At 40.2% G+C, this 72,089-nt stretch overlaps 1 protein-coding gene across 1 annotated transcript; it reads left to right on the forward strand.

Annotated features, from left to right (window-relative positions):
- Positions 1 to 18,916: 18,916 nt before the first annotated feature.
- Positions 18,917 to 47,929, forward strand: LOC149024303 (protein DOUBLE-STRAND BREAK FORMATION-like). The gene is made up of 5 exons (XM_089142924.1): positions 18,917 to 19,120; positions 19,242 to 19,449; positions 28,148 to 28,291; positions 44,908 to 45,046; positions 47,450 to 47,929. Exons 1-5 carry the CDS (start codon positions 19,011 to 19,013, stop codon positions 47,611 to 47,613), a joined length of 765 nt encoding a protein of 254 aa, XP_088999050.1. The 5' UTR covers positions 18,917 to 19,010; the 3' UTR covers positions 47,614 to 47,929.
- The last annotated feature ends 24,160 nt before the right edge of the window (positions 47,930 to 72,089 follow it).

Here is a 72,089-nt window from a genome sequence, read left to right on the forward strand (position 1 = left end):
TGATTACCCCTTTATTTCATTGAGTCTAAGTAGGACTCTAATATAGATTTTCCTCACTTAGTTGAGTCTAAGTAAACTCTAATTAAGGAATCATGATTGAGGAAAAAACATTATAAATAGAGGGATGGAATACCAAATAGATGAGTGAAAAATATATACTTTCATTTGCTCTACGAATTCTCTAATGAGAAAAACTAATCTTAAACCTCCATCATTGTGGTTCATCAATTTGGAAGCATGGAAATAATTTAAAGAGTACACAAGACAAATCAAGGAAAATGGAATGCAAAGAGACACCTCTTGTGTCTAAATCCATTGTAGTCAAGATCACTAAGGTAAATGATCTAATGCTCATACTTTTATGATTTTAATTTACATAACCAAACATGCCCTTAAATACTTTCTTAAACCCGCACGCAAATTGATGCAACCATGGTTGATCCAGCTTAGTTGGGGTCAACATTTGGTCCGATCATATCAGATAGTATAATGTATGTTAAACACTTCACAAAATATAAAAAGGTTTTTCCATTATTATCTCAATCGAACAGACTAACAGACTTAGGTTAACCAAACTTTTTCCCCCTTTTTTCATAAAGAAAATACAGAATCAAATAGATTGGCGAGGTAACCAAATTGTTTATCTAAGACCAACCCAGGATGGAGTCATCTTACCAGCAGTTTAAACAAGCAATTTTTTAGGATAATACAGTTAATGAGATCAAGATAACTAAATAATTAATTTTTAATGAACTGCGATTCTCTAAATGTTCTATCTATAGACTGGAAATTAAAATCAATGTATATATCAATGGAATTGCGCATGAAACTTTACAATTTTTTACTTTTACATGGACCAATCTTAGAGACAATTGCGAACGAGAGATTGGAGACTAAAGGCTAACCTTATTAATTTCAACCTCATAAGACTAACATAGATTGTTGTTGTGCATACATGAGACATAAAATGAAGATGGGAGAGAGGGAAGATATCTTTATTTGGGCACTTGTTGCCAACAAATTACTTACTATTAAAGTCTCCTTATTTAAATCTTTATCAAAGTAATTTAAGTCCTTATCAAAGTAATTTTTTGATAAACTTTTTATTTCATACTAACCAAATCCTTTTTTTTTAGGATAATCCCAATCACCTTAATTAGAAAACTTGTATCTTGAAATGATATTAATATTAGAAGGTAATTTTAATTTGGGATAATTACTATTGTCCCATGTACTTTGATTTTATTTCTATTGTATCCCCTGTGCTTTTCAAAATTACTAATTCAACCTTTAACTTTGTCTACAATTACTATTGCCCCCTTACCGCTAAGTTCCGTTAGTTTACTGATAATATTGCATCTTTATATTTTCTCAAAAACCCCAAAATACCCTTATACTTATCTCTTTACTTATTTATCCTTTTGTCAAGTTACAGTAGTACCTTTAATTAACTGTGGAGAAAAAAATAATTATAATCCATTTTATTCTAAAAAAAAAAAACCCCGCCAAATAAAGAAATACCACCAAAGAATGATTGAATAAAACTCAAATAGAAACCGAAGAAGAAGGAAAATTGAATTCAACTCAAATTGGAAACTAAATATCACCTAAAATATTTTCAAAATAAATGAAGTTTAGTGAAGGTGGGAAACCAAATCGGATTTGAATTTTGCCATTTCTTTAATTCAAAATAAATGAAGCTTAGTGAAGGCGGGAAACCAAATCGGATTTGGATATTGCCTTGTCTTTAATTCAAAATAAATGAAGTTTAGTGAAGGTGGGAAACCAAATCTGAAAGACCATGACGGATCTGTTATGGTTTGAATTCAATTTTTGAATTCAATTTTTGAATTCAATTTTTGAATTCAATTTTTTAATTCAATTTTTTAATTCAATTTTTTAATTCAATTTTTTAATTCAATTTTTTAATTCAATTTTTTAATTCAATTTTTTAATTCAATTTTTTAATTCAATTTTTTAATTCAAGTTTTGAATTTAAGTTTTTTAAATTTGAATTCAAGTTTTTAATTTTGAATTCAAATTTGAATATTGTAAACGAATCTTGTACAACAGCCATGTTTATTTATAAATACATAAGACTTACCCATCAAGGTAAGCAACCTACTTATCAAAAATAGAGTTTTCTTTGCATTCTTTCATGGTATTAGAGCTAAGGTTTTGAGATTTTTTTTTCCCCCAAAACACTACATTTTCAATGGCCACTACTAACACTTCATTCCCCATTACCAATCTCTCCAACCTTGTTTCTGTCAAGCTTGATGGAGAAAATTATCTCATGTGGAGAGAACAATTAGAATCCATTTTTATTACCTGTGATCTTATGTTTCAATATGTTTTGTGTGAACATGTAGCACTGGATTTGCAGCCATTTGTATTACAGATACATTACAGAGATGGGTTTATTCCTTCTATTCCAAGCTCACATGCCCAAAGAATATTGGTTAGAAGCCTTTACTGCCGCTGTCTATTTAATAAACTGGTTACCTACACCAGTATTGCAAGGAAAATCTCCTCATGAAGCACTGTTTGGCTTCAAACCAGATTATTGTTTATTGAGAGTTTTTGGCTGCCTTTGTTACCCCAACTTGACACCCTACAGAGAAGACAAATTATCGCCAAAGTCCAAGGCTTGTGTCTTTCTTTGTTACAGTCTCTATCACAAGGGTTATAGATGCTTAGATAAGGACACTGGCAATGTATATTTATCCAAACATGTTATTTTTGAAGAAAAGGAATTTCCCTTTTCAAATCCCCTATCACACCAATCATCAAACAAACCACCAGTTGAACTTATTTCTCTACCTGTTTTCATCCCACACACCCCACCAAATATGCCTCCACTCACTTCTCATTCTTTTTCACCTATTTCAAACAACCAACCATCACAAACAACCCCTACAACATCATCACCAGCCATATCAATGGCAAATCCAACCCAAGATGTTAATCAATCCCCACCAACAATAGACCAACCACAGCCCCAACCATCTCATCCTATGATTACTAGGAGTAAAACAAATTCCGCCAAACCAAAAACCCCTCTCTCTTTACTCACTATTAGACACCCAATACCTCAAACCTTTCTTACCACCATCTCCAACATTCCAACTGAACCTAAAACCTACAAATCAGCCTCAAAAGACCCAAAGTGGATTGATGCAATGCAAAAAGAATACAAAGCCTTGATAGACAATCAGACTTGGAACTTGGTGCCTTATTCCAAGGGTATGAATATTGTAGGCTGTAAGTGGGTGTACAGGATCAAGACAAAAAGTGATGGTTCCATTAAGAGATATAAGGCACGATTAGTTGCCAAGGGGTTCAACCAGCAGACAGGAGTGGACTTTCATGAAACATTTAGTCCAGTTGTAAAGCCAGCCACCATTCGGCAGTATTAACCATTGCACTCTCAAAGTCATGGCCAATACATCAACTTGATGTGAAAAATGCTTTCTTGAATGGCAACTTAGCAGAAAATGTTTACATGGAACAACCACAGGGGTTTGTTTCCACATCTAAATCAACACATATTTGTCATCTACGAAAAGCAATTTATGATCTCAAGCAAGCTCCACGAGCTTGGCTTCACAGATTCAAAACATACCTACAAGGAGAAGGTTTTAAGCAAAGCGTCGCAGATTCTTCCATGTTTACACGCAAAACCCTAGGTACAATGATAGTATTGTTGTTATATGTAGATGATATAATATTGACAGGAGCCAATGAAGCTGCAATTCAAGAGGTTATTCAAAGCCTGAGCAGGACACTTGCATTACTTCTTGGGAATTGAGGCTAATCGAAGTTCAGATGGTCTTTTACTCACTCAAAGTAAATACTCCATTGATTTATTAAAGTCTACAGGAATGGAGACTTCAAAGCCATGCACAACCCCAATTGCAGTTGGAACAAAGTTATCATCAACAACAGGTTATCCTCTACCTGATCCAACACCATACAGACAATTAGTAGGAGCCTTACAATAACTGACGATCACTAGACCAGATATCTCCTATGCAGTCAATCATGTGTGTCAGTTCATGCAATCTCCCACAGAAGATCATCTACAAGCAGCAAAACGTATTTTACGTTATGTCAAGCACACTATTGGTGCTGGTGTTCTCTTGAAACCAACCCAACTTTCTTTCATAGCTGCTTACACTGATGCAGATTGGGCAGGATGTCCAGACACACGCCGATCAACTAGTGGGTTTTGCACTTTTCTTGGGGATAATTTGTTATCATGGTCTTCCAAGAAACAACCTACAGTATCTAGATCAAGTACGGAAGCTGAGTACAAATCCCTTGCTGTCATAGCATCTGAGTTACTATGGCTTTCTTGTGTTCTACGTGATTTGCAAGTACAACTTCCAAGAGGAATGAACATTTATTGTGATAATGTGTCTGCAACACAAATGGCTGCAAATCCAGTGCTACATGCTCGCACAAAACATATAGAAGTGGACTATCATTTTGTCCGAGACTTGGTTCAAAACAACACCATAAAAGTGCACTTTGTTCGGTCAGATGATCAAATTGCAGATGTGTTTACTAAGGGCTTAACATCACAAGCTTTCTTCAAGCATAGAGACAAACTCTTGCACCTGCCAATGCAAAGTTTGAGGGGGGATGAAAGACCATAACGGATCTGTTATGGTTTGAATTTGATTTTTGAATTCAATTTTTTAATTCAAGTTTTGAATTTAAGTTTTTTAAATTTGAATTCAAGTTTTTAATTTTGAATTCAAATTTGAATATTGTAAACGAATCTTGTACAACAGCCATGTTTATTTATAAATACATAAGACTTACCCATCAAGGTAAGCAACCTACTTATCAAAAATAGAGTTTTCTTTGCATTCTTTCAAGGCCAAAAGAAAACCCAACCACGAACCCCCCAAAAAAAAAAAAAAAAAAATAAAAAACCCCCCTTCAAAAAAAAAAAAAAACCAACCCCCCACCCCAAGGGAACCCCCCAAAAAAAAAGGGGAAAAAAAAAAAGGGAAGGAGTCAAGATATTCTACCTCCATGGGTAGAAAATTGTACTTCCCTCACACTCAGGTAGAGAGGTTGTCTCAGAGCATTTTTTGTTCACTCTAGGGGTGTCAATTTATAGCCCGAACCGTTAAAACCAAACCACACCGGCCTGTTATAGCCCGAACCGAACCTTAGTGGGTCATAATTGGGCTGAGGGTTGTGGAGCCCGCACCAACCTGAAACCGAACCGTAACCCGTTTAACAACCCATTTTGTAATTTTACATTAAATAGTATTTGAATCATTATATTACCATTAGGTAGTTGGTATAGACAATTAAAATATTAAGCATGAATTCAAAGATCAAATAGTCATTTTACTACTTAATATCTAGGTTATTGATTTCTATAGAATGGGTGGGTTTTTTTTTAATGGAAATTGACCAATAGCAACTTTGCTTTTCATATAATTTTTGTTTTTGTTGTAGGATGCTCAATTGTTTATTCTTGTTTTTTTTCTTACATACCATAAACCGTTAGTCAACCCGAATTTAAACCGTTAGTTAGCCCGAACCCAAACCGCACCAAACAGAAACCGGCTCGAAACCGGTATTTTGCTAATGGGCCGTGTTTGGGCTAGGTATTTTTCAGCTTGAAACCGTTAGGCCCAACCCAAAACCGCCCCAAATTGCATCGTTGACACCCCTAGTTCACTCTATCAATGCTCAAATGTGAACTCCCTTTTAAATATATGGAAAATGATGTGAAGGGAGCACCATGAGATGGAGGATCCCAATTCAAGAGGAACGTAGTCTTCTACCTTCACAGGTAGAGGAACCCAATAGTGAGACTGGATTAGGTCCGTCAAGGGAGAACAATATGCTCACTTGATGCTTTTTGATGCGTCCAAAATCGGCTCAGCCCTTAGATCTCCTCGTGATGTCCTGCAAAACGAAAGCGTCAGATGTGGCCCGACCGCTGGGGTCGGGAGTCCACCTCCAAAGGCTAAGTCAATTGATGAACTTAATCACAAACGGCTCTGCTAGAAGCGCAGAGCTTAAAGAATGAAGAACTGGGAAAGGTGATCTAGATAGCAGATCGCTGATAGTTTAGGTCTATCAGTATGTATCTGAACCTGAGTCTCAGATAGTATTCTTTTCGATCCCCTCACCTTGTATGGTAGTGAGGTTTATATAGAGTGTACCTTCAAATCTCCTTCGTTGGATGCACTTGAGCCTTCTTCGGGTAGTCGTTGGATCTTAACAGTTAGATCCGTTGAGCAATGGACTTCTACTAGTTTGGACTAGTAGAGGACTCCTGAGATAACCTTTAGGTTATGTGATGATTATCCCTTCGATAATGATTATCCGCAGCCGTCAATTCGAGTCTTCCATTATTAGGGTGATTACCCTAATCCATAAGTAGGATTAGGCGCGCTTGCTTGACCGAATAAGCTTTCTTCTTCAGCAAGCCATCTTCCGGATCCGGTTCGCTCAGGAGCGAGTCGGATCTCTCCGTCTCAACCGGGGTCGAGGGTCGGACCAGGTATGAACCCGGTCTGATCATAATCTCACCATATCACGAGCCCCCCAAACCAAGCGTTCGGTGGATCCCGAGGGCTTGGTTTTTAACTGGGTTCGTCGTCAGGTGATAATCTCTGCGTGCTTCATTAAATGTCATATCACATTTAATGCGGTGGTCACTTTTCCTCGAGCGTTGTGAGTGTAAGGCCACATATCTCCTTGCAGTTGATCTGTCGTGGCTCACGTCATCCAAGCGACGGTTTCCGAACGCCTATTTCGGATTCGTGAGTTCAAACTTTCAAAACGTCTTTCAATCTCGATCGCTGATTTTGAATCAATCTCGATCGTTCAGATTCCCGAACACTCGTGCGGGAGTTTTAAAAGCGGTTCGTTGTCTTGGTAGGTTTCATTCTTCCTGTCTGGAATTTGAACCTTTGTTGTCCGCTTCGCGCCTTCCTCGCTCTCAAGCTTCCGCCTCACTCGAATCGGTAAGTTTACCGGTCTTTTTCTTTTTGTAGTTTATCGAAAGAAGTAATGGCGGACGATAGGGCTTCTCTCGGTACCTAGTGTTGGTAATAGCAAGTGAGGCTTTTGCTTCTCCCCGCTCCCGAACATCGGATAGTGATAACAAAACCCTAAACTGTCCTTCGGCGCGAGTTCGCTGAAGTTTCTCAAAAAGGTTTTGAAAGAAAAACCGAAACTTCTCCCGTCCTTCTCGAGTCCTGGATCTTCCAAGATTGTCGAGTCTTCTAGGCAGCCTCAAACTTCCGGGTCCGATGGTGGACCCGGCTCTGTTCCCTCCATTTATGATGAGGAAACCCTTCTTTCAGCTGTCCAAGATTTTGATTTTCCTTCCTCATATCAAGGTTAGGGCTCCCCACCCCGATGAGAGGGTTGATTCATCCCTTTCGGGTGAATTTTCTCCGTATATAGATGCACTGGAAAGCGGGGTTCGCTTTCCCTTTTTTAATCCTTTGTTCTCCGCAGTTCTGAATCATTGGAACATTTGTCCCGGAATGCTCCTCCCCAATAGCTGGTGTCTTTTCGTCGGCTTCTTGGGTTTGTGTTTTGAACTTGGCATTACGCCATCTCTTTCTCTCTTTGTACATTTCCATGTTCTTTCTATCTCCCATCCTCCTGGATGGGTTTTTCTGTCCAAACGCAATAAGGCTGAACTTGATTGGAGGGGCAGCATCCTTGTCAAAGGAACTTGCCCTTTTAACCACAAAAGATGGTGCGAATTTTTCTGTCGAGCGCCTCCATCAGATCTTAACTTCCCAACCACCTGGAGGAGGTGTACTTCTTCTTCCGAGAATAACCGAGGCCTTCCCTTATCCAGAGAAGACGAGGCGGCCATCAAATCCATTCCGTGGTATCAAGAGATACATGGACTTGAAGTGGAGTATAACTCCATCCTTCAGTACTAGGGCTTGGCTCATTGTGAGCTTCTAACCACCATCCTTTAATTTGACTGAAGTGATATGTTTTTAATTCTGACTCTTGTCCTTCTTCTTTGCAGTGCCTCCAAGAATGAACCCTGAAAGCCTGCGGGTGAAGGCCGCTAGGGCTGTTGTGACAGCCGAGCAACGATCGCCCAGAGCCTTGACCGTAGATCAAGAGGCTTCTATTCCCTCTCCCGACCCCTCTTATAGGGGTATCAGGAATATCAGGCCCGTGGCTGATGCTTCGGGTAAAGGGAAGAAACCGATGGTGGAGAGGTCTAATGTCTCCTCCTCCGCCCGATCCAAGAGGAGGCATGACACAATTGATGCTCCCTCCAATAAAAAATCCAAAGCTTCAACGGATGGTGAGGAGGTCTTCACCCCCCGGTGGACCCCGAAGCCGACCGACAGGTGACTCGGGATCCCGAGAAAGCCGCAGAATGGAGCTCCCTCGCCTTGCTCCTTTTGATCGCCAGAATTTGAAGCCCTGGATGACACCTCCCTTGTTAGTCAATCTACAAGGTACCGGTCTTCTTGCTTAGTTATTTTTTCATAATTCCTTATGACTTCTTCGATATTTTCCGCCTTCCCGAGAATGTTGTGTTGAGCTTTTATCAACACATGGAAGCATTGAGCCGGGTTGGTCGCACCAGCTCCTTGCCGCAAACTCGTGAAGAGAATTTGGCGAAAGCCATTCTGAAATAGACCAGCTGATCGCAGCCTACCGTGGAGCTGCAGAAAAAGCATGAGGAAGAAGTGATCTCCCTCAAGGAGGCCCTCGAAGCGTCGAAGATTCATGCCGCCGCTGCCGAGCGGGAGGCCGAGAAGCAAAAGCAGCTGCCACGTTGTTTGGTGATAGGCTTGAATTCAAAAGTAGGGAGCTCGAAGAACATCTGAGTTGGCGATCCCTAGCAAGCCCGAGCATATAAAGCCAGAGCTTCGGAAGGAGTGTGTTCGGAAATACCTGAACAGCGTACCTTTCTCCGAGCTGCTAGGTATCTACAACCTTCAAGCTTATCGCTTGGGGCAGAACGACGTTTGGGAGCGAATCCTCGGATCAATCCCTGCCTTCGACACTGCTCCTTTTCGTGAGGTGTGCCACAAAGAGGTCTTCGGGAAAGTTGGTATGGATCTCCCGGACCGGGCTCGGGAAGAAGATGATCCTTTTCCACCTGACCCTCAATATGAGGCATACCCGGCTGACAAGCCGGCACTTCCAGAGGAGAAATCACAAGCCGAGTCTCAAGTTGCTGCTGTAGAGGACTCAGCCGATGCCATTCTTGAGGAAGGCTCTTCTCATGATCCTGAGAAAAGTCCTCCCGACCAGGGTCCCTCGGGCAACAATGAAGAAAAGGCTTAGGGAGTTATCTTTTTGTACAGATTTACCCTCTATTTAATGAATAGACATTTCTTTCATGTTGGCCTTTATATTTCCATGTCTCCTGTCGAAATCTTGCCTTGAATATCAAAGTATTAATGATAAAACTCATCACTTAACTTTACATTCCTCGCCGAATAATAATCTTGTAGAAATATTGTGAAGATGCGTTTCGGGAAGATGCATTAATCTTCTCCACTACTTCATTTATTGCAAAGTCCGCACGTTTCCCTTCTGCGAAGTTCAAACGCTTTCTTGCCTTTGTATACCATTCACTGTTTCCAATGAATCGGAAATACATCCATTATTTTAATGGCGGTGCGATGATTGGAGGTATCTCTGCATCAGGTGCTCGCTTCCACATGTTTCCATGTGGCATCCCTCCGACCGTTGATCTTGCTTTCTGCTATTTTCAAAGCGTCATATCGATCTAGGTCGTCGGTTGTCCTTAGCCTTCAACAGTCGTCTTAATACCTGAGGCTATTTAAAGCCTTCGTGGGTACTCTCCATCTATCCCGTCTTCTCCGCAAGTTAGATTTGCTAAAGTGTTAAAGCGACCTTTCGTCCTTCGGCCCCGCTTCCGTATTCCTCGTACTCCAACAATAGCTCTATCAACTTCTGAACAAGTGAGTTTCTTGATTACTCATCTCTTTCCCCACTTCCCCCCTGAGTAAACTGCACAGTAGTTATACTTGGGGTTTAGTTATTTGGGTTTGTTGGAAGTAATAAAAAACTAGGGTTTTCCCTCTTGTTGTTGTCGTTTATTTCAGATCGATACGGCTTGTTTGTTTGCATAGTGGCTCCCAAGATCAACCCGAACTTTATCAGAGCAAAATCTTGCAAGAAAATTGTTTCGTCGGTGGTGGTTGGGGCCTGTGCGGTGGTTTCAGCTAGTGAATTCTCCAAGCGTAAGGCGACTGCTGCCGGTGAATCTTCAAGTCAGATTCCCACAGTTTCTATTGATGTCGTCCCTTTGCCTCCTTTGCCCGAAGTGATCGCTCGTCTTTCCCAGGAAGATCTTGATCACTCCGTTGCCGATGGTGCTGCCGACGCCCGCTCGGTGAGACCGTTGGTGCACCCTCGAAAGAGACTCTTCGGGCATCTGAGGCAACTATGTTGGTGTCTGATGAAGGTGTGGTCCCAGCAGGTGCTGCTCCTATTTCCAACTCCAGTGCTTGTTTGGCATCCTCCTCCTCTCCTTCCGAGTTGGAGGATTTTGCCACTAGGAAGTGCCGTCAGGTGACAAGTGATGCAGCTCATCCTTCTCTTGGTGTAGCTCATCCTTCTCATCCTTCGCCTGAATTAGTGTCAAACGAGTTTGACAGAGCATTGGAGTGGTGTACTGCTGCTCGAATGACTTTTGAGAGCGCAGTTCTTTCCAAACTTCCAGATGAAGTCTTTACGAAGTCACTGGTGATGTAAGTCTTTCTTCATTATCCTCTGATTCTGAAAATTTACTTTTCTGCTCCTCGTTAACTCGGAAGTTGTTTGCAAGAGTCTTGCTGGTAGCTTCCACAACCAAGTGGAAGCAATTACTAGGCTCAGTAGATTGAGCAATGAAGTTTCTAGGCTTCGGGAAATCTCCGAAGCTAAAGATGTTGAGATTGCTCGCCTTCGGAATCTAGCTTGGGAGGTGGCAAGAGAAAAAAATTCGATGATTGGTCGTCTTCGGTCAGACTTGGATGATGCCAGGGAGAAGATCCGGCGATCGGAGCGAACAGTTGGAAAGTCGGGAGTCAAAGGATCTCAAACGTTACCCGAAAGGCAAGCTGTCGTTCCTTTGCCCGAATCCCTTCCAACCGATGTTCGCAGAGCTCGCGTCTTCAATTATTTACACAAGAAGCCTTTTGTTGATATGCTGAATGCTTATAACTTGCAAGCGCATCGGGATGGTGAGAACGAAGTATGGGAATCAATATTAAGGAAGGATCCTCATTTTGATACGAATCCCTACAAAGGCTGTTTGCCATCCCGAAGTATTTACCGACCCGGGTATTCCTCCTCCCGACTGGACCAAGGATAAGATTGATCCTCCACCTTCCGATCCAGATATTATGCATTATCTGGAAGATTCTCCTGTTTATTCTCCCCTAGAAGAAGTCAATTATGACGAGCGTGTCCTGAATGCGAGTTTGGTCGAGGACCATGCTTCTCCTGGAGAAAGAGTATGAAATTGCGGAGGATTTTATGCATACCGAAATATTTTTGTAATCCTCATTTCTTCTCTTCTTTTCCTTGAATCCCCACCAATGGTTGACTCATATGTTTGTTCTAGCAAAGTCGCGTTGATCTTGTATAACTTCTCAACAGTCACCTATGATGACTTTCTTTTTTGACCGAAGATTGTATCCAGCTCTTGTAATTGTTTTGATACTGGCCTCTTTGGATCTTTGGATCTTTTGAAGAAATAAGAAATTAACTTTATCTTGAACTTTGCTAGCCACTTGAATCGCTGTTGCATTAGGTCTTAGTTGTTTGAAACAATGCCTTTACTTAAGGATTTCCGGAGAAATACAATAAGTCTGAGAAGGAACTCACTCGGGTTTTAAACCGATGCCTTTACTTAAGGATTTCCGGAGAAATACAATAAGTCTGAGAAGGAACTCACTCGGGTTTTAAACCGATGCCTTTACTTAAGGATAATTCAAAAATTCAATAAGTCTTGAAGGAACTTACTCGGGTTTTAAACCGACGCCTTGCAAAAGGAACTCACTCGGATTTTCATCCGATGCCTCGACTTAAGAAAGTCCAAAAATTTCCATAAGTGTTGAAGGACCCACACGAATTTTCATCCGATGCCTTATAGTTGGATCTTTCTCTTGAATGTGGTGTATGATGCCCCCCAATCAAAAGATAGTTTGTTGAAAGCCAAAAATTGCATTGATTGAGTTGAAAATGATTACATCGCGAACAAAATTGAAATCATCCTCAAGGATAAAACTTTTTGAGATGCCTAGCATTCCACGAACGATCCAACTCTTTCTCGGGTGTTGATGTTCTTCAGCCTCGTAAGCTCCCCGAACCGACCGGTTTCACAACCATATAAGGTCCTTCCCGAGGGAAGGGTCTATTTTCTTTGGTGACGCGGGTCGGAAGCTAGGGTGTTTCTCAACACCAAATCTCCAGCTAAGTACTGACGATTCTTCACTCGAGTATTATAATGAGACGCTATCCTTCTTTGATAATGTTGAGTTCGTGCTATTGCCTTTGCCCGAACTTCGTCCAACAAATCAAGACTATCAAGCAGCCCTTGTTCATTTGCTTTGGGGGTATGCCACTGAGGGCATACGATGCTCGATCATATATGTTCCACAGAATTGCTCAAATTGTGGACAATCGAACCGAGTACCATGGTCGGTGACAATAATCTTTGGAATCCCAAAGCGATATATGATTGATTCAAGCACAAATCTCTCCACTTTTTTCTCAGGAATTGCCACTAGTGCCATCGGCTTCTACCCATTTTGTGAAGTAATCAATTGCTACTATCAGATATTCCCGTCCTCCTGATGCCTTGGTGAATTTGCCCATGATATCAATTCCCCACATTGCAAAGGGAATGGGATTTAGAATTGAAGTCATAGTTTTCGCCGGGCGCTTCGATACTGTAGCATGAATTTGACAGTTACCACATCGACGAACGTATTCCATAACAGCCTCTTGGACCTTAGGCCAATATAACCCAAGTCTCAGAATTTTGTGAGCTAGGGCTCGTCCACCCATGTGAGCTCCACAAATTCCTTCATGAACCTCAGCCAAAGCTGATTTTGCTCCTTCGGGGCCTATACATCTCATAAGGGGTCCAAGCATAAGATCTTTTGTATAGTCTCCCATTCCGAATGACAAATCTAGCTCATCGAATCTTGATCAACCTTGCCTCTACCGGATCCTCGGGTAATTTGTCATCCCTTAGATACTCGATTATTGGATCCATCCAAGCAACGTTCGCTTCAATATAAGAAATTTCTTTCTCATGATAACTTGGAAAAGTTATCTCTTCAATGTAGACCGAAGGGTCTATATTCTTTTCCTTGGCATTGGCTAGTCGGGATAGCTCATCCGCCATCGAATTTTCATTCCTCGAAATCTCGAGATATCTTCAAATTCGAAATTGGTTTTGAAATGCCTACACTATCTCTTGATATTTCGCAAGCGTGGTTCTTTAATACCATACTCCCCCTGGACTTGGTTGACTATAAGTTGAGAGTCACTATAAATAGTAACATCTGTAATAGCTAATGCCTTTGACAACCGAAGTCCCGCTATCGTAGCCTCATATTCTCGCTTCGTTATTACTTGCGTCAAATGCGAATCTCAAAGCATATCGAATAATAAATCCCGCTGGACTTTTTAATAGAATTCCAGCTCCTGCTCCATCTTTATTACTCGAACCATCCACATGTACCTCACAAGTGGTTGGTATAATGGGATCCTCAATGGTGGGTTCCACCGGTGCAGTAGTTTCTACTACAAAGTCGGCTAATGCCCGAGCCTTGATTGCGGTTCTGGGGCTTAAAGCTCACTTGGAACTCGCCGAGTTCAACCGACCAGACACCATCCTTCCGCACAAATCAGGTTTGTTAAGAACTTTACTAAGAGGAAAAGTTGTAAATACCTCAATTGGATGAGCCTGAAAATATGGCCTTAGCTTCCCGGCGGCCATCATGAGAGCCAGAGCTCGCTTCTCAATCGTGAATATCTTGTCTCCGCATCTAGCAACACGTGGCTTACATAGTAAATCGGCCATTGTTTTTTATCTTTTTCACGAACAAGTACCGCACCGACCGCCGAAAGGGACGTCGCTAGATATAGCTGTAATATTTCCCCCTCTCTCCCGGTCCGGGACAGATCGGTGGTTGTCCAAGTGCTTCTTTTAATTCCTCGAAAGCTTCTCTCGGCACTCTTCGGTCCACTTTGCTTCCTTATCGCCCTTCGAGGTCTTTAAGTGCCTTGAAGAAAGGCAAACATTTTTCTCCGCACTTGGAGATGAATCGATTTAAAGCAAAGAACTCTCCCCGTTAAACACTATACATCCCGAACAGTTTTGGGAGCCTCCATATCAATCGAGCTTGTATTTTGGCAGGATTAGCCTCAATTCCCCTCTCGTGATACCATGAAGCCCAAAAATTTGCCCGAGGAGACTCCAAAGGCACATTTTTCTCGGGTTTAGCTTCATTTGATGTTTCCGCAAGATCGAGAATACCTCACCAAATCTGCAATATGATTTGCTTTTGTAAAGCTTTTCACTAGCATGTCGTCAACATAAGCTTCAACATTCTTTCCAATCAGCTCTTTGAAAATCTTGTTGACGGCCCTCTCGATATGTTGCTCCCGCATTCTTCGAGCCAAAAGGCATGACCTTGTAATAATAGCTCTCACGATCAGTCATGAAAGCCGTATACTTCTCATCCTCCTTATTCATAAGGATCTGATTATACCTCGAGTAGGCATCCATGAAACTTAAAGTTTCATATCCTGCAATCACATCTATCAAGAGGTCAATCCGAGGCAACGGGTAGCAATCTTTTGGGCAAGCTTTGTTAAGATCTCGTGTAGTCCGTACACATCCTCCACTTCCCATTCGCCTTTTTTACCATTACCACGTTGGCCAACCAAGTTGGGCACTCAATTGGTTCTATGAAACCAGAATTCTTAAGTTTTTCAACTTCGCTTCGAACGGCTTCATACTTTTCAATGGAGAAATTTCTTCTTTTTCTCGTATCACCGGTTTCGCCTTAGGGTCTATCCGAGTTTGTGCTCTCGCAATGGCCCGATCGATTCCGGGCATGTCCTCAAACAGACCTTGCAAATACATCTTTATTCTGCCTGAAGAAAAACTTCAACTCATCTTTAAATTCTTCCATTGCTCGGACCCGATATAAGTAATCTTTTTCTCATCCTCGGTACACACCTGGATTTGTTCCAGCTTCTCCACCGGTTCGGGTCTTTGCATCTCTGTCTCTTCCGGATCATCTCAAACTTCTATGGGGAGGGGGCAGTTACCTTCCTCGGGCCCTCCTTGTCTTTTAAATAGGCAACATAACACCGCCGAGAGATCTTCTCGGGTCGAGGAGACTTAACCAATTCCCATATCAGTCGGGAATTTTATCTTCTGAGTGCTTTGTCGAAACAATAGCACCTATCTTCGATAAAGATGGTCGCCCGAAGATCATATTATAAGTCTGGCAGTTCCCGAACCACCAAAAAATTGATTCGGACAGCTTGTTTCCTTAGGAAAACTTCCAATGGATAAATCCAACCGGACCGATCCTTCCGCCACCGCAGATGACCCCGCAAAACCATATAGATGTGTGGATGAAGGTTTCATCAAGTCCCGATCCACCTTCAATTTTTGATACACCTCGTAGGAAATTAGGTCACTGCAGACTCGTATCAATCAAAACTCTATGCGCTTCCCGTCGTGCAATCTCTACCTTGATGACTATAGCATCATCATGAGGTAAACAAACATCTCTTTCGTCTTCCTCGCTAAAGGTGATAGAATCTTCACCATTCAGCTTCTTCCGCTTCGCGTCTCTCCGGTTCCAACAAATTTGGATTTTGTTTTCGACTCCGGAGTGATTCGGGCTCTGGTCCCCCGAAGATGGTAAGGATCGGTGACCGAGTAGCTTCAATCACCTCCTTGCCTTTATTAGACTTCGGGGCCTCCCTTGATCGTTCCGAACTAACCGAACGATCCCTTTTAGGAGCAGCCGCACGTGGCTCACGTGGCTCCTCCCTTCTTCTCGCTAACGAAACCGGACAGATGTCCCCGAGATATTAATCTCTCAATATCCGCCTTCGTATGACGACAGTCATTAGTATAATGACCATAGTCCTTGTGGAATCGGCAATACTTTTCTTGATCCCGTCGCTCTCCGGGTTTCAAAAGAATTTTAGGCGGCCACTTCAAAATATTTTTTCTTTTGAGGATATTTAAAATATCAGCCCGAGGAGCATTCAATGGAGTGTACTCACTTTTACCGGGGGACCTTTGGCGCCAAGGCTGAGATTTTCCAACCCGATCACGAACATTTTTCTTTGGCCTCTCGCTTCGCTTCGTCAGAGCCTTCTGTTCCTTATTGGAGACCTTATTATCTCCTTGGCGCGCATCTAGAATCTCCATGACTTCAGCCTCGCTTCGGCATCTTTGTACCAACTCAAGCATAAGTCGCAGGCATATCCCGTAGTAATAACTCCAGGAGTTTCCGATTAGTGAGTCCCGTGAATAGAGCAGTTTTGGCTACTTGTTCATCCAAATTTTCTATCTCCATCGTCACTTTGTTGAATCCTTTCGGAAACTCTCCGATTGATTCGCTCTTTCCTTGTTTGACAAGAAACAAGGTTTCTTCCGTTTTCTTGACCTCGTATTCCACTGCGAATTGCCCTATGAATTGGCCCGCCAATTCGTCAAAGTTTACGATCCTTCCGAGGGGAGGTTCGAAACCACTTTTGTGCTGCTCCATTAAGTGATGAACCAAAAACCCCGCATAAAATTTCATCGAATTACTCGAAATCGCCATGGTCCGTTGGTAATAGCCGATGTGAGCGTTGGATCTCCGGAGCCATCGAATGTTGAAAAGGTAGGCAAACGGAAGTTACGGGGAAATTGATATCCCGCAATTGGCTCGGCAAAGGGAGTCTTCCGAATGACTGAGTAAATATCCTCAGTTATTCTTCCCTTAGCCAACCGCCTTAATTTCTCATTGATGTTGGCCAATTCCCGACCAATCTGGGTCGGGTGATCTTCAAGCAATATGATCACGACCTCGATTAACACGATCATCCCGTGCTACTCGATCATCACGAACAGCCCGTCCTTCCCGAGCATTCCTCTCGTCGCGAATCGCTCGATCATCACGAACGGTTCTTTTCGACAGTGGGTGAGTGAGTTCTTACCCTTGTATCCAACCTTGTGTTTGAATCAGTTGTACTCTCTTGCGATCTGTCGAACCGATTGTCTCGCCTCGGTTGATCATCGATCCTCCTAAGTCCTCGGTCTCCTTCATGGAAATTCTGATCGATATTCCGGTCTTCAGCCAATCTCTCGGTCACGTGGCAATGCACGTCTCCCCGAATCGCGCCGATCGGGCTCTTGTGGTAAAACCACTCGTCCGGTGAGCATGCGGAGTGCTTGGCTCACCTCCAAGAGTTGAATCTTTACCCGATCCAATTGATCTTGGATTGTATCAGAGGAGGATTACGTCCTCCCCGACCACCATCTACCTCGATAGGATTTTGGCTTTCCTGGGAATATCCGGATTATTCACTCCAGTGGATCCGAACACCGGAAGTGCGTTGTGCAAGCGGCTGCTGCTGATCTAGTCACCATGGCTTTTCAAGTTGTTTCCCACAGACGGCGCCAATTGATGCGTCCAAAATCTGCTTAGCCCTTAGATCTCCTCGTGATGTCCTGCAAAACGAAAGCGTCAGATGTGGCCCGACCGCTGGGGTCGGGAGTCCACCTCCGAAGGCTAAGTCGCTTGATGAACTTAATCACAAACGGCTCGCTAGAAGCGCAGAGCTTAAGGAATGAAGAATCGGGAAAGGTGATCTAGATAGCGGATCGCTCGATAGTTTAGGTCTATCGTATGTATCCGAACCCGAGTCTCAGATAGTATTCTTTTCGATCCCCTCACCTTGTATGGTAGTGAGGTTTATATAGAGTGTACCTTCGAATCTCCTTCGTTGGATGCACTTGAGCCTTCTTCGGGTAGTCGTTGGATCTTAACAGTTAGATCCGTTGAGCAATGGACTTCTACTAGTTTGGACTACTAGAGGACTCCTGAGATAACCTTTAGGTTATGTGATGATTATCCCTTCGATAATGATTATCTGCAGCTGTCAATTCGAGTCTTCCATTATTAGGGTGATTACCCTAATCCATAAGTAGGATTAGGGCGCGCTTGCAGCCGAATAAGCTTTCTTCTTCAGCAAGCCATCTTCCGGATCTGGTTCGCTCGGGAGCGAGTCGGATCTCTCCGTCTCGACCGGGGTCGAGGGTCGGACCGTGATGAACCCGGTTCTGATCATAATCTCACCATATCACTTTTAAACACAGATGACCTGAAATTTTTACTTTTGATTTTTTTTTCTTTCAATATTTGCAAGTGTGCTCCACCACTTTTGTAGGGTGAGGAAGTATGCGTTTGATATTGTTTCCGTTTTGAGAGACCAGCTCTTATGCAAAACCATTTTTTAATGTTTCTGTGCTAAAATACCGTTATTTGCTTAAAAATAGGCGTTTGATAAATCTGTTCTAAAAATATTTTCAACACACTATAAGAATAAGTTTGTGTTTGATAAACTCTTTTTAAGGTTTCAATTTGAACCAATTTTATCATCTCCGTTTTTGTTCTTTGGTATAAACATCACCTCTGTTTTTTATGTTTTCGCAAAATGCGTTGTTTTTTTTCTTTGGTATAAACATCACCTCTGTTTTTTATGTTTTCGCAAAATGCATTCTTTATAATGCTTTTCTGATCAGTCTGCTCTTAAAGTACAGAAGAACGAACCGTTTTAATTAACGCCTTTATCCCACTTTTCCGTTCTCAAAGAACAGAAGAAGAACGCCAAAAACATCTTTTATGAACGTTACCGAACGCGCCCAAAGAACACATTGCCTTTCCCTACGTTGCGGTGATAGACTCCCCATGACCAGCCGACTGATTTAAATGAAAAGCGGCAAAGCGGCAAAGCTCATTTCCCTCTACGACACTTTTCAAATGTCAGGAACGGTCGCGGACAGAACATCCTTCTTTCGTTCCCAAATTGAAGACCGAAGGTCTCTTTCTTTTGCTTCGAATCTCCAATTCTTGTCTGTACCTTCACATCATTATTCGAGGTTCCCATTCAAATTCTTCGTTTACTTCGTCTTTTATAAATCTCTGCGGATTATTTCGCAGGTTAAACGACGGAGCTCTTCGAATTCTGGAGTCTGTTTTGACATCGAAAGATGTCAAGTCATTGCTTGAAATTCGATCCGGCTTGTTAAAATTTATAAACTGTGAACTTGCTTGTATTCTTCAAGAGATCGCTGAGAAATCCGTCGAACAGAAGCTTTCCGTCCTTGAATTCTTCGTTCGTACCTTCGCTCTTGCAGGCGATGTGGAGGCAAGTGTTCTTTCCGTCCGTGAATTATTCATGGTTTTGCGAACTTATTTCGTTCTCCTTTCCCCTCGTACTTTGCAGTTTAGTTTTCTATTTTAGGTGAATGGAGATTTTACTATTCTTTTGGAGTGGATTTAACTCCCTGCTTTTTTGGCTGGATACTTTGAGTTGACTAACGATACTTGGAGCAATTTAAAAATGAGTTAATCATAAATCATATTTTTCGTTGATTTCAGTTTGTTAACTCTATATTTGAGTATTTTTCGTTGATTTCAGTTTGCTAACTCTATATTTGAGTTAACCGTTTGTAAAAATTAATCACTGTCAAACTATTTCCATTTGAAAAATCATTTCTGGTGAAGAATCTAGAATTGCTACTGTCAGACTCTTCTAGCCTATTTCAATTTTAATCTGGTTTGGATATTCTATAATGCTTATAACCAGGAGAGGATCCAGGAATTACCCTTTCCCACATATAATTAGTTGTGTAAATTATACTCGAAAGGTGATATATTTATTGTGCCATATGAACTCTTTTGGGTTGAATCGTTAATGTGTCCACACATTTTAAGCAAAAGTAATTTACCTAGTGACAACATAGGTAATTCCAATTCAATATCCCTCTAGGTGTGCACTTTAAGAAAGCATACCTTATGTTAGCCAATGATTTAGATTTTGAGTCACCAAATAATGTTGTAGAAAGTCTTCTTATATCATGCAGTGAAGAAAGCTGTATTAGTATCTTCCCTAAAGTTCACGAGAATGTGGATTAGTGATCATTTGGATTCAGATGCAAGAAAGGCTTTAAAAGGGTATTTTGTTTTTCACCTGTGGGGCTGAATTTGTTAAATGACATGAACACCCTGAAGCAAGGTAAGTTGTTAGTGACTGAGTACATGGCCAAATGTAATTAACTATAACTTAGGAGCTATACTCTCGAGGATGTTGAGCAAACACTATTCAGACTCCTTACTGGGCTCAACTTCGACATCTTGTCATGACTAGCACTTCACTAGGAGCAAGATGCCCCTTAAACCTTTCAGGTAGCTCTTGAATTTGAGACATCTACAGGGAGTTCACCCCAAAAGAAGAGCTTCTAGCATAGGGAATCTAACTATTGAAGGTCAATCCCTAATACAATCAATTTGGGAATCTTATTAATCCAAATCTCAATTTGACACCAACAAGGGTAAACGCATCTTGGTTGCTGCCCCCACGAAAACTTGTCCAACATCAATCTGTTAAATGCTAGGGATTTGGACACATTGCTATAGAATGTCCCAATAGAAGTCTTTACCATGGAAATCTTGAGTAAGATGATACTTAGAAACCTTTGTACGGGGACCATGAACCAGATGAGAACATGTTAGATGAGCAACTTGCTGTGGTTAATGGTTCTAAGCTTTGAGTTATGCAGTGCACAACTTTAAAATCCAAGGAGAACAATGATTGGTAACAGATCAATATTCTCGTCACTTACGCCTGCCATTAGGGTAAGAACTATCATGTTGCCATTAAGGATAGCTTCATGGATGTAGTTACCTGAAGTGGCCCCTCCATCATCACCGCCATCGCCATCATCACCGCCATTGTCATCATCACCACCATCGTCGTCATCGCCGGAGGCCTGAGTCACCTCATCCTTAGTGTCGGATCAGAGAATCAAATCCTCACTTTGGGTGGATGCACTAGGGTGTGGCACGAAAGGACGGGCGGGCTCTGCATGTGCCCTCCCCTCCTGGGCCATGAAGTCATCCACATCAGCCCCCATCTCCTCTGTAATCTGCCTACTGGGACGACCTCCCTCCTCATCCAGCAATGCCTCTCCACTGTCCCTGATCCAGTCAACTAATGGGTTATCATCATCATCCATCTCAAATATATCGGCCAACTCGATATTGGTGCTCTCTCTGTCCATCCCCTATCTAATATGATCCTCTCTCAGTCTCATATTATAGTGTATGTAGACAAGGTCCTCTAGACGCTTCACACCCAATCGGTTGCGCCTCTTCGAGTGAATGAGGCTAAAGGTGCTCCAGTTTCGCTCACAATCAGTGGCAGAACATGTTTGGGAGAGCACTTTGCTTGCAATCCTACTCAAGTGGTGTGAATCACGTCCAAATTGCAACCACTACTCAGCTGCAACAAACATAGACTCCAAGTCATTTTAATACTTAAATAACTAAATTAAAGATATAATATAATAATTAAATGTATAATGAAATAAATGAATGAACTTACTCACAAGGGCGGTTTCCCGTCCCAATACGGCCACAGCACGACCGAAGCTCCCAGTGGCAAGCCTTTATCTCATATATAAAGAGAAAAAACAATAACTAGTTAGGTTAATGACTTAGTATAAAACTATGAATTGTGAATATCAAATGATTCAAATCACTATCTCACCTCCATAAGGATGACTGCTTGTTTAGCTGAATCCAGTTCGAACTTCTCCACTACAGTTTGGACAGCATCCATCAAATTTTGGCTCATCCCAAGATTGTCCTTGTAATGGTACTTGGCTCATCTCAACTTGTTGCTTCATCTTCTCTACTGCAGCAAATATGTGTGCTAGAGTAGGTTTTCTCTGCTGATCTACCATCCTCAACACATTCACCATAGGCTCAAGGATCTTCACCACTATCCTCACATTATGCCAGAAAGTCTCATTGAGTATGGTCAACTGTGCTCTCCTTCCTCCCACTGATGAAGAACCCTCCCAGTTAAACCACTCCTCTGATGCAAACATACTCCTAAGGCCAGTCTTCCTACTCTCAAAGCTCTGCAGTGCTATCCAATTAGTAGCAAATCTGGTTATGCCTGGCCTCACTAACTCACCTTGACACTTGTCCCTCATCATCCTTAATGCATAGCTGTGGTTATATATGAAGGTGCTAACATGTCGAGCTTGCTCCACGGTCTTCTTCACAAGCTTGACCTTTCCAATGTCCTTTAACATTAAGTCAATGCAGTGAGCAGCACAAGGAGTCCAAAAGAGCCTATATCTGTCCATCCATCAAGGCATCAAGCCATCAATACAAAGTTATAAAGTGTACATGTATATGTGTAATGTAAATATATGTATTTACAAATTAAAATTAATACTATATGTTTAAATACCTGGAGTTCTCCTGCATCTTCAACCCAGCTTTCTTGTAGTTGGAGCCATTATTGGTCACAATTTGAATCACATTTTCCACTCCAACCTCCTTCACCACTTGCTTCAATAATTTGTAAATGTATTTTGCATCCTTCTTCTCACCGGACGCATCTACTGACTTGGGAACACTGTCCTCCCATCACAATTCAACATGAAATTGATGATGGGCTATCTAGTGGGACCAGTCCAACCATCAGCCATCACAGTCACTCCATAATGATTCCACATGGGCTTTAATCCCTTAATGTACTCATTTAAGTCCTCTTTATGCTTAGGCAAATACACATTATATATCTCATATGGAGTGGGGCCCTGTACACCACTCCCAGCCTTGCTTATCTCCTCAATCATATCTCTATAATAGGGCCCCTGGGCTGTATGTTCTGGAATACTATGGTAATAGGCCCATTTAGAGAAAGCCATCCCCACTTTTTCCTTTACACTCCCCCACAAGTTCTTCACTTTCTCTTGTTTATGCATAGGGCCGGATCATTGCGAAGAATCTCAAGATCTGGATTTGTAGGATGTGCTGACAAAGCTCAACCCCTTGTAGGGGCCCATGGGATAGGAGCCTCCCGCCTCACACTCTAAGTCCTCCTCATAGGCACTTGGGAGCCACCTGTGCCTCCCATACCTACTGGCTCTTTAGAGGACCCACAACCCAGACCCCTCTGTTGCCTCCTCATGTCATCAATCCCCTGTTGCTCCCTACTCATCATCATCGCCCTCCTCAGCTGACCGGCCTTTGGATCAGGGTCACTCTGTCCTGGCTCATCCCTACCATAATCCTCAGGATCTGGAAGGTCATCTAAGCAGGCATCCTCGAACTCATCCCTCTGTGTTCTCTTCTCTTTCCTCTTTTGCTTTCCACCACTAATATATGAGGCCATTGCCCTCTTGACCTCTACGGGCACCTTTGGGCACCCTGGTTACATCCCGTAGCAACCAGCTAGATGTAGCTTCAATCTACTGGCCCCACCACCTCCTATTTGTTTCTTACAATAATTACACTCGCTCTTCCTCCTGTTAGCTGTCAGTGGCCTCCTATGTTCCTAAGCTATATCTGACATCTTTAAAAGAGAGTGCCTGATACAAGAAACACACACTAAGTATCTTGAAAAGCTCCACAATATGCTCCAAAAATGACATACATGCTTCTAATAATAACCTCCTATTTTTAAATATAAAAAAATATATGTATAACTATATAAGTATTTTTTAATATATAAATAATTTAAAAAAAAATAAAATACACACAACTATCTTAAAATTATCCACAACATGCTCCAAAAATTGCATACATGCTTCCACTAATACTCTGCTATTTTAAAATTTAAAACAGAAATTAATTAGTTTTTTTTTAATATTTAAATATTTTTTAATTATTTAAATATATATTGAATACAGTAAAATTACATAATTAACAGAAAAAAAATGAATTCAACACCATCACAGCAATATGGTGTCTCAACTCTCACATACATTCATTTGAAGCTTATAAATGTACTATACATATACATTTTTAGCAATATACATAATTTAGTAAGTAATTTTTAATAACAGAAAAATAAAAAAATAGTAAGAAGAATAAAAAAATAATTTTGACACTACAAATTCATAGATCAACACTCTAAAGTAAACATACATAAATTTGGAAGCAATCTAACATGATTTAAGGCACAAATGAAACAAAAATAAAATAAATGAGGAAGTTGGTTACTCACCTTGTAAGATTTGAGAAAATGCACAAATGGAGGAGCAAATCAAGTGTTTGAAGGAAATGGAGTTGTAGAAATTAGCTGTAAAAGGGGATGAAAACAAGAGAAATCACAAAAAAAAAGTAAAAAACAGGTCGAAATGCAAAGGGCGATATCGCTCGGTAGGTCGAAAAATAGCGATAGGTCGATAAATGGCTCGATTTATGGCTCGATTTTGGGTATTTTATAACTTACGCAGGTATCGTTTCGGCCCGATATGGTATCAGGCAAATATTTTGACTATTGGTAGATACGAAACGATATTTTACACTTTTAGTTCCTACAACTGTATTTCGTTTCGATTTCAAAATTTGCAGACATATCAATCGATATTTCGACTATATCAATCGAATTTTGTTCCATGAGTGAACGTACTCACCTTATATTTGACTTCGCAAACTTCGAGAAAGGGATCAAAGGGCAAGTCCTAAATCACCAAAATACCCTAAAAAAACATGTATAGAACATAAGGAACAAACCCTAACGATCGGAGACGAAACAGAGAAAACTTGCTGTCACTGACTCTGTTGGTGGCTTAAAGTGAACAAGGGTCAAGCGACCAACCTTCTGCTGTACGGACATAAAACCCTAAAATTGGTCGGAAATTTTTCGTTCGAGATTGGAACCCTCATAAATTAAAATGGAAGATCAATAATAGTAAAAGAATACTATCTAGCAAGATCTAAGCATCTAACAAGGCCTTTGGATAGAAATCTATCGGATCACATAATAGGCTTAATCCGCGGATCGATTCCTAGATTTCACGGAAAGACTATAATGAATGGGGATTCATTTTAGAGATAAGAAAACAGTAGATCATGCATAGAAAACAACCTAGGAATAGATTAGAACTAAATAACAACAGTAAGAATAGATCATGGTTTCAAGCTAGGTTAAACACCGAAATCACACCGTATTGACTACGGAAAGAATAGAGTGAATAGGGATTCACTTTAAGACTGAGGATTAGAGATTAGGTCATTACAGTAGCATTAGGCCTTCCTCACAATCACGAAATTGGGTAGAAACAGAAGAAAGAAGAAGATCTAACGAGAAACAGATTGATTACTAACCTTGTAGAAGAAGAATCGATGGATAAAAACTTCGACGGATGCTTGAGGATCTTCCTTGGCTTTGAAGAGGAGGCTCTAAGGTTTTTCTCACGTTCTCCAGAGGCTTTAGAACATTATGGGACAAATTAGAACGAAATTGGAATATATAGGGCTTCAAAAACCTAATTTTCCAAAAAGTGACCAGATTGTCCTTGGGAGGGTTGGTCACTTAAAGCAACCAAGGGTAAGTGAACAAGCTTGACAATAAGGCCAAAAATAAGATTATTGGTCTCCGAAAGCCACAAGCTCCACTTGGGTCCTTCACCAACTTAAGAAAGGGTCTTACCTGGCTTTATAGGACCTTCCAAAGGTGTCATCACTGTAGTCTTGGTCCGCCTTTCTAGTCAAACTTCATTCTAATCACATAATCTTCCAAACTCACTCGGGGTTTCCATGCTGGGATCATCATCATCTACCTCCAAGGGTTCTAGGTCAGACCTCAAGGGTTCAAATTGGGGTTAGGTGGGATTTCTCTCTCTCTCTCTCTCTCTCTCTCCACTCTAATTCATTGCTTTCTTCAATTTTTTTCTTCTAATTCATTCCTTTCTTCTATTGTGATATACTAATAACTAAAGCTCACTCTGGAAATTCAGAAAGTGCATGAGTAAAGACTATCCATGGGCTGATTAAAACCTATGGGTTGAACTAAAACCTAAATGACTGCTTAAATCCAGATTGAACTCAAATAAACCCAAACAAATCCATTTGGCTACACTATAAGAAGGCCTCGATCAACGTGCACTCCAATCCATGCAGGAATTATGGATCAACTCCAGTTGATCCATGTAGAATTACATTGACCTAGTAAGCAAAATAGGATGGAGAAAGGCTATACAATAGGGGCTATATTCATCAGGGGCTGTGCTTCTCATCAAACCAAAGGACTCTACCAGTATGATAACCTGCAAACTCATCTTCCATACATATTTGTTCTCCAGTAGGTTGTTCTCTACCCTGGCACTAATGATTTAGACTGAACTGTTGTGAATGTGGACTGATTCCAATGCTAGTCATGGTCTCTTACAGTCAGTGAGCAAGTTTGACAGACAAGCTATATCATCTTTTCTGAACTTGGAGAACTGTAGTGAAAATTCTATTGGCTGGAGTGATCTGATTTTGCCAGCTACAAGCATTTCATGTGCACTCCCACCTAAATTTAAGAATGGCCAGGCCTACGGCAGAAGCATTCCTCTTGTTCAAAGCCAAATGCATTTTGTGCAAAACTAGTGAGTTCGGGAACCAGATATGCATTTAGAGCTCCTTACCATGCCCACCATTTAGCAGCAGGTGTAGGGAGGCCTGAACTGCATCATGCGGTATAGTCAACCTTCTAATGTTGCATACAATGGCATCCAAGCATGACTCCGATGTACCTATGGCTACACTGGAGTAGATGACTGTTCTTTATACTGCCATGCAACACCCAGGAACAATGCTGCTGACTGTTTTCCATTATCTATATCTGCAGCACTCTAATCCTTGTCCTTGCCAGCTTATATGCACAGGGAGCTCTACCAGCATACTGCTTTGCCCAAACAGGTTGTCTATGCTTCTGCTGGGGTTGCAACCTAGCTGCAGCTATTGCAGCTGTGACCAGAAGACCAGCAACTGTTTGCATGCTGTCCAGCAGCACAATCGTGCTACAGCCTGCCTTAGTGCCATCTGGCCCACCTTTCCTTCCACCTCTCTCCTGGCCTGCCATCTCAACTTCCACTTGGCAGCACTAACTCACCACCAACGAACTATTGGGCCCAAGTTTCAGATCACCTCACTTACTGACCATTTCAACAGATTTTCAACTGCACCAAGATTCCCTTGAGCCACCAAATTACTGCAGATGATGTCAACTGCTGCCAGCTAAGCCTGTAAATTGTCCATACATAAACTGCCAAGTTCACTAAACTGTTATCAAACTCCTGCATTGATGTTGGAACCTCTTGGCCACCTCAGAACTGTGCAAAGACATCATCATTGGATAATGTTGCAAAATTGACCACATTAATGAACTGTACATTGCCTCAGTAGCTTGAGTTTTGAGACTTCCATAATTCTCTTTACATGATTCTCTTTCCTCTTGTTTGCTGTTATTATCTCATTCTCCTTCAGTTGTAAAATTTTTAACTTATTCCTTAGTATCTGAACTTCATATTGCAGAAGTATGAATGGATATGAAGTCCTAACCCAAGATTTTTGAGAAAACAAGCTACCACAAAATACTGGCACTTGATGTCTGATCCATTTGTATAATTATCAGTCTATGTGTGATGGTTGGGTGACTTTGTTTTGTTTACAGAGTGACACTCTTCTAAATTATATACTCACCTCCATTGGAAATCAATTCCATAAATTGGTTAGTTGCAAACTTTGTGACTATTGTTTATGACTGATTTGTTTGCATACTTAATGCATTAACTCTCTTAGTACTATGTATTCCATTTTTAGTTACCACGTTCCTATTGCTGGTATATTAAGCAGAAAAGAATGATCTGTGGTAATGGTGGTGGATGTAACCCTTAGATTCATCATATATTTTCCAGTTTATTTATGTAATTCTATCAGAATTTCAAAATTTTGGCATGTTATTTCCATGAAGTAAATTTTTTTAGGTATTTTTTGCTTTATCCATTATGAATTGATGGTCCATAGTGATTTGTATACATCCTGTGTTCCAGAGTTGCTTGATGTTAAGGTATGAGGCCTTAATTCTTCGGGAATGTAATTCCACAACTCATCTCTGGCTTCATGTTTCATACAAGGAGTGGCTATCGTTTGCTGAATGTTCATTTGATAATGGATTTTACACTATCGCAGTTAAGGTAACTGGTTATCCTCTGATGCATATGTTCACACATGGTTTAATTATAAGTGTTAAAGCTGATGGAAAGAGCCCAGGTTCAGGAACAACTTTAACAAATAACATTTAGTCAATACAGGCATAAGTGTTCCATTTAAGATTTGTTTTAAACGTCGTAACGACATTAGTGAAAATTATTGACTTTTCGAATTGTAGTTTAGTGAAAAACAAAAGGGAAAACAGAATGGCGAGAGGAAGAAGATGAAAACCAGAAAAGATTCTAGGATGCCTGACTCATCATGTGTAAGCCTCCTATAGCCAATACCTTTATTTATAGGAAAGTCTAACAATTACATCTAGCATAGGAAATCAACCAAAAAGGTAACTTGGATTCTCGAATCAGTGTAGCATCAACTCGAGATCCTCCATGACCTATTCTTCCAATAATGCCCTTCGAACACTCTCCCTCAAGATGGAGCATAGAGAGTAAATATACTGTTGAATGGTCTGAGAACTTCTGGCTTGTGTCAATGAGACACATTCAGTCTTTATTTGTAATAAGAAAGAAAATTGCTGATGTGGGACTATGACAAATAATTCCCTATTGACAAGTCTACCCTTTATTTGTTAAAATTACAACACTGCCCTCTAGTTGGTGCATAAATATCTATTATGGCCAACTTGTTAGAAATATTTCCAAAAGCTCTAGGTTTTGGTCTCTTAGTGAAGATATCAGCCTTTTGGTTCTTAGATGAGACAAAGGAAATGTCAATCAGTCCAGACTTGATCTTCTCCTTAATAAATTGTCTATCAATCTCTACATGTTTGCTGCTGTCATGCGTTCTGGATTATGGGCTATTCTGATTGCTAACTTGCTATCTGAAAACAACTGTATTGGAGCTTTTGACTCTACACTCAGATCTGAAGAAGCCCTTTTAACGATAATACTTCACAGATCCCCTGTGCCATTGCTCTACGTCTGCTTCGGCACTGGACTTGGCAACAACTACCTGTTTCTTACTCCTCCAAGTCACTAAGTTTCCTCCCACATGGGTGTAGTACCCAGAGGTAGATTTCCTGTCATTTGGGCATTCTGTGCAATCCCCATCTGTGTATGCCTCGATGTTCAAGTTCCCATGAGGAGAGGTCATAATTCCTTTCCTTGGGTCTGCCTTTTGATATCTTAGAATCCGGTAGATAGCACTAGATGTGTGAAATGAGGATCATGCATGTACTAACTCACCAAGCTAAGAACGAAAGTGATGTTTGGCCTAGAATGAGACAAGTAAATCAGCTTCGTAACCAATCTTTGATAACTGGCCTTATCAACTAATTTAACTTCTTTAGCCTTCAAGTGTAAGTTAGGCTCAATGGGAGTCTCAGTAGCCTTGCATCCTAACATCCCTGTTTTTGTCAGTAAATCTAGAGTATATTTCATCTGAGAAAGAGAGAGACCATTTGCCGAGTATGCCAGTTCAATGCCCCAAAAATATATGTTTCCCATGACTTTGATTTCAAATTCAGCCCCCATGAATGCCTTTAGGTTGAAATGTCTACTCCACTATTGCCTGTGATGACAATGTCATCCATATAAACTTAAGAGTACTACTATAGTATTATGTGAGCATCAATCTTCTTAATAAGCAAGGTATGGTCAGCATTACTCTGCCTATAACTGATGGACACCGTGGCTCTTGGGGACTTTCTCAACCCATTCAGAGCATGTTTAAGTTTGCATACCTTCCCATGAGTCTCACAGTTGATGTATACCCTGGTGGTAAATACATGTATACCTCCTCTTGAATTTGCCCATAGAGTTAGGCATTCTTCACATCAAGTAGCTGAAGAAACCAACCCTAATTCACTGCACGTGAGAGCACCACACGGATTGTGTTCATTTATGCAACTGGAGCAAATGTTTCTTGATAATCAAACCCACAGGTTTGAGTGAACCCTTTGGCGACCGATCTAGCTTTGTATCTTTCTACAGTACCGTCAACTTTGTGTTTTGTGACAAACATCCATTTACACTTTGAAGTCCTTTTCACCAGATCCCCTGTTTAGTTTTTATTTTTATTTTAAAATTTCCCCCCCCCTTCTAATGCTCACATCTCTTCGTCTATGGCTTCTTTCTAGTGTGAATGAGTTAATGACTCTTGTCAGGTGCTACGAATAGGAGTAGTGGATAGGGAAGAAAGAAAGCATTGGGAAGCTGGGATAGTGACTAATATGACACAATGTTAAAGATAGGGTGCTAAGTGCATGCTCATGGTTATTTTCTAAGTGCAATTGGTAAGTTTAATTAGGGATTAGGAACTGACATAGGAATAAACTTACCAGGGCTAGTCTTTGCTGGCCCAGGAGGTGGTACATCTGACATGCTAGGCACTATAGAGGGAGCTTCAATCACTGCTGTTCTTTAATAAGATTTTAAAGAAGATTGCAATGTAAGTTGTTGCTCCCCATGCAAATCACCATCCTTGTCCATCAACCGTTATTCCTATTTGGTTACTCCATCTTCTAAATGGGTATCATCAGTAGGAGTATTGAAAGGGATTGCTATTGGGGGAATAAGAACTGGAACCTCTTCACTAGACTCATTCTCCCCCTAAAGAGGTGTAGGTGAAAAATAGGGAATGTTCTCCTGGAAAACCAAATTCATGTAAACAAAAACCATCGAGAAGGTGGATGATAACACTTTAACCCTTTTTGAGTGGCAGAATACCCAAGGAAGATACACCGTAAACCTCGAGGATCAAATTTACCATGACTGTGAGGTTTTGAGCAAGGGCAACACACCCAAAGACCTTAATTGGGACTATAAAGGAGGTAAAACCCAAAAGAACCTTAAGAGGAAGCGTTGTTCTAGGACATGGGACAACATCCAGCATAGTATTATATTTCGGCTAAATTTCGCTGTTTCACTACTTGGCGAAATGAAAACAGCTTTGACAATGATAAGTTGAAAATTTTGCCAAAATATCATAGATATATTGCCCAATGGTTGAAATCTCAGCGAAATTTCGACCGTGGAGTGATAATATCGTGATAAGGTCAATTTCTCGGCGATATATTGCCAAGATTTCGGTTTTAAAAGGCAAACTAGAATCGAAATTTTGCCACCTTTGAGCAAATTTCAATTTGGGTTCCAGAGGTTCTCTCTCTTGTTCTAGCTTGATTCTTGCCAAATTTGAGTCGATCTTCAACATTTGGGGATAGTTTTTGCATGATTCTTGCCGGTGAACGTGTGCATCACATCGATCAAGTAGCATTTCACTTGAATCATGCAGACTTTCATCTCAGAGATTACCACACTTCTCCAAACTTGATTTTTACAAAATTTATGATAGAATGTTGTTTGATGGTATGGATTTAATATATGTTGAACATCGTGGGTCGATCTACAAGCTCACGGTGTTGAAATTTTTTTTCCTCAAAAGTATTATATTTATTTATTTTTAGGCATAAAAAAAATCTTTTTTCTTATACTAAAATGTAAAAGATATACATGATATATGCCTTGTTTGAGTATGGATTTGATATATGTTGAACTCTATGGGCAGATCTACGGTCTCACGAAGTCAAAATATTTTTCCACCCAATAACAAATTAGTTTATTTATTAAAAATCTGTTTTCTTATACTAAAATGTAAAAGATATACATGATATATGCCTTGTTTGAGTATGGATTTGATATATGTTGAACTCTATGGGCAGATCTACGGTCTCACGGAGTCAAAATATTTTTCCACCCAATAGCAAATTAGTTTATTTATTAAAAATTATACATAAATAATTATGGAAAAATAGAAAAAAAGGTTTTGAAAATTATATAAAAAAATGTAATGGCTCTCTGTGTTTTTGAAGGGTTATCTACAAGGTTGCAATGCTGATTTTGGTATGGGCAGCCTATTTTCTTGCCAAAAAATTTTAAAATTCATTTTATATTTAAAAAAAATACATAGTTAAGGGAAAATTAGTAACCAGGTACACGACTTTTTCTTTGGTTGGAGAAAATTATTTTGGTGTTCTTAAGTGACTTACACATCATTTTGTATGTAGTAGTGATCATGTCTAGGAGTGGGAGTTAAAGGCAAGGTGGATCACAGGAGGCGCGTGGTTCATAGGCACAATAGAGGCACGGTGAGGCTGTACAACAGCCATAGATGCATGGGAGGGTGAGGCACAAGCACAAAGAGTAGGAGGAAGGGTTAACTTGTATGACAATATTGCTTGGTGGTGGACGAAAACAAAATCAAGACAGTGAAATTTTTGTGGTAGGAGGTTTTTGGGAGGTGGTATTAATAGGTTTAAGGCACACATCATTGTGAGTTAGAATGATGTGGTCACATGCACGGAGGCTTCAACAGAGGTAGTGAAGGCAATAGAGAAAGGGCAGGGTTAAAAGAAAACTGATAAGAGGAGAGTGGACAGAGCACTCGATGAGGCAGTCTTTGGCGTATAGAGTTGATTCGATACTTAGAAGTATATTGACCTCGTTAATGTGGGAGAGAGTAGAAGGAGAGGGAGATGAGGCGTGCGATGGCAAAGAGCAGGGCATCGTATTGGCAGGAGTAGGAGAGGGCCAGAGCTGGAGCTACAGGAGCTGGTCCCTCCAAGGCTGCAGGGACTAAAGCATTTGGATTTAGGATTAGAGCATTTTGGTCAGGGGTAAGGGGTGGTATGTTTAGCATCTTCAGTCGGTCACAGAGTCAAAGGGCCACTCCTCCATTAGCAGTTGATTATCCACAACGTTAAGACCCAATCCTAGAGTAGGATCTTGATGTTTTCAGGAGGGAACGAAGTTGCCCAAGATCACAGGTGCATGGAAGAACATGAAGGGGAAGGTTAAAGAAGTAGTGGAAAGTGGATGTTGCACGACACCATTCTAGCGAACTCAACATAGGGACTGTACTATAAGAAGATGATAGACACTATTGCATCGGCATGTCTTGAATATGCTGGCGCCACCCTTAAAAAGGTTATGACCGCTTACTTGACACAACTGAAGGAGTTGGAGGCATAGATTCGGGATATAAGACCCTTTTGGTAGATGTACGGATGCACTATTATGTTCGATGGATGAACCTGTCCAACGAAAAGATCCATTACCAACATCATGGTGTATTGTGATAGGAGGACTGTCTTCTTGAGATCTATGGATGCTAGTGGTGTTGTGAAATACCAAAACTATATCTTTGGACTCCTATAGAACGTGGTGGAGGAGGTGGGGCTGGAGAATGTTGTGTAGATCGTCATTGATAACGGCTCCAACTTTAAGAAAGTGGGTGAGATGATGATGATGTTAGCTAAGTATCATCGATTTTGGACACCCTGCGCTGCCCACTGTATCGACATCACTTTGAAGGATATTGGGAAGATCCGCATTGTCGAGGGCATAGTAGAGAAGGCTATACAGGTGACGAATCTTATGTATAATAATGTCTACGCTCTCGACATGATGAGGAGATCATGTGGTGGTGACTGAGTACAACTTGGTCGTACAAGATTTGTAACAAATTACATTGCCCTCAATAGTATCATAGAGAAGAGGATGGGCTTGAAATCAATGTTTGCATCCCAGGAGTGGTTTGATTGGAGTGGATCCAAGTTAGATAAGTGAATTTTATTCAATTATTTCATAATACAAGTTACTACACTATCTATTTAGTACTAACTTAATGTTTTTGTCAAAAGTCAAGAGCACTAATTGGCGCGCTGCATGTCTGTACGGCACAACATTCCATCGGATGATTTTTGAAGATAGGTGAGTTTTGCAGACCATGTAGCCCATTATAAAGGTCCTGCATATAGAGGACTCCTCTTTGAAGGGGTCCACTATGCCCCACCTATATGTAGCCATTCAGCTCATGAAGATTGCAATAAAGAAAGCAAACCTAAAATGCTGCAAGGTTTCCTAAACATCGTTGATAAATGATGGACCAACATCTTGTGCATCTGTTGCATAAGGATGGTAACTAAATATCTTGAGTTCTTGCCTTGCTGGTAATCCATTCGCTCTTATATAAATGAAAATCTTAAATCTAATTGTGAGTTTGTGAATTATGCAGCCTATTATCTTAACCCCAACAACCAATACAACAAACTTTTGGGGTTGGACATAGACCTACTTGAGGCCATGATGTAGTTGATTGCAAAGTTGGAGCCAAACTCGACGCTCCATTCATTCTGTAACAACGAGGTGTAGATAGTAGGCATTATGACTTAGGACTTGCATTTGATTTTTGAAAGAATTTAGCTAACTATCATTACAAATGATTGTAGACAAAGATTTTAAGGGACACAATTTGGTCCTTTGGTTCAGATGGTGCTGTGAGGAGATGGGTTAGCTCCAATCCAGGTTAGATGCGTTATTATTATTACATTTTATAGATTAATAGATTATTTGTTAAGTGTTAACTTAATATTTTTGTCATAATGCAGCTGAGTGGTGGATTCTATATGGTTCGAGTGCATTGTACCTCAGGAAATTGGCGATTAGGGTCCTCTCCTGGACTTGCTCCACCTTTGGTTGTCGAAGGAATTGGAGTACATTCAATTTGATCCACTCGAAGAGGAGTAGATTGGGGAGCTAGCGCCTTAATGATTTAGTCTTCATCCACTACAATCTTAGGTTGAAGCTGCAACACACCAGGGACTAGGAGGAGGGTAGGGGCAGCAGGATTTCATCGACCTTGCTGATATCTTTGAGATGGAATGAGATGGTGACTATCCCCTCATTGATTGGGTAATAGACATGGGTGAGCTTGCATTGGACAAGCCTGGAGGGAGGCCTAACCCAGAGATTGCTCGAGTTGTGGAGGTTGATGTTGATGTATTCATGGCATCTCGGGATGGGCAGGCACACACATAGGAGGCATCTAGTATTGTGGATGAGGATTAGATGATGGCCCCTGGAGCGCATGATGGTGAGTTTATGCCTTCGGTGCTAAGTCTGGTAGATCTAGATGACGCTCTTGCTTCAAGTTAGACTTATGATGATGATGGTGGTGATGAGGGGGATAGTGGGGATGACGGTGAGATTGCAGGTTATGAGGTGATGATGGTGATGATGACGATGACAATCATGGTGGTGGAGGACTTTGAAAGCGTATACCGGTTCTATTACCAGAGACCTAGATACACTGGGGAGAGTCACTTCACACATGCCACACAAGATGAGGATCATGGTGGGGAAGCGCATTGTGGTTATCCTCTAACCTACAACCAAAAGGGGAGGGGAAAGCAGCATTGACATGGCTATGAGGATGACACCTCATCATATGGGTCTTTTTACATCCTATGGATGTGACCAGCTTGATAGGCTTAGTGGGATCCATGAGCTTGGATGAATCCAGAGTCTCCACATCTACTTATGGGGCTTGCGGTTGTAGTCCTTATGGTGTCCCTACCGGTTATGGACATCACGGTATGAGTATCCCTTCTAGTGGCGATTAAAGTGATTATTGGTCGGGCTCAAGGGTAGAGTTAGTTGCAGAGTCCATTTTTGGATGGGATCCACCACTACCAACACCACTACACTGACCAAAGTCATATTTTATTCTGTATCCCTATTCTACGTTCCCTCAGTCAGGTGTCTCACTCTTATGGATGACGCAACATATAGAGTTGCAGTTTGTGACTACATTGACAACCTTCAACAAAACATGTCATGGGATGACTATGTATTGTTGTTGGAGGAGAGGAACATAGTGGCACACTTGGTCCTGAGATAGGGGATGGATTCACCAAGGCACAATACTTGGCATTGAGATGATGGAGCCACCATAGCACATCAAGTAGCAACATAGCTTAGGTTATTCTTATTTCATATTCTACACTTGTATCGTTGTATAGTTGTACTTGGCTACTTCTATATTTGTATAATGAAGGAAGAAAAAAATGGGGGTATTAATCAAAGTGGAAGTGAATATGTAGAGAAATAATGGAGAGGAAGATCACAGAAGAAGGAAAAAATAGAGAAGACAAATCAAAGAGAAGAAGATTTAGTAGGGAAGATGGAACATAAGAAGAACGAACTTAGCAAGGAAAAAGAATTGAGAGCAAGCTTAAGAGAGCGAAGAATCCAATATTTAAGAGTTACCTAGTTTTGGGCTCTAATACCAATTAATGAGGGACAAAATAGAGAAGAAAGAAGGATAAAAAAGATGGGGGAAAGAAGGGGAAATCTGAAAAGAATTAGACTTGAAGTAGGGGAAGAAGGAGAAGAACGCTAATAAGACGGAGAAGAGAAGAGGATAAAGAGAGAAAAAGGGGGGCTGCAAACGCCCAATGCTAAAACTAAATTCATCTTTTTTTTTCTTTTCATTCTTTCTTTCTTTTTCAAAGTCTTTTTTTCTCATTGCAATTTAAAGGGTTATGTATAGCTTTGGTAATGCTTTATAAGAAGTAGAAACTTTTAGTAGACTGGAACAAGGAAGAAAATTCAACCGAAACAGTAATTTCGGCCTTGCAAAAGGCCGAAATTTTGGTTGAAACTTGACACTTTTTTATAAAAATTGAAACTTCAATTTCAGGCCTCATATGGACTCAAAATGATTTGAATTCTTGCATACTACCTATTTCAAGCATAATAAACACAATGGAACTAGTATTTGTAAAAAAAAAAAAATCATTGAAAATTTATCATTCAAGTATACTAACAAATGACTGGTTCTGACAAGTGCAAATTGTATTGCATACAGGCATAGAATCATCAACATACATGAATTGTTTGGTAGAATGGTTACATATACAACAAATCAACAAAATAAAATGACCAACTACATGAAGTGATGGTGTCTCACATATATTAAGTTGAAGCCTATATATCATATATACATAAAATAAAAATACATAATTTTAGAAAATAATTATTAAAATAAGAAAATGAAAAAATGGTAGCAAATAATAAAAAGATAAGTTTAACAAAACACAATTATAGATCATAGTCCTAGGCTAAACATATATTAATTTCAAGGCAATACAAGATCATTTAAGGCATGAACAAAACAAAAATAAAAAAGGGAAAGTTTGGAACTATTGGGTATGGCTCATGCTTCACATTCTATGGTTGCCGTAGTTTCCTTTGTAGTTGTTGTGGCTTAGGAGGTGTTTGGAGGCAAAAAATGAGCAAAAGAGGTGTTTTAAGGCAAAGGAGTCGTGGAAATTGGGTGAAAATAGGATAGAACTCAACAAAAACTAAGGAAAAACAAGTTGGAATGTTGAAATTGTTAAAATTTCTGTCAAAATGGTCGAAGTTTCGGTCGAAACCTCCAAATTTCGGTCCAAATTTGACACTTTTCAGAAATATCTGGAATTTTCGTTTCGTTTTTGAAAAATGCAGACATTTCGACCGAAATTGTTGAAATTTCGGTCGAATTTTCTTTTATGGACTGGAAATTGAAACTAATATCCTAGTAAGTAGTGATAATAAAATCTTATGGATACGAAACAATTAAAATTAGAAACTATAGGCTTTAATATTTTAGCCATATGCATAAATAACTAAAATGGAAACTATGAAAATAGAAACTAAACTAACTGTTAAGGCAACCTAGAGGGGGGGGGGGTGAATAGGTTGCAACTAGTGGACTTGCCTAATTTTTTGGTTTAATTGCAAATACAAAGTAAATTGTAGATTTCAATGATAATTAAGTAATGCAATCAATCCATAAGACAAGTATTTTATAGTGGTTTGACTTTGCAAGTCTGCGTCCACTCCTCTCTTGGCCTTAATAGAGTATTCCACTAGTGATTCTCTTTCAATACAATGGGTAGAGTTCAAACCATTTACAATCTATGTTTAATAGGGCAAGAGCACCCTCTTGGCCACTAGTGATTCTCTTTCAATACAATGGGTAGAGATCAAACCCTTTACAATGTATGTTCAATAGGGCAAGAACACCTTTTACAATCTTTGTCCTAAGTAGGACAAGAGCACCCTCTTCCAATTCTAATCAACTTAGATGAGAATTGAACAATCAATGCAATTTGAAGAATTGGAAGATATTACTTAACAAGGGGTGTGACACTTTATCCCTTGTGTGAGTATGATGCAATGATATGAATGCTCAATTGAAGAGATGCACCACTAATGAAGTCCCAATCGCCTTCAATCACTCCAATCTTTTACTCCAATGAGTTTGTTTGATAACTTTGGAATGTTCTTCAAAGTTGAGTGAAGTTGGAAGGCAAGTGATCAATGCTTGTTCACCAATTTGAGAGCTTTGAGAGTTGTGAGATAGTAAATGCTCAATAAGCAAGGTAGAGACTCTCAAAGGGGATGGTTGGGCTTATAAAGATGGCATTCAATTGCTTGGCCCAACCTCCCAACGGATAATAATTTTTTGTGAAATTTCAGTCCAGACGGAGATCTGACTCAAATTGTAGCCGTTAAAAAATAGCAGTTAGGCTAAGTTAGGACCAGACAGATGTTTGTTTGGCTTACTATAGCCAGACGGACGTCCGTTTGCAGCACAGAGTTCACAAGCAAGTTGAGACTTGGACTTGATTGGGTTTTTGGTATTTCTAGCCAAATCTAAGCTTCATATACTCTTCTAATATGTCCTAGGTCAGTCTAGTGACATGATATGCTCATAATTTAATACAATTATATGTGAGTGCATATGGAGGTGCCCTAAGTCCTAAAATCATCCAAGTTTTGAACTTGACTTGATCTTCGCATCTTCTTGTGCTTTGAACTTGATGCTCATCTTGACCTTGATTCCTTGTCCAAGATTACTTGATCTTGACTTGGGCTTGAATATCAGGTGAGTTTGGTCCAATGAGTCGAATTCGGTCCACTTGTTTTAGTAACGAGCTGGACAATCACAACTTAATGTAGACATTAATAATTTGTGTTTGTAATAATCAAAACTAATAGAGGCTGATGTGGCAATGCTGACATGGCATTTCCCAACACTAACGTTTTAAATCTCCCAAGAATAAAATCTTCATGTAATATGATCTTGGGCCCTCAAATCCTCTATGCAAAACTCCTGACAAGCCAAATAATGGGTTGTGATGCTGTTCACGTGGAATACTTTTTTGGCCTTTTAGAAGACCATCTAAACTGAATTGTTTGGCTTGAGTTGGCTTGGTCAATTGCAGGTTCACTTTGTCTTGGTTCCATATTGGTTATCCTACATCAGGAACATATTGTGTTTGAGTCCCTAAATGACCTTGTCTTCATAAACATGAGATTGAAGCTCCAATTAGTACGGACTCAAGTAGAGGGTTAAGTGTAGCGGACGTTATGGATCTTGCAAATATCTTCCAGGTGACCTTAGATGATGAGGACCCCCTCATCTATTGGGTAAGGGACAAGGGTGAGCTGGTATTGGACCAATATAGAGGGAAGCTTGACCCTCATGTTACTCACCAGGTGGACAGATGAGTTCATTATTGACAAGGGTTGAGTACATGCATATGAGACAGCTGGTGCTACTATTGCAGACGAGGATTGGTTAATGCCCTTGTGCGATGATGAGCATGTGCCATCCACATATGCACAGGATTTGGACAAGACCCAACTTCCTTGTTAGGCTAAGGATGATGATGATGGTGGTGATGATGATGATGATGATGATGATAATGTTGATGGTGGTGGTGGAGGAGTTCTAGAGTGTATGGTGGTTCCACTGTCAACGACACAACTGAGCGCCATTAGATTCACTTGAGAGTCACAATTCATGCATGCCACCCAAGATGACCACCATGGTGACATACCTCTTTATAGGACCAGGGGCTCAACATCTAGGGGTTCTATAGACGGCCATGGTCGGTTCCACCCACCGGGGCAGACGGATGCAAACTTGGCTAGCTTGGCAGACTCGATAGGATCCATAAGCTTGGATGCCAGGGAGAGTGTGGGGTCTCCACTATGTGAGGCTTATGGGCCTGGCTACTATCACATCCACCTAGGGGGTACCCTATCTGGATTACCCGGGGAATTGATTCACGGTCCCGCCGATCAAGTTTAGGAACGATCATAGTCACTTAGCACAATAATATAATCAAAAGCAAGAAAAAATCTTTGTATTAAATTAATTTAATGATACAAGTCAAGAAAAGATCTTAGAAGGATCACAAAGAACATCAGAGTGCGGAAATGATACAAATAGGATAAATAGTCAAGTGTGAAGAGGAGCGAGGAAACCCATCCTATAATAATAGCGGAAGGTAGATCGACTAAAAATAAGGGTTACAACTGGTTCCCAAAGTGACAAGGGAACAAACTAAACTACGGTCTCAACGAATTAAATAAAATGTTTAAAAGGGAATGAGACAATATCCCATCCCTAACACCTAAGTGCAAAACCGATCTGCTCCAGATAAGTCTCAATCTCAGACTACTAGTCTTTATCAACTTGTTCACCGTAACTAGTGTGGTATGAGTCATCAACTTGGTCTTCAGAGTGTTGAGTGTCACAGTCAACAGTAGTAGTACCTGCAATAGAGTCTAACAAAAGATGTTGCAAAAAGGAGTGAGTTCAAAAGAACTCAGCAAGGCAGTTATTCCATAAAACATAAGCTATATGATACAAACCATAACATGATGCAAGTATGATTCTAACTCTATGAATGCTAGTCTCTAAGGTAGACATGCTTTAAGTCATAGCACCATACTTCTTTAGGTAAGTCTCAGTCACTCAACACTGGGGGGAATTGGGTCCTACATCCCTCTCGGACAATCCATGGCTGGGGTTTCGGTCACCGCTCTCTCACATCACCATTTGGTCTAAGTATTGGCGCATGTCAAGGTAAAGCCTAGCCTAATGCAAGCCATCTACTCAGTCATATCATGTTAGATCCAAATACGTCCATTCCTCCCATTCCGGGATCCTTTCCGGTATCCTTCACACTAGAGTCACGGATATTACCCACCGGACTCACCAACCCTATTGGTCATCCACAAATAGTAGACGGGAAGCTCTCACGTCCTCTCACGGATATGACCCACTGATCTTTTAGTGCCCGTGAGCCCAAGTCTATCCATTTGCAACCCTACCAATAAATGGCCCCTTTCGGGTATCCGTACTATGGTTTATGTCCTCTCACGGGTTGGTTACCGGTCTTGAGCGCCCATCAAACCATACCCTACCACGAGTCATTCGGTCTCAATGCCCTTCCGATTCGGGTCTGATACGACAGGGACATCCTAGCCAAACACCACTAGACAAGCCCTATGCGTGTCATCCAATAATCTGGAAAAGTGTCGATGGGCACCTTCGGAGAACATCCCATACTATTCCCTCCGATGCCCAAGGACAGAAGCGTCAATAGGACACTTCCCAATTCCAAATTATACCTAAGCAATCACATGCTCAAGTCCATCATACCATAAATAATTCATACATCATCATAATAGAAGTTAAGTCATAACATCGAAATGATTCATCATATATATAAGTAACAAGAATGACTAATCATTATAACAAGAACATATATAAACACAATGTTACTGTTCTAAAGCATGTGCAGCAGTCCTATGATATCAAGAGAAATAAAGAAACTTTGTTTGGTAAGTTATGAATATCAAGGCATAAGCACATAGTCTATGTATTTATGATGATAACCATCCTTACCTTAAGTTGAGCTGATGATGATTCAAGAGTCACAAAAGAATGATCTAATAATAGCAATAAGACCCTAGACAAACGTAAATGAAAGATTAGAGAAGAAATTGGGGAAATCGAAGGTCGAACGGGTCAAAATGGCGGAGGATACAGTTCAGCAGCATGTTTGGTCGATGGGATCAACCAAGACAGTCTCGGGTTGCATATAGGATTTTGGGGATTTTGGTTCGAAATCAGTCTTCCGGGGCTCGGATCGATCCGAAACTTGGAGGGATGATTAATAACAATGTAAGAACACTACCTAGCAAGTATTATCATAATCCAATGGCCTAAATGAAAACTCCCAATTTGAGACCTTATGTTCTAAAGACAAGAATCCTAGCATTCATGAGAAATCAATGTAATTGAAAGGGAAGCTAGAGAATTAGTTGGGGAACGGGTTAGGAACAAGATTACAATCATTTGCAAGCCAGAAATTAGACTAATCATACTCCACATTTCAGTCTAATATAAGAAATCAAGTTGCTAAGCAAGGAATCATGGTAATGCATATGCAAGGACCAAGATGCAAGTGAGGCATAGCAAGAATGAAGGAAAATCAATGTAAATGGGAAGAGACATTCATGGCAAGGTGTTTGCAAGGTTGCAGCACCTTGGCCATGGTCTCATCAGTAAAAAGAAGAAGAGAAGTGAGTAGGATAGAGAGCAAGAGAGAGAATCATACCTTAGAAGATGATAATGGAGTCAAGAGACAATGATTGCAATGATTGGAGGCAAGAATCCTTCACAAACACCAAGAGAGTGCCTTGGGAAGCTCCACTCTCGTTCTCAGTGGTCTAAATGAGTGTAATAAGGCTCAAAACATGAGGCTAGCATATTTAGATGAGAGAATATTCCAAAAACATTTTTTACTTGAATCTGGGCAGCCTTGGTCGATGCTCTTGGTCGATGCCATCGACCAAGAGCATCGACCAAAGACAGTTCAGCAGAAAAATCAGTATTAGTTCAGCAACTTTGGACAGGGATTCGGAGGGCTATACAGGGTCAAATTGAGTGGGGTTTTCTTCTACAAGTCAATTAAGAAGTCTAGTTTCAGGAAATACCTTCGGATTGTGCACGGGAGCTCATTAGGTCTACCAACTAAGCTCACCTTCTTCAAGGCTGCAGATTCTAAACAATCACTGACAATGCTTCCAAGTATGGAGCACCATCAACAATATCCATGGGTTTCGGGTCAAACACCATGTCTTACACAAAGAGGGCCCACAAGGACTTCTTCCTTCACTTCGGGACATTGGATCTACTCTAAGGAAAAGGTCGGACATAACTTCCTAAGGCTTTCAAAGATAATGACATTGAAATCAAGGTCTAACATTAAGGTCTAACATCAAACAAGTCTTTCTTTTTCTCAAAACAAATAGGGTGTCTTGGTTTGGTTTGGGCTGGATTTCACAGCTACAGATATAGATATGGATATGGGGGGAGCATATGGTAGAGTATATGGTGGGGCATATGGTGGCTCATTTGTTGATATTGGTGGTGTTGCTACATATGATATCACCCCTGTCTGTCACATGGGTTTGAGGATGGATCCGCATAGTTTGTGGAGTCCATTTTTGGTTATATTGTACCATAGCCACCTCCATGACCAAAGCCACAGTACCCGAGTCATTTTCCTTATGACACATGGCTTAGGATGGGATGGCTACTTTATGTGAGTGATGTTACCTATAGAAGGGCAACAACTGACTTCAGGGACAATTGTAGGCATACCATGTCATGGCCTCAGTATGTCTAGTATACGCAGAGCAGAGAGCTCCATGCGTTCGGGGCTAAGGATGGATCTAGCCTGCCACAACAGCTATTATTGGGTTAAAGTAGGTCTAATGTGTATTATAATTGTGGACTTCTTAATTCTTATATGTATCTTCCTCATATATTGTAATTTTTAATTCTTCATCTACTGTTATGTTATACTGTTTTAACTTTTAACCATATACTGACTACTGCATTCTACACTATACTTCACTTGTGTATTGAATTCTAGTTGTTGTATTTTTTGTTCCATTTTAGTGAAAATTTTAGTGTTCTCTTGCATAATATTTATATTTACATTTGTTGAATTCATGTTCCAAACTTCCAATTTTGCCCACATACACCTTGACATGTGCAGATCAAAGCTTTACTTTGGGTTAGGTTTTAGGCAAAAATAACACTTCCATGGTATTTGTTGACCTCAAATTAGGCTGGACACTGAAAAACCAGGCCAAAAAAAGTCCCATAAACCCAACGAAATATGGCATCGGAATTGAAGAAAAAAATTCTGAAATTTAGCCAAAATTCCTCTTGGTGAAGTTTCAGTGTTTTGCCCATTTCGCCCAAGGGCAAAATGGCAAAATGAAACAAAATATTCAACTATGCTTTAGAAATTAGATTGTTAACTACACCTTTGGTTATATTTTGTTCATTTCTCCTTTTACCTCCCTAGGCTGCTTTATTATGTAATTCCTTTCATATATTATTAGTGAGTAATATGGGTGTCTTGGAGACACTACTCCAAAAACACAACCTTGCACCATTTTCTCTTCTTCTTCAACCTCCTACTTTCATATTTTCTTTTGTTTCCTTGCATTCATGGAATACTTGATGCAAAGATTTCATCAAAGTTCACTTAAGATTTTTTTAATATGTTTCCCATATATTTAATGTGATGGGAGTGCATGTAGTTGCATAAACTGATATACGTGAAACTTTTGGAAATTGTTGAAGTAGCAGCAGAGAAAAAGTATAGAAATATCTGTTGCAAAACTATGTCGTCATCTGTCTGACTTGCTAAAAGGCATGATGTCCTGTTATTCTGTATATCCGAAAAGGGGTGTGAATAATCAATTTTTGCATGGATTATAGCCTTTAGTATTAAAGTTTAGATCTATGTTGTCTTGTGTTTATCACAGTTTTCTTCTTTGTAGTTTGGACTTCATATGTTGTATCATGATACTAGGGTTGATGACTTCTGCACTTTCTGTGTTTATCATCATTTTATCTCTTGATTTTGCAGGGATGTGAACATGCACTCTTATGCCTGCAGCCAAGTGGCATTGTTGATCCCAACTCTTGCGTCTTTGCAGATCTGCAAGCTATCAATCAAATCAAGAAGCTGAAGGATGCTGCTTTTGCATTAGGTCCATCAAATTCCAGTATGCCCTCCTTTGCTGTTACCACATTTAAGAAGAATCAAAATATTTATGTTGTGGAACTGTTTTCTTCTTTCCCCTTGGTGACGTAACAGGTAGGCCAATGATTGCCAAATGAGTTAACTAGGTTGCAGAAGATGGTGATGTTTCCTTTTTTTTTTTTGGTGGGGGGGGGGAGGTTTGTTTCGAGAAGCCTAAGGGAATAAGTTTGAGAAAATCCAATGATAATCCAGAATCATACTATGCTTTTCCCAGATGCTGGATCAATAGGATAATCCTGCCAGAACTCAGAAGTAGGATTCTAGAAATCAATAACCAGATTCGAAGCAACCAAAAAGAAGTACAGTATTTAACGTACTGGAGTATTCATTAGTAACAGATGCATAACAGGTAAGAAAAATTAGATCTCAGAAAGTTAATTCAACTTTTTAAAAATTGAAGAAACATACTAGAATTTGGGGGGGGGGGGGAGAGAGAGAGAGAGAGAGAGTTATACTGGCACAGAACAATGTAGGCTGAAGCCAAGCTTTCTGTACTTGGAATCATGTGCTTTGATGGCTGGTTAACGTAAATATACATAGATTTATAAAATTTGAGTCCACCTAATATGACTAGAATTAACTTAAACCTGCGAGTAATCAACGTAGCAACTGGATTGACCAACCAAATACCTATTAAGTACAAAGCCAACTAAGAAAACCTATTTTTACCTCTAGTATCTGTTGATTCTGGTCTGTCTCAAAGATTTAACTTGCGTTCCTGTATGTTCTCTTTTTTAATTTTCTTATTCATTTAAGGAATAGAAGGGGAATTTTTTTAACAACATGAATGATATTTCAAATAGAGATGATACTTGTTGCTAGAGACATTAGGTGTTTTCACAAATCTGAGACCATAACATTTGAAACTCCCTCCATTGCGTTTTATACTGTTGTACATAGAGTCATCACTTCTTATGGATTGAAACCTTTTCTGCTTCGCAATAAATTGTGAATCATATTCCAGGTTGTTCCCATTTTATAGAACTTGGCTACTATAGCAGAGGAGGTTTTCACTTTTCAAGGACTGGAATGAAGGAGGGTAGTTTCCTGCATGTGTTGAGTTACAGAGTCGTAGTTGCTGGGAGAGGAGCTGGACCTCATGGAAGGATATTAGTTCTTTGTTAACAGAAAGGAACCAACACCCGAAGAGCAAAGGTAGATAGTTGAAGAGTTTCTAGCACCCCCCCCCCCCCCCAAAAAAAAAAAAAAAAAAGACACCAAGCCTTTCTAATCTGAAATTTGGAATCCCCATGTGGAGATTGTTATATATAAAAGGATTGCTACTAGGAATATTGGACACCAGGTGGTGTTCCACTAGGAAACCCCCCCAAATAGAGAGGGTCATAGAAAACTAATGATTCATTGCTTGGAATCATAGTCAACTTAATTAATTAAAATTTTCTCTCTCTCTCTCTCTCTCTCTCTCTCTCTCTCTCTCTGTGTTGCAAAGTCTCCTTTCTGAACTCTTGTTTGTAATATATTATTCCACGTTTGTAGCTATGATCTAGTAAGCAGAGAAGTGGACATCGAATATGTGGCAGTGTCTGATGTTACTTGAAACTACTGCCTCACTCTTATTTTTGTACTGCTGATTCTTCCTGTTGCTTCTTGCTCTTTAATAATGCAATGCAAATTATACCATTGAATCCTAAATTTCTGTGGAAACTATCTTTACTATTGTTTCATGTCAATTCCATACACTATTTGGTTTGACTGGACTATATTATTGCATATACTTTGGTTTTGTTGGCAGATCGAGCCCCTTGTAAATTTTGGTCTTTGGGAAGGTTGGGAGATTACTCTTTATTCTTCTAGTATATGAGTTAAGTGTGGAATCCTATTTAACTTTCCAATCCAAAAGCTAAAGCTGTCAGGTGGAGGGGTAGAAGTGGTATGTGAAGCCATTCACAGCCATAAACTCTTAATGTGTCGTATTCCTAAACACTAGTCACTTGTGGTCTCTGATTGACTGGCACAACTGGATTGTACATGTGGATGTGCTATTTAAGGTACTTCTGTTGAAGGATCTGATACCATGTTGAATTTTCAGCTTGTGCTGCAGTTTTGCCTTTTTTTATTCTCATGCTTAATTGGTTCTCTTTATAAGAATCATGTTTGCCAGATATTGTCTTCTGATGTGTTCTTTCTATCAAAATGTTCACTATTTGATTAGAAAAGGTGATATAAAGATAACATAAAGTCCAATCTTATCTTACTGATTATATGTGAATTCTCTGAAAGTTCTGCTATTATTTTCCTGGTTGATAGTTTTGAGTTTTGTACTGTGGTTTATTTATTTTCAGCAGACCTTATGAGCCTTAAATCCAGTTGGTAACTTTCTGTATTTTGTGCGGTGATTCAACAGTTCAGGTACAGACATCCGAATACTTGAAAAAGAAGATACTTCAGCAAAGCAAGGAGTATGGTTCATGTACAACTGATAGAGAATGTATTGGAAGTTCAATGTTCAGAAATGCAATCAAGAAGAGAAACAGGTGGAAATTGCATGAACATCAAAGCATGCAGTAAGTACCACTGAATCATTATAAAGATCATTCCAGATCTTAAAGGATTATGATGTGTTGTCCTAGATCTCTTGTTATATAGTTCTGTTTGTGAGTCACAACTTGTGCAGTGATAAATGATTTCAGTTTCAGGGTGGAATGAAAATTACTCAACGTAGTCTGTTCAGTTAATTTTTGACTAACTGTATCATGCTTGTCTTGTGACATACCTTTTGATATCCGTGACCATCAATGAAGACCACTCATGTACTGGAATTGGTAGAGACTTTGCTTCTGATCACGCAATGAAATGTGCTATTGGGTCTGCCTCATTGAGAGCAATGAGATATTTTTCATTCAATTGTATGCAACAGACTTTGTAGTGTCCATTTCTGCATTGCTTTAGGTTCAATTACTCTACATACCTGTCATCTCATTTCCTGCTCCCCATGACCATTTCATCCTGTTCTTTCCACTCCCCAAATTGTCTAGCCTTTCTTTCAAGTTGTCTGATGCGGTGTTAGCTATATTAATGCAAACATCATGTGTCGGTATCAAGTTGATATATGGTAGTGGCACGGTATCGAATATGTCTTTCCTGTATACTAATTATGTATTAAATACTAGATGGTATAAGTGTGAGATATCATTATTGTACCAAATTAAAGAAGGAAATTTTCGTAGATTGTCAGATTTTAAAAAAGGATTTACTCAACAAGATATTTAAAAAAAAATGTACTCAAATGGATTCTATTTTTGAAAATAATTATCAAATCTCAAATTTTGTGATAATTTTTCCTGCTTAATTAATATTCTACTATGAACTATCTAATTTGGCTTCAAGTCTTTCATGTAAATGATGAAACTAACGAATGAAAGGAAGACTGAGAGCTACAAAAGACAGGTTGTTGTCAGCCCTAGAAATGCTAAGAGATTGAGGGATGGTAAGCACTTCTTGCAAGTTTTTATATAAAAGATTTGAGGGTAATTTGGATAGTTCATGGTAGAATGTTAGTTGGGTGGGAAAAATTATCTTGAAATTTGGAAACTATTTTTGAAGAAGGATCCATTTAAGTAAGGCCTTTTTTAAAATTATCTTATTAAGTAAATTATTTCTAAAATCTTCATCTGCAAAATTTTCCCATTAATGAATACAAGATGAGATCAATATAAGGTAAGATATTCAGTATAGTATTGGTTCAGCCTCTAAACCTAAGAACATTAGACCCTCCCCTTGCCCAAATACCTCATCTCCTACCCCCATTCATACCAAGACACATTGTTAGGAAACCTCCATTTTCTATTACACCCACAATCCCCTTGCCTGTCCCAAAATTTAGATGACAACCTATCTGATATGCCATTTTCCTCCTTTTCAGCCCTTAAACTTCCTAAACCGGCTTGCCCTAACCTTGGTTGCAATTCCAAAGAGCACTTGCAACCAGTCCTCTTGAAGGCTAGCAGCCAGATGAGCTAAAGCCATTATTGCCACAACCTCAAAATTTGTTCTGGTCACATCTAAACTAGAAAGGCCCCTCCCTAATCCCTCCCCAGTTATCATCAAAGAACTTGCCGCTCCCCCCCCCCCCCCCCTCAATGAGTCCATGTGGTGTAGAAAGGAAATTTTGAAAATGGGTAGCCCTATTTTAACCGGACTCAAAAGGCTTTGGGTATCCTCTCTCAACCCTTCTCATCCAAATTGACTCCCTCCCTTACTCAAGTGCCATCCCCTAAAGCAAAGATTAAAGACAAGGCCTCAGAAAATCATTCTCAGCTTCAGCTCCCTAACCCCAATTTCTGGTTGGGACTCTCTGAGGGTTTGGTTGGCTCTACCCAAAAGCCACCGTAGGAGCCATAACTCTTCTAGTGTGGAATTATCAAGGGTGTGGCTACCCTTTGACAGTCAAGTGTTTGAGCAAATTGTGCTCCCAGATAAGGCATTGTTTGTTACTCCCTTTTGAAACAAAACAAAAATAGAATTGCATGATAGGTTTAAAGCAATGGCTTGGATTTCCACAAGTCCTCTTCATAGATCCAATAGGTAAGTTAACTGGGTTTTCACAATTTTCTGGGTTGATGCTCTCTTTGTTACCATATTTTCTGCTCCCAACAAAATCATATATGTGGGCTTATCAACTTCTTTTTTACAGAGACCAGCTCGAGTATCTTTTATCCAGTGATCCTGACCTCAATACTAGACACTTATCTTGGACACAGGCTAGTATGGTGAGAGGCCCTTTCGTATACATTGAAGCATGTCAGGGAAGAAACTCCTAGTCAATCCTGTATGCTGCTCAATATACTGGAACTTATGATCCCCAGTACATGTCAAAGCACCAGTCTATTTACTTCAATTTTTGACTATAAGTGACTGAACTCATTAAGAGCGGTCAATACCATCTCTTGGAAAGTTACAAAGACAGTCAGGGATGTGCTTCAACGGAGTCTCCTGCTGGGCCTCCCCTAGAAAACCTGGGGGTGAGAGTTTAAGTTCAGAAATATAAAATGAAACATTGTTTAGAACAGACACTAGGTTGGGGATAGCATTCTTGAAATGCACTTAATTGTTTTCCTTCCATATAAAATAACAAGTTAATAAAATGACAGAAAACATCCATCGCAAAGAGGATTTGTCAAGAGCAGGATCAGAGTAGATAGTGTTGCATAAATGAAGAATGGATCTCCCTGTGAAGAACTTCAACCTCAGACTAAGAGGTCCCACCGCCCATATACACTTGCTCCATTAGGAAGATAGAATTAAGTGCTATAGGGACTTGGTACCACCCCCACTTCAAACACAAGTATATCTAATTTGGATCCATTGCGGTAAGGTCGAATAGATTGGGAGACCTGCATTCAGAAGCTGTCCAAAGAAGACTTTAAACATAGGATGGATATTTAACTTCCCAAAGAATTTTCACCCGGAAGTAAATTCATAATTAATAGAAGAATACTTCAGTAAACAAAGAACTTGCCCAACCAGCTTAGAAGTAAAAATGTCAGAAGAGGAGATAGTAGGCATCCAATAGTCATTAGATACATTTAATGAGATAGAAAAGACTAAATTAACCACTGTTGGATTAAAAGAAGAGTTTATATCCAAAGTCAGAGCATGCTAACTTTCCACCACACCTGCAACGTTTGCACTTTGAGGTTGGAAATTATAATTTGAGGGACCAATCATGTGATCCATCTACTGGCAAACAAGTTTGGGAAAAGCAAGATAGTTCATATGTTAGACAGGAAGAGATTGTACTACTGATTGCTGCAGGACACCCCTGCCTGCAAAGGATAGGGACTTAGATTTTCACACTGAATGTTTCTTATGCATTTTTGGAAGCAGAGGTTGTAGATCTTTAGTCCTATCCCTAGAAGAGAATAAGGGGATGCCCAAACAAAAGGCATCCTTTTACATCTTCCGAAACCCTAGAATGCTAAGGAGCTTGTTTTTCTCATTAGAGCCTACATTTCCACTGAAAATACCTCACTCTTTTCCATATTGATAACCTTGGCTAGTGAGGTCATAAAAGAGATCAATCACACCTTGAACAGCTAGCACATCCTCACAATTGGCTCGATAGAACAGGAAGCAGTCATCAACAAGCAATGGGTGAGTCACATCAAGAGTATGTCTTGCAATTTTAATACATTTTAATAGGTTCAAGGATCTACATTCCACTAAGAGGCTAGAGTACACTTCCATCACAAGGAGGAAGAGGTAGGAGCTCAATGGACAATCCTAGTCCCAACAAACCATATGTAGGGCATCCCCTACAGCTTAACAAGAAAGTTGTAGAGGAAATTAGGTGATCCACTAAGTTGCACCATTTCTAGCTGAACCCTAAGAAAGACAGGACTCAAGGATAATTCTCCATTCCACTCTGTCATAGGCCTTGGACATATCTAGTTTTAGGGCAATAAAACCAAACTTAGTTCGAGTGGTATTCATAAAACGAAGTGTCTCATGAGCTATGAAGATATTGTTAGTGATTTGTCTAGAGGGTACAAAAGCACTTTACAATGGAGAGATATTATCAGCTAGGAAAGGTTTAAGTCTCTAAGCAAAGAATTTAGAGATAAATTTGTTTGCGACATTACATAGATTGACTGGTTTATAATCCTGTACAAAAACAACATTATCTTTTTTTGGAATAAAACATAATAACATTGGTTGATGCCAAAAGGAAGAGTCTGAAGTTGTCCATGATATCTTCCTTCTTGCAACCCCTCCAGGAGTCTCATCTATTATTGCCAATTCCAATTGTTCAGGTGTCATATATGCTTTGAGAATACCCTCATCAAGCCTAGATTGGGTGGACAATATTGTTGTGAAGGGAATGAAAGTCTTATTACCTGATACTTAAGATGTTTTGTTTTAGTTTATTTCGTGTTCATGTAATTCTCAAGCCCATGTGCTTGCGAATTGGTTCTCTAAGATTTAGAACTTCTTGCCTTTGGTGGGATTCTTTCCTCTTTCCTGACTCTAGTTTTGTAAACCACATGGTGTTGTCCTCTTGCTTCTTCATTTCTTAATAAGATTAGTTCTATTTTTCTTGACCAATATATATAGGGGTGTGAAATGGATTTGATTCAGATTAGATAGTGATAATGCCATATCAATATCCTATTATATACGGACAAATTCTGATAATATCCTATTGGTTTACGGATGGATTTAGTCCTATTAGGATGGTATTTGGATAGTTGTTTTTTAAATAGAATTCTTCTAAATGGGTATAAATACAGATTGAGTATAGGTTTTCGACTATTTGGTGACATTTTGTTTGTGAGGATTAGGCGTGAAATTTAAAAAAATTAGTAACTTTTTTTTTTCTTGTTCATTTTAGTCTTTGATTTTCTTAAATTTCTTCACTATTCATTTTTTGTTTGTATTTATTTTAGTAGAAAATCTAGAAGGTAAACAAGGGCAAGGTTGGAAAAACTCTGGCTCTTTGGCAGAAGCGGCAAAAATCAATAAAAAAAACCAGTTGTTGGGCGAAATCATGCTTGGACAAAAACCATAGTGTCTTGTTACGACTATAAAAAGGATGAAGGGGGAAGTAGACTCCACCATGGAAGAAATCCACATAGAAAGCATGTTTAGAAGGGCTAGGAGAATCAACCCAATATTTCTTACTTGGAATGTGAAGGACGACATCATCAGAATATTATAACATTCCCGAATCCACTGAAGGTTGAACTGACAAAGTCTGGGGTTGTAAAATTCCGGTCTTGAGTACTTGAAGGTAAATCAACATGTTTTGGGGTTAACGGCTCCTCTCTAGCTTTAGCTAGCTCAGAGTTTGTCATATCCTTGATCCTATGTTTAGACTAGGATAGTTGAGGAATATCTTCCCGGAGAGCATTTAGGCCAACCACCTCCCATGCATTATAACATGATTCCTTAGTGGGGGTTCAGGAGGTGGAGGGTTCTTCGGACGACTGGGGAGCATGAGTCTGATAGAATCTGACCTAGTTACTAACCCCGATAATAGGGTCCCTAGACCATCTAGTTTTGTTGGATTTTTTTCAATCTTTTTGGGTACTAAAGGTACCCAAGCCCTAGAACGACCCATATTTCCAGGGTTGTTGTGAAATCCCCAATTTTAGCCTATTGAAAGGGTAAGACTAACCTAGGAACTGGTAACTCAAAAGGAGTCATTTGTTGTAAAAGCCTATACTAGGAATAGCATCAGGCTTAGGGACCTAGTATAGGAAGGAAAATCGAGAAATGGGTGAAGGAATGATAGAGATGATTAGGGATAGATGTGGAGCCCACAAGAGGCCTGGGGAAACACTTGCAAGAAATTAGACCTGCGGGTCGATATTGGCAGAGTCAATACCCATGATAGCCAGACCTAGCCAGTTGTTGGCAAAATGGTAAGATAAATATGTAAACCCTCGGGCAATTTCCCTATTGACAACCCTAATACAGGAAGTAGCCTCCATTTCATCAAGAACTCTTAGACCAGTACAGGAGGAGGAAAGAGTGGGGGAAGGTCAAGGCAAGGAGTTGGAGACTCTTGTATGGAGTAGTGGTATTGGTGGTTGACAGCAAACAAAATGAAAGCTGTGAGGGGACACTGGGTACCTTAGTGTACTATTCCTGGCCTACCAAGATAGTGGGGCTTAAGGAAGTTTGTATAGGGTTTTTGGGGGGTGTATATGCAAGATAGTGGGTGCTTGAGGATCTACACTCTTAGAATGGTGAAGGTTGCTAGGCCAAGATTGCGGTGCTTGATGATGGGATCCCCAAACCATGGAGTGCACCAACAATAGAGACTTCACATTGGGTTAGGTCAGTCCCAACGCCCACCAGTCCCATACCAATGGTCATGCATTTTTTTTTTTGGAGTGATGATGAAGATGATGATTAATGGTGAGATAAGAGCAGACCAATTGTCCCTTCACCCTGGTCATGGTGCGAAGAGTGGCCCTTACCTTATACCCTCCAATTGTGTGCTTCCTTTTATGGATTAAGAAACCATCCCTGAGGACTAGTGTTTGTCAAGGTGCACTACCAAAGTTAGAGAGCAACAATCTTGTATGTAATGGATGGTATGTAGGGCTACATCATATGCATTTTCAATGTGCTTGATTTCTTTTCACGAATTTGTTGGAATTCATCCCTTCGGGGACTCTCCCTTTAAATGTCAATACAAGACTTGAGCTCATGCCTATTGGGGAAGCTGTGCAGGTGGAGGAGTCCAGTGGTGTGCAATCAAAGGAGCCGTTTGTGTTGCTTCATGATATCTCCTGTTGCTACACGTGTTCTTATGGATTAGACATCTACTAGGATTCGTGGCCATAGTGGGTTGGTTTTGCTCGGGGAGAAAGAGTTGGGAAACTTGTTTTACATTTACACCTTGGATTTCTGTAAAGCTTAATGTAGTCTATTACTTCTTTCTTAATAGCATACCTATTTAGTCAATGAGAACTTTATGCTATTTCTATCGGATGCTTTGAATGTGCATCGATTGTGGTACAATTTCTGGCTGATCTAAGGGGGGTCTTGTGTAAGAAATCTTGTCTTTCTGGGGGATCCGGATAATAGCTCCCAGGTCGGGATGTGACAGATGGTATCAAAGTCATGATACTCTACTTTAATCGATAAGCATTTCTAGTATCCACGTTGGAAGTAATATAAGAGGTGGGGTGTGTCTAGGACGATTGAAATATGACATAAAAGAATAAGAAAAGAAAAGAGTTTTTACTTGTCGCCCACTTAAGTGGGGGTGAAACTCTTCAGTGCTCACTTAAGTGGGAAAAATTACTAGTTGCCCACTTTCAACAAAATAAAACATTACGCATTACTCACTATTAATTTTAAACCCATTTTTTGTTAAGTTTGAATGCAAAATGATGGATTTGCCCTTATGTGTGGTAACTTGATGTTATTGCCCCTTCTATATCACTCACACTATCCCTCCCCCACACAAACCATAGGTGTGGGAAGGGTTCTTCTTCCATGCCCTTCGCCGGAAACCGTCTACCACTACTGAAAAACACCACACCTGCTCCCCTGCCAGTGACCACTACCTCCACCATCCCCCTACTGGAACCCTGATTTTAGGTGTTTGCCAATATCAAAACTCCTAAATCATGCCTTTTTTATTCCTTCTAAAATTTTTGATTAGTAAGTTCTTATGGTTCCTAAAATGGATTTGTATTAATCTCACCTACAACCATTGAAAACATGTTTGCAACCACCACTCCCCCCACCTTCGTCCCAAACAACATGGAAACCCTAAGAATAACATAAGTTTTTTGCTAAGGAATGGCTTAAATGCTTCTCTCTTAACAAAGTTCGTTTTCTTCAAACAAATGAAGAGAGTTTCTTCTTTATGTAGTGAAATTAGTGTATGATTTGGAAGTCCTTAGGTCTTAGATAAGAAAGCCTAGTCTATCCTCCAATGGTTGGTTTGAAGCCAATCAAATTGCTGTCTTTAGTTGAACTAATTTAGGTATCACATTTGCAACTACCTTTTTTGCAATTAAAAAAGAGGATTTAGTTTTGGTTTCTATTTTCTTTCTTCTTTTCTGGAGAGCATCAATATCACCTACTATTGGCAACAACAATTGAGCAGATACACCTAACTATTTGTTGTAATTTCTCTCCTCCTAAAGAAATTTTACAAATTTCATCACCTAGATTCATGGATTCGAAGGATCGGAAGAGCTCTACAATACTGGACCTCAAGAAGAACAAATGGCTAGTCAAAAGAAGATTTTTTTGAATTAATTTCTTTGAGCTTTTGGTTTCTGGTCGTTGAAGTAGGTTGTTGTCGTTTCGACTAGAAGTTGGACACATCAATTCATAAACTTACGAGATTCTGCAAATTAGTTTTAACGATTGTAAAGCTGATGTGTGTGTTTGGGATCTTCAACCTAAGATGGACTTCGGTAGAGGAGGCCTTTCAATTTGTGAAGATGAAAGTAAAAATTCTCAGATCCAAGAATCTTGGAAGCCAATGACACCAGCAAAGCCCATTCAGAGAGAGAGAGAGAGAGAGAGGGATTTGGTAGGGGACGGAAGTGGGTGATTTCTTGTAGTGGCAGGTATTTTTTGATAGGCAAGGTTTAGGTAGAAGATGGGTGAAGGCAAAATCCCTTCACCCACCCAAGGGTTGGGTCTGGGAGGGTAAGTCAGTCATAACACTCCCCTATGGGCAAAATGGTCAATTCAATTTTAAATTAATAGAAAAGTTGACTATGGGTAATGCGTAATTTTAGGATTTGTTGAAAGTAGGCAAATAGTATTTTTCCCCACTAAAGTGGGTAGTTAAGAATTTCACCCCCACTTAAGTGGGCAACAAGTAAAAAACTTATGAAGGAAAAGGAAAAAAGAAAAAGAAAAAAAGAAGAGGATAAAAATGACACACATGCATGGAAAAGAGGATAAACACAAAACATTAGCCGAGAAACGTAGCCGTCGTCATAGCTGAGCAAAATGAAGAGAACATTGTGATGGACACAATAAACCATAAGTTAGCAATGCATAGGAATAGAAATATACATGCCACCGCCTTGTAGTTTAGAGTGATATTTGAGGCACTCATTTATGCAGTCAACCGCACTGGTCAGTCTATTGAGCCGAAGCAACACATTTGACAAAATGGGAACACCATGGGGTGGTGACAAAGCAGGAGTAGGAGCACCATGGGAAGTGCTGCCAACCTCAAAAGAGGAGCAAGGGAAATCAAAAGGAGGAGGTACAGGGTCTCCTAGATCTATGCCACTTGCATGAACCCCCTATACCTTGGCAAGAGCTTCAACCTAGATCAATGCATTTGCAAGAGCATGCTCCTTGGTATCACCCTGAAACTCGGGGAAGTTGGACTCATTAAACTCCATCTGAAATATAGATTGACTGATCGTGCGGCCAAGATTGGTAGAAGGTATGGGGGTCTCATCAGCGAAGTCTACATGGAAGAAGTGGAAGACAAAAGTAAGGTGGCAACCGAACGGAAGGTGAGCCCTGCCACGAGCCTTGAAGTGATCCACCATCACCCTTGTCAGGATGTAATCCAAGTGAAGAGGAAAGCCAACATACACAATGTAGGTGACAGACCTCCTTGTGGTGCCCCGCCTTGGGGTATATGTTCCGATATACGATACATGGCCAATCTATCGGGCCAAATGCAGCACCTCAGCCCCTCTATACATATGGACATGGTTAAGGCAATTGGTCAGTGTAGATATAATCTCTCCTGCTCTATCCTCCAAGCAAAGGCAATACCAAGAATCTAGACTCCAGGTAATCCACATACGCTCCCCTAATGGGTATACATCAAGGATTGTGGCTTAGAGCTCAATCACTCTATTCTTCACAAAACTCTAAATTGTCATGCAGTCCTCGTCCTTGTTCAATATGCAACTCATGCTATTATAGAACTAGTAGACTAGGGTGGGGCAACAAGGATCCTTTATGGTGAGCATGGGCTCCCACCCTATGGCTATGAAGTGCTCTTGCACCTTAAAGGGTCCAGCCTCCTCCCCCCTCAATAGAGATAGTCCTGAAGGTGTTAAGGAAAAGGTCAAATGCTTTCAGGCTACGTACCTGAGTGGGGTCAAATACCCAAGACCATGGCCGCCATGACCCTCTCGATCACCTAATCACTCGCCACCTCTTGCCGCAATTGAAGATCTTAGGCACAAGTGAAAATGAGGTGAGGGAAAGACTAAACCACAAATTTTCACCCAAAATAAACCATAGCATGAACAAAAAAGAAAAAAGGGGGAACAAGAAGCAAGCAACAAAATGATAATGGAGATAACCTATGAGGCAAGAATAAAATAGGAAGAAGTTCAAATACTAATAGGAGTTATTAACTACTACAAAGAATAAAGGAGAAAAGGAGGCAGTGAGAGCAAAACCCATGGTAAAAAAAGATTAACATTATGCGAATGAAAAACCTAGAAGAAGAGAAACAAGTTCAAGAAAATGAGAAGAACTCATCGAAAAGTGAGGTTGAACACCAAAAACAAGGGATTTGATGTGGATAGGGCTTAGAACACAATGGGAGACACAAAAGGGTTCTAAGGGAGGCAGAAGGTGAAAGAGTGAGCAAAATAAGTTCTACCTGGATGATATAAAAATACGGTATCGTGCGCGTCGAGCAGCCAATGATGCTGGTAGTCGATACAGTATTGACTCGGGGATCCCTAAGCATTGATTGCCCGATGAGTACCTCAAGAGAGAGGCTTAAAAAGGACAACTCTTGTGTCAAGGATTTCAAATGATCTATTATGGGTGGGAAAAAAAAAAAAAAGAAAAGAAAGAAAGAAAGAAAAATTATTGATGGCCAATTAAGACAAATTACTAATGATCAAGATAAACTTAAGATATATTAAAAAAGAAAAAGAAAAAAGATGTCCAAGTTTAGTTTGGAATATATGCTCCATTACCTATTTATTGTAACCCATATTCACATAAGCCTACTAGAATTAGATATACATATGTGTGAAACTCTTACATGTAGATGTGGATACATTATGTATGCATGTGCATGCATATACTTTTAGGTGAGGAAGAAATACCCCCTCTATAATTTTTAGTCCCCAAAACCTAACAGTTACAATAAATTGGGTCTTGAAATGAACTAGACTAAGTAGAAGTGGCCCAAATCAATGCCAGTCCACGATGAAATCGGATCTTGTCCAAGCAAGTCGAAACTCATCCAAAGCAAGATAGTTTTATAGCACTTATTCCCAATAATATATATTTAAATTTTGGACTTCCTTGTCTCCAAAACCCTGGGAGATTATCCTAAGGGTAATTTTGGGTAGTTTAGGAGGTGGTTATTCCCCCAATCTAAAAACAGCAGTGTAAACTCGTTTGTAAGGGATATCTCTAAACATCAAAACGACAACTTACATCTATTAATTTTATCTTTTATTATTATTATTATCTTGGATTAGATTTTGTTCTTCTACTTCAATAGCCTTAGTGTAGCAATGGTACAAGTTAGCCAAGAAGGAACCCCACTAGTTTGAGTTGCCTTCTTCCAAAAGGCATCGAAGTCCTTGATATGCTGAGGCAGATAGAACACACAACAACCTAAAAATTCTCTATTCCCTTGGGTTAGTTGTAGACCTTGGCACGCTAGTGCAAATCCAAGAAGAAATTGCACCAACATCTTTTTGGCATGCCTGGTGGGACATTGTCCATAATGGTAACAACATGAATGGTGTGAATTGCAAAAGAACAGAATAATACTTCTCCTACAAGGAATGAATCAAGCAGGGAGAGTAATGATGAGACAAGTCATCCCCCTAATGGTATTTTTGTGGAAGAAATGTTTAAAACTCTGTTTCAAGGCTTGGCAAAATAACAATGTGATAGCCAACAAGCAATGCAGTTGTTTGAGAATACAACGTATAGAGGAGTCCTTGCCTCAGTTGCATCAAGTAGATGCCATGGCAACATCAAACAGGGTAGAGGCTTTAGGCACTTGGAGTTTGCCCAGGCTAGAGTATCCCTTTGCATATGAAAATCCAATGGCATAGTCTTCAAGGCCATGCCCACAGGTAAACCATCCCCCACTATGAGTGGCCACAGGGGCAAATGTTGTTCCTTTAGGGGTAGGTCAAGTTCCTGATCTGCAAAATGTAGGAGGCTACTACTTTAACCCATTTCAAAATAGGTGGTAGATCCCACCTGTTAAATCCCTCAAAACCCTAACCCAGAAATCCATATTGTAGGTCTGAAAACTAGGAGTGCGGGAAGAAAGCAACTGTGGGCCATATGAATCAAAACCATTGGATTTGACTTTAAACCAATGGAAGTAGATGGAGATGATGCTAAGTTGGGAACTTTGTCAGATTACAGAAGAAGAATTAACTTGAACATTGACAAACTTGGTTGATGGATCAAGAGTACAATAAGTGATACAAGTGAAAGGTCTTAGAAAACTAGGTAAGACCCTTCTATAACTTGGAAAAGGACCCAAGAGGAACCTAGGGCTTTCGGAGCACCAAATCCTTTTTTATTTTTATTTTTACCAAAAGTGTCAGGTTGGCAACCTGCCTTGGTCGCCCCAGGCAACCAAGCCTGTTTCGGGGGAAAATTGGTATTTTGTGGGAATTATGTTTTTGAAGCCTATTTAATTGCTTTTCGTTCTAAAATGTGTCAATATGTTCTAAAGCCATCATAGAAGGTCAGAGACACTCTAGAGAACCCTCTCCAAGGTGAAGGAAGGTTTTGAAGCATCTGTCAAGGTTTCTGTCCATCGATTCTTCTTCTCCAAGGTTAGCATTCACTCTATTCTTTCTAGTTATTCTTTTTCTATTTTTTCTACCTTCTGTGTAGACCTTCAAGGTCTATACTTTTTGTAAGTACCTATTCTTCTATCTCTTAGTTCTAGAGTGAATCCCCATTCACTCTAGCTCTTTCATGAACTTCACAATATGATTTCGGTAAAGACCTAGTATAAATCTATGGGATTTTTATTCTCTTTGATTAGTCTAATTTTCAAACCATGTTAGATCATATTCTATGATGATTTCAAACCCCATTCTACTATTCTTTTTACCCTAGAGTGAATCTCCATTCACTATAGTCTATTCGTGAATCACCATTCACTCTAGTCTATCCGTGAATCTGCGGTTTGATTTTGGAAGAAACCTAATATAGGACTCGTTAGGTTTTCATTCCTTCGCCCTGCTTAATGCTTAAACCATACAAGATAATGTCCTACCATGATTTCTGAATTTTCTAGTGGTTTGGAACCCAATTAACAATGAGTTTTCTATCAATTTTGGGATTTGCTGTCTATACACAACAACCTTGGTCGATTGGCATGGCAGCTGCAGGCGACCAAGTATGCTGCTAAAAGCAAAATGCCTTGTTTTGCCCTCTTTTCATCTCCAAACCTTTAGGGTTTGTTCCTAACATTGAATCATCATACTGTTAGGACTCTTTGACAAGTTTGAACTCATCTTTTGATCTACTCTTCAAAGGTTTCAAATCGACAACAAGGTGAGGACGTTCACTTACATATAACCCTAGTAGGACTTGAATGCATGTTCTATATTGTTGTTTTTTGGACTTAAACATGATTACTATGCCTCTGTAATTTCAGAATATAATTAGTAATGATGTTATGCATATTTGTTAGATATGTGAATGTTTGGAATGAGAATGAATTATGATATGATGATGTGATTGGAATCATATTGTAATGTGAATTCTTAGGTTGAGATTGTGAGTTAGGGAATGCCACTTGGGTGTTTCTATCTTGGGAAATCAGTGGAGGTGGTATGGGACACAATCCTATGATGCCCCTTGGCGCTTTACATAATCATTGGATGTCATACCTAGGATGTCATATCACACCCTATCGATGTTGGTATTGAGGCCAAGTGACTTGTGGCAGCAATGGGGATTGTGGGCGCTCAAAATTGGTAGCCAACCTGTGAGAGAACACAATCACATTGTGGGAGCATTCATTGGTAAGGTCTCATCATAATAAGCCTGAGCTCATTGGCGCTTAAGACAGGTAGACAACCCGTGAGAGGACATAAGAGCTTCCCATTTATTATATGTGGATGACCTATAGGGTAAAGAGTCCGTAGTCCGAGTTGGTTGGTGGCATAGGATATGATGACTCTAGGGGGAAGGATACTGAAACCGATTGTGAGAGGCATGAGGGGAAGTATCGGACCCCAAGTTGATGTGACTTAGTAGATGACTTGCACTGGGCTAGGTATAACCCTGACATGCGCCAATACTCATACCAATGGTGTAGTGAGTGAGCGGTTGTGAAACCTAGCCCTAACCTTAACCCAGAAACTCTATTGTTTGTAGGTCCGAAGACCCGAAGTAGAAACAAAAGTAAACTATGGACCATATCAATCAAAGACACTTCGAACCCATGGAGATTGACGATGATACCCCATACTTGAAGACCTTGATGGAGTTAGAAAAGAGACTACACCTTGATGAGAAGATTGGTTGATGATCTTAGAGCTTGGTTGGACATGATTTGAAGGCATTCCTCCATGCTAGGTGAGTTATAGTTTATGTTGTGAGAAGCCCATTTGATTTTGATAAGAGTTAGGCCTTCATTTCCCTATTTCAGGCTTTGCTGATAGTGTCACATCCACCTAGCCGGTACCCTATCTGGCATACCCGGGAATGTGATCCATAGTCCAAGGATCAAGCATCGAGGGACCATGCCTCCCACATACGCGATAACACAATCATGAACAATAATAATCAAGGTAAAAGCAATAAATAATAGATATCATGAATAAGATAAGATCAACTAATCAGAGTGCAAAAATAGATAATACCAAGTGTATAAGTATAATCATAAGAATGAGAGAATAAGTGAAAGTCACTCTATCAGGGTAGCAGAAAAGTAGAAAATCAAGTTAAGTTACAATCCCATGTTTAAAGAGTAACTCAAAGAAAATTAATTACATATCCAAAATGTTTAACAATGATCCAGGGAAATGGGGCACTAGACAAGGGTTTCTTCTATCCTAATGATCGTCTCCTCATACGTGTGGACGAAGAAAGCCCAGCACGGCCGCTCCCTCACAATAGTGGGGCTAACCCTAGAACGTAGAGTAATCCTCTTCGGCACCATAACTCGGATCTTCACCGTAGCTACCACCCGGAGGGTAGTATGAGGGATCAAAGTCTGTCTCGTAGAGTGTGCCATCAGAGTCTTCAATACCAGCGGGAAAATCTAACAACATTTGCACAAAAGGAATGAGTTCAAAAGAACTCGGCAAGGCAGTTATTCCATAATTTAAAATCATACAAATACAGTTCATAACATAATGCAATGTGATATGAGGCATATGATGCAAATATGATTCTAACTCTATGAATGCTAGTCTTTATGGTAGAAATGCTTTAAGCCATAGAACCATACTTCTTTAGGTAAGTCTCAATCACTCAATACCGGGGGGAATTGGGTCTTGCATCCCTCTCGGACAAATCCATGGTTGGGGTTTCGGTCACCACTCTCTCACATCACCATTTGGTCTAAGTATTGGCGCATGTCAAGGTAAAGCCTAGCCCAATGCAAGTCATCTACTTAGTCGTATCAAGTCAGATCGAGATACTTCCATTCCTCCCATCCCGGGATCCTTTCCGGTATCCTTCACACTAAAGTCATGGATATTACCCATCGGACTCATCAACCCTCTTGGTCATCCACAAATAGTAGACGAGGAGCTCTCACGTCCTCTCACGGATATGACTCACCGATCTTCGAGCGCCCGGGGGGCCAAGCCCAGCTTTTTGCCACCCCAAAAAAAAAAGCCCCCCGGGGGGGGCGCCGGGGGGGGGTTGGCGCCGGGGGGGGGGGGGGGCGGGGGGGGGGGGGCCCCCAACAAAAACCCCGGCGGCGGGCCGACGGGCCCCGTGCGCTTGGGGTTGGGGTCGGGGGGGGGGGGGGGCGGGTGCCTTGGCGTCGCCGTGTGGGGTGTGGTGGGGATTACCCAGTGGAGTGATCCACAGCCCAAAAGATCAAGTTTAGGAACGATCATATCCATTTAGCACTATAGTTTTAATCAAAAGAAGTAACAAATCAAAATTTTCAATTAACTTAATAATAAAAGTCAAGGAAGAATCTCAGAAGAATCACAAAGAGCATTAGAGTGTAGAAAGATACTAATAAAATAATTAATCAAAATGTGAAATGAGGCGGAAACCCATTCTACAATAACAACGGAAAATAGATCGAGATAAGGTGCAGGTTACAACCAGTTCTTAAAAGAAAGGAAAGGAAAGGTAAACAACTAAATTACAGTTTCTTCTAACTTATACAATGTTTCCTAAATAACAAAATTATAAGAAACTAGGCCAGGCCGCATCTGCTCCTGACAAATATCAGTCTCGGACTACTAATCTTTATCAACGTATTCACCACCACCAGTGTGGTACGAGTCACCAACTTGGTCTTCTGAGTGTTGACTGTCACAGTCAATAGTAGTAGTACCTGCAGAAAAGTCTAACAAAAAATGTTGCAAAAAGGAGTGAGTTCAAAAGAACTCAGCAAGGTAGTCATTCCATAAAACATAAGCCATATGATACAAGCCATTACATGATGCAATATGATATGAAACACATGATGCAAGTATGGTTCTAACTCTATGAATGTTGGTCTCTAAGGTAGACATGCTTTAAGTCATAGCACCATACTTCTTTGGGTAGGTCTCAATCACTCAAGCCGGTGGGAATTGGGTCCTGAAACCTTCCGGACAACCTTGGCTGGGGTTTCGGTCACCGCTCTCTCACATCACCATTTGGTCTAAGTATTGGCGCATGTCAAGGTAAAGCCTAGCCCAATGCAAGTCATCTACTCAGTCATATCATGTCAGATCCAGATACGTCCATTCCTCACCCCCGGCGATCCTTTCCGGTATCCTTCACACTAGAGTCAGCGTAATCCCGGATTACGGACTCATCAACCCTATTGGTCATCCACAAATAGTAAACGGGAAGCTCTCACGTCCTCTCACGGGTTGGTTACCGGTCTTGAGCGCCCGTGAGCCCAAGTCTAGCTATTTGCAACCCTACCAATAAATGGCCCCTTTCAGGTATCCGCAATATGGTTTATGTCCTCTCACGGGGTGGTTACCGGTCTTGAGCCCCCATCAAACCATACCCTACCACGGGTCGTTCGATCTCAATGCCCTTCCGATTCGGGTCTGATATGACAAGGATAATCCTAGCTATACAACTAGACAATCCTATGTATGTCATCCAATAACCCAGGAAAGTGTCGATGGGCACCTTCGGAGAACATCCCATACTATTCCCTCCGATGCCCAAGGACAGAAGTGTCAATAGAACACTCCCCAATCCCAAGTTATACCTAAGCAACCACATACTCAAGTCCAACATCTCACATACATTTGATACATCATCATAGAAGAAGTTTAGTCATAATATTGAAATGATTCATCATAATTATAAGTGGCAATAATAATTAATCATTGTAGCAAGAATATATGAAATCACAATACTATTGTTCTAAAGCATGTATAACAGTCCTATGATGTTCACAAGTAATAAAGAGACCATGCTCACCAAGTTATGAAAATCAAGGCATAAGCACATAGCCTACGTATTTATGGCATAAGCACTAATCCCAAAGATCACTTAGAATAGCCCAAAAGTCAGTGTTTGTAGCCTAGACAACACACAAGTAACATCAGAGAAGAAAGCAATCGAATCGGAGGTCAAACGGATCAATTCGGCCGAGTACAGGGGTGTTACCTTCTCTTGGTTGACTGGCTTGGTCGATTGTCCGTCAACCAAGACTTGTTAACCACAGGGCAGCAATGGAAACTTGATCCGAAACTGCCCTTCCGGTGCTCCGATCATCACGAAATTTGGAGGGCATGTTTATAACAGTAAGAGGATACTACACACTAATTTTCATGATGATCCAACGGTTCAATCAAAAATGCCCAAATCGAAATCTTAGGTTCTATATGATACTTAACAAGTATTAAATTGGAATTGATAGAAGTTGTAAAGGATGATGGGAATCAATCAAATGAGTGTTAAGAATCAAGTTAGAATCTTAATTCCATTATAGTCTAAGCTTAACATGCATCTACATATCAGATTTGAATCAAAATAGGTTAAATTGAATAGAATCAAAGTGATGGAGTGCAATTAATCTCATTTGAATCATAACATAGCATGAGTGGGGAAGGATCAAGGAATTGAAAGGGGGAAACTCATGGTTAAGTGTTTGCAAGGTTGCAGCACTTCAGCCATGGTTTCAAGATCATCAATTGATAGAAAAATGAATGATTAGAAGAAGAATAGAAGAAATCATACCTTGAGTTGATGATTAAAGTGCAACACAAATGATTGGAGTCAAAGATCTTCAAAAACACCAAGAAAAGCCCAAGAGAGTATCCAACCTCATTCTCTGGAGTGCCAAAGCTTAGTTTAGGTCTTCATTCACGAGTTCCAAAAAGGTAGGGGCAAAATGGGAAGTGATTTAGTGAATATTAGAATTCCATTACTCTTGGTTGACTGGTTGGTTGACTGTCAGTCGACCAGACCAAGACATGACAGCAACTTCAGGAGTGAATTCGAGAGGCTATACAAGGTCGAGAGGCTATACAAGGTCAAATCGAGTGGGGTTTTCTCCTACAAGTCAATCAAGAAGTCTAGTTTCCAGAAATACCTTTGGATCAAGAATTGGAGATCGTTAGGTACTTCAAATAATTCAATCTTCATCGATGCGCAGGCAGGATTGGCCAAACATAGTTCAGCAACTTCGGACAGGGATTTGGAGGGTTATATGGGGTCAAATTGAGTGGGGTTTTCTTCTACAAGTTCATCAAGAAGTCTAGTTTTGGAAAATACTTTTGGATTGGGCACGGGAGTTCATTAGGTCCACCAACTAAGCTCACCTTCTTCAGGCTGCAGATTCAAAACTAACACTGACAATGCTCTCAAATGAGGGGCATCATCGACAATGTCCAAGGGCTTGGGCTCCGACACCAAATCATTAATCAAAGGGTCCACAAATCTCTATTTCCCCCACTTCGGGTCAAACACCATGTCTTCCATAAAGAGGGCCCACAAGGACAACTTCCATCATTTCGGGACATGGATCTACACTAAGGAAAAGGTCGGACATAACCTCCTAAGGCTTTCAAAGATAAAAACACATAAATCACGGTCTAACATCAAGGTCTAATATTAAACAAGTATTTCTTCACCCAAAATAAATAGGGTGCCCCGGGCTAGGTTTGGGCTGGATTTCACATTCTCCCCTCCTTAAAATGATTTCGTCCTCGAAATTGGGAGAGTACTAGGCTTTTGAAAGAGATGGAGATACATCGCTTTTACCTTGACTTTCTTCTCCCAAAATAAATGGAAAACAAATAACAATAAGTCTTTTGTAAGAAAACAAGAAATAAATCTAACTTGCTTTGAAATCAAATCGAGAGTATGATCCTAGCTTCATGAAGACTTCACAAGGATCATGGTGAAGACCAATATGAAGATCATAAAACCTTAAGAGATTGTAGAAGAGATGGTTGCAAGGATGCAGCATCTTCTTCATAGTCTCAATCACAAGGAATAAAACATAGTAAGAGTAGATCAATACAACATAAGGGAGATTATTAAGCTTTGATTGAAGAACAGGAGATGAAAAGCTTGAAGTCCTGAAACAATTAGAAGGAATAACAAATCATGAAGATCACACTTGATTTCTCTTTGAAATCATCATGTGGAGAATTTACAAGGTTATAAAGTGTATGGAGATCCACTTTAGAACAGTAGGTATAGAAGAATCAATCATGGGAATGTCTTAAGATCACCCTCTCATCAAAGGGAAAAAAATAGAAGGCATAAGAAGAAATAGGAGGGAGAAAAGATTAGCTTCGAGGTAGATTTCTACTAAACGAAATTAGGCAACTCATATGATAGAGAATAAATTGAACAATGTCTATGGTAGGTATGCATTTGACACAGCATCAAGATTAGGATTAGGTGGGATTTCACAAGGACAATCCTAGCCACACAACTAGACAAACCCAAGCCAGGCAACCAAAAACCGGGGGGGGGGGGGGGGGGGCCCCCAAAAAAAAACCACCAAAACCCCCCCCCCCCCCCGGGGGGGGGGGGGAAGAACGGCCCCCCCCCCCCCCCAAAAAAAAAACAAAACAAAAAAAAAAAAAAATCCAATATAACACAAAAAAAAAAAATAAAAAAAAAAAAAAAAAAAAAAAAAAAAAAAAAAATCCATCATGAACACAAGTAAAAAGAATAATAAATCATTATGACAAGAGAGTATGAAATCACATTACTGCAGTTCTAAAACATGTATAGCAGTCTTATAATAATCAAAAGCAATTAAGAGATTATGTTCACTAAGTATAATCACCAAGGCATAAGTTCATAACCTATGTGTTTATGGAGATAACCATCCTTACCTTAGGTTGAGTTGATGATGAATCTAGAATTACCAAGGAATGATCCAAAAGTAGTGTTAATACCCTAAACAAACATAAATAAGAAGTTAGAGAAGAAATCGGGAAGATCGGATGTCGAACGGGTCAAAACTGGCTAAGGTTGCTATCAGCAATAAGTTTGGTCGATGGCATAGACCAAAGAGGATCGACCAAAATGTCTTCGGGGCTGCATAATGGGTTTTGGGGATTTTGGTCTGAAATTGGTCTTCGGGGGTTCGGATCGATCCGGAACTTGGAGGGATGCTTAAGAACAGTATGAGGACACTACAAATCAAGGAATTAACATAATCTAATGGTCTAAATAAAAAGCCCCAAGTTGAGCTACTAAGTTCAAGAGACAAGCATCATAGCATGGATTGAAATTGATTGCATTGACATTGAAAAGGCATGCATTAGCTAAGGGAACTTATAGGAATTTGATTAGGATCATATGCTAGTGATAAACATGTACATAGCGCCCTATATACCCCAGTTTTGTACAAGAAGACATGATGTTAAGAAAAAAAATCAAAGAATGTATATGCAAGGCTTGAAATGAGAGCATAGCATCAATGGGCAAGTGAGGGCATCATGGGTTAAGCAAGAGTGGACACTTGGAGTGATGGTTGAAAGGTTGCAGCACCATCTCCAAGGTCTCAATAGCAAAAGAGGGATAGAAGAGAATAGAAAAGAATAGAATAGAGAGTGGAAGTGATGAATCATACCTTGTAGTTGTTGATGGAGACAAGGAACAATGATTAACAATGAGTTTTGGTGGGATCTTCTTCACAAATGCCTAGGAGATGCTTTGGGAAGCTCTCCCCATGTTCTCAGGAGTGATAATGATTGGAATAGGGCTCAAAACATGAGGCTAGTATAAATAGAATAGGGAATATTCCAAGAATCATTAACTTGTCTGTCTGGGAAACTTTGGTCGATGAGTCATATTCGTGAGAGGACATAAATCACATTGTGGATACTCGTGAGAGGCCATTCATTGGTAGGGTCACATTTAATAGACTTGGGCTCATGGGCGTTCAAAACAGGTAGCCAACCCATGAGAGGACATGAGAGCTTCTCGTCTATTATTTGTGGATGACCAATAGGATTAATGAGTCCATAGTCTGAGTTGGTTGTAGCCATAGGATACGTTGACTCTAGTGTGAAGGATACCGGAAAGGATCGCCCAGGGCGAGGAATGGACGAATTTGGATATAAGCTGATATAACCAAGTAGATGACTTGCATTTGGCTAGGCTTTACCTTGACATGCACCAATACTTAGACCAATGGTGATGTGAGAGAGTGGTGACCTAAACCCCAGCCATGGAATTTCCCGAGGAATGCCGGACCCATTACCAACCGATGATGAGTGATTTGAGACCTACCCCAAAGAAGTATGGTGCTATGACTTGAAGCATGTCCGCCTATAGAGACCAGCATACATAGAGTTAGACTCATACATGCATTGTCGGTCTCATATCATTTTGCATCATGCTATGTTCTGTTATCATGTTATTTATGTTGTTATGGAATAACTTGCCTTGTTGAGTTCTCTTGAACTCACACCTTTCGTACAAATATCTTTTGTTAGATTATCCTACAGGTATAGATGACTATGACGCCTAGTATGAGGAAGCACAAGCTAAAGAAGTGTACTTCACGCAAGGTGTTGGCAATTATGAAGATCTCGGTGCAATTATGAAGATCTCGGTGATGATCCCTCGTATGATCATGCTACGTACCATGATTAGCCTTACCATGGAGTGAGAGCGACCGAGCTTAATTTCTGAAGTTTATGTTTATGAAGACGTTCTTTATAAAGTAGAATAAACTCTAGCTTAGTTTGATTACTTCTTTCTTTCCTTTATTTTTGGAATCAGTTGTAATCTTCTTTTTGACTTTTGAACTACATTTCCGTTGTAACCGTGGAGTGAGATTCCGCTTCACTCTACCCTTTTGATATTGTAGATGTTATTGACTAAGATGGTACTTTATTCAGGATATAGGCTGTAGTATGAAGTGTATCTCCCAAAAACTAATTGGGAGGTTTGCTTGCGCCATCATGGACCTAACCATGTCCAATAGAGTTTTATTCCTTCTTTCTGCTACACCATTTTGTTGCGGAGTGTTAAGAATAGTTAATTGTCTCACAATTCCTTTTTCTTCACACAATTCTGTAAATTGTTCAGATAAATATTCGCGTCCATGGTCAGTTCGCAAAATTTTTAAATTCCTGCCTAATTGATTCTCAACCTCTGTCACAAAGCGTTTGAAGCAATCTAATGCTTCATGATGATGAACGATCAAATAAACATAACCATATCACGAATGATCATCTATAAAGGTGAGAAAATAGGAGGCTCCATGTCTTGCCTTAACATTCATGGGTCCACAGATGTCGAAGTGTACTAACTCTAATGGTTGAGTTGATCTGTGTGCCTTTCCAAAAGGCTTCCGATGAGCCTTTCTAGCTAGACAAGGTTCACATATGGGCAGGTCTACTTTAGCGAGTGAGCCTAAAAGGCCGACTCTAGCTAACCGTGACATCCTGTCCTTCCCAATGTGACCTAATCTAGAATGCCATTTTACAGATTCTATATTACTGTCAACAATTAAAGAAGAAGAATTAGAGATAATCGGAATCAAATCTAATTTAGAAAATCCATTGTCAAGAATGCAGTGGCCCCATATGGCCCCTTCAAATAACAAATCCAAAGCACTGTTGACAAAATTAAAAGAATATCCAAAACTTAAAAGTGCTGAAACCGAAACTAAATTATGCATTATGTCTGGTGCATATAGTACATCATGGAGGATTAATGTGCGGCCCATTCGTAAGCTAAGTTGAACTGATCCAATGCATTGAACATCAATGTTGGCACCGTTTCCTATGTAGATTCTATGCATTCCCAATGACACTTTGCGATAATTTTTGAAACTACCTCTTTCCCGTGTGACGTTCCTGGTTGCTCTTGTATCAACAATCCAATCTGATTGTGTTAAGGCAACGAAAACATGTGTACTCATGAAGGTACAAGGGAAAGATAAAGATGGTACCTTCTTTGACTCAATGTAATCACGAGCAAAGTGTCCCTTCTTTTGGCAGTTGTAGCACGTTATTTTGGACATGTCTTTCTACCCCCATGCTTTCCACGTTTCTGTTTGACCATTGTCTCCCTAGGTACTGAGTTCCTGGTATCCTCTTGATTCCCTCTCTTAAGTCCTTTATGTTTGGGCCATTTGCCCTTACGTGTACTTGCCTGATCAACAAGAGCAGTTGTGCGGTTCACCTCTAGGCGCTTCGCTTCCATCTTAAGGTGTTGAGCTAGATCAACATATATCTTGATGCTCTCAAGGTGAGTAAGTACTTGTTTCATTGGTGCCTAGGAATCAGGCAAGGTCCTAGTCAAGGTCTATCCGGATCTGTTGCTCATCAGAAAGGTAATTTCCAACATCTTTTAATTTGCTAACCATTTCCTTGACAATTCTGATGTGCTCAGTCATTTATGCTTGGGGTCCATTCGGTACATCTCAAACTTGAGGATGATACCTTGTAGTCTGGTTGTGGATGTATCACCAAAAGCACGCTTTAGCTCGTCCCACATGGACTTAGTTGTAGGGAAAACCTCATATTTCCCTTGTAGTTCATCTTGCATGGCACTTAGCATGAAAAATCGCGCATTTCAGTCTTTCTTAACCCAAGCATCATACAGATCCTTATCTCTATGAGACTAGGTAGTCTCTCTTCCCAAGGGAGGATTGGTCGGTTCAGTCATTTCTGTGGTAAGATGCTCTAGGCTATCTTGGTCATTAAGGTAGTACTGGATTTTCCGTTGCCACTTCTCAAAGTTCTCATGACCGAGAAGTTTCTTACCAATGAGAAGGTCAACAATCATGTTTTTAGAGGCCATCTAGACTACATCTAGAATGCAAAAAAGACAGTATATTTTTCACCACCCATTGGAATTTAAAAAAAAAAATTTAATTATCATTTAATCCATATTGTGGTGTCAATCATCTAACACTATGCGATGTCAAACCCCACTAATTA

This window comes from Hakea prostrata, chromosome 2, assembly GCF_041222555.1.
Source record: "Hakea prostrata isolate BN-2017 chromosome 2, UWA_Hpros_2, whole genome shotgun sequence".
Taxonomy (NCBI): domain Eukaryota; kingdom Viridiplantae; phylum Streptophyta; class Magnoliopsida; order Proteales; family Proteaceae; genus Hakea; species Hakea prostrata.

Bases quoted from the DNA above. Each gene is read 5' to 3' on its own strand.
- LOC149024303 (XM_089142924.1), top strand. From the start codon at position 19,011: ATGAAAAGCGGCAAAGCGGCAAAGCTCATTTCCCTCTACGACACTTTT. The intron at 28,292-44,907 runs GTAACTGGTTAT...TTGATTTTGCAG, and splicing joins TTTACACTATCGCAGTTAAG to GGATGTGAACATGCACTCTT. The intron at 45,047-47,449 runs GTATGCCCTCCT...GTGATTCAACAG, and splicing joins ATTAGGTCCATCAAATTCCA to TTCAGGTACAGACATCCGAA.